At 37.1% G+C, this 72,089-nt stretch overlaps 2 protein-coding genes across 3 annotated transcripts; one reads left to right on the top strand and one right to left on the bottom strand.

Annotated features, from left to right (window-relative positions):
• The first annotated feature begins 22,973 nt into the window (after window positions 1-22,973).
• On the top strand, window positions 22,974-47,023 carry LOC131150334 (cytochrome b5). The gene is made up of 3 exons (XM_058100980.1): window positions 22,974-23,491; window positions 45,690-45,756; window positions 46,469-47,023. The coding sequence occupies exons 1-3, from the start codon at window positions 23,414-23,416 to the stop codon at window positions 46,717-46,719; spliced, it is 396 nt and encodes a 131-aa protein (XP_057956963.1). The 5' UTR covers window positions 22,974-23,413; the 3' UTR covers window positions 46,720-47,023.
• Window positions 47,024-54,636: 7,613 nt separating this feature from the next.
• LOC131150333 (cyclin-dependent kinase inhibitor 5-like) lies at window positions 54,637-58,650 on the bottom strand. Of its 2 annotated transcripts, XM_058100979.1 has the most exons (3): window positions 57,753-58,650; window positions 55,264-55,467; window positions 54,637-55,153 (listed from the first exon to the last, which is right to left on the bottom strand). In XM_058100979.1, exons 1-3 carry the CDS (start codon window positions 58,292-58,294, stop codon window positions 55,084-55,086), a joined length of 816 nt encoding a protein of 271 aa, XP_057956962.1. In that variant the 5' UTR covers window positions 58,295-58,650; the 3' UTR covers window positions 54,637-55,083. The 2 variants fall into 2 exon arrangements, with proteins under 2 accessions (XP_057956962.1, XP_057956961.1); XM_058100978.1 differs by having other exon boundaries at window positions 54,637-55,467; window positions 57,753-58,615.
• Between the last annotated feature and the right edge of the window lie 13,439 nt (window positions 58,651-72,089).

The raw sequence follows: 72,089 nt of genomic DNA, 5'->3' as shown, positions 1-72,089 counted from the left end.
CGAATTCATCGACGAGACATGTCATCTCGTCGACAAGTCCTTAAGTAATTTTGTCGACAAACTTCCTCCCTCATCGACGAAGCCTGCTACCTCCTTCTGTTTCTGTTTCCATTTCCCTCCCTCATTATTATTTAAATACCATTATTCTTCGGCTCGTTACACTCACCTTAGTTAGTAAGCCCTCAGGCAGAGAGTTTCACTTGCCTCAATTATTTATATTATTAACTCACATGGTTCCATTTCTCGATTTTACTATTCTCTATTTCTTGATTTCCATTATTTCTTTCATTTCTCATTTTAACCCGTTTTATCATTCTTTCACTTTCCGCTTCCATTTTACTATCCAGCTCATGACTATCCTTGGTACCTAGTACCAACATCACGTCTGTAACTTATGGCTATCTAGAGGATCTTTCTTTCCACGCTAGGCTTCCCCCCATGGTCAAGGTTGTGCAGCCCAAAGGCTGGATCTAACCACGGTTGGCCGACCCAGTTAGATAAAAATATCATATCACATATCACGTCTGTAGTATGAGTGGTCGTCCTATAGCCCCGATCCAGGCTCAAGGGGCACAACAACTCTACAAAAAGGCATAGTTGACTGTCACGCCACACGCTCCAAGAGTCTGTGTGGTTGCACTACTCCATTAGCAATGGTACCATGCTCAATATCACAACCATCCATCAGGGTTCACTACCACATACCCACAATCATTATGCGGTATTGGCATTTCATCAATCATATATCAGTATATACGCTTCAGAATTCACGTTCTCATTTTCACATTTCAATATTTCCATATCAATATACATCATTAATCTCATATTAGTATATCTCAATTCATTTTAACATAAATGTTCTCATCATTTTCTGTGCACATTTCATCATCTTATAATAATATATATCGTATTTCACGTATTTCAACATTTCTCAAAATACCCATATTAGTAATTCACAAAATTTCATTTTTCATGCAAAACATTTCTACTCACATATAAATACCATATTTCATTATTTTCCACTAATCACATCAACAATTCTCATTTCAGTATTTTCTCAGAAATTACTAATCGTTATATTTCACATTTTTCAATATACGTCATATGCCACACAGTTTTCATCTATTATTCATAATATATTAATTTCACATTCCAAAATATCACAATTTAATATTACTCAAATGCCACACAATTTATCTGATATTTATATCATAATAATTTTCAGACAAAATACCATATGCTCATTTCACATATTAATTCAAATAGTAGCTCTAAAAATACTGTTATAATTTATTCCCCTTACCTGACTTACTAAGAGTCTCGTTAGAAACCAAATCCTATGCTCTAGGTGCCCGAAACTCAAATCCTGCAATTTGCATTTTTCCCAGATTAATTAACTCATTTCCCCAAAATAATACCCAATTAACCTTCCCTAGGCTCCATATACCCTAAATTAACATTTAAACTATTATTTAATACCCTCACTTAATTTTCTGAATTATGCCTGTAGGTCCCGAAATTACACATGCGGCGTTCACCCAGGCCCTAAATTTCGATAATTCTACTTCAACCCCAAATGCTCAATATTCTAGCATTTCTAAATCAACATTATTTAAATAGTAATTAGCCCCTTAATAACCCCCTTATCCCAAATTTGGGGTTATGCCTATGACGACCCCACGAGAATTTTGCTCCGCTAGACTCGCGGAGAATTATTCCTAGATTCTCGTGGTGGTGTCCGATCGTTAATTGGACCTATAATTTAAAATAAATTAAGGTGAAAGGAGAGATTTGGCTTACCCCAGGAGATACGCCTATACCGCTCCTACCACCAATCCGCTTCGGTAGAAATGATGGCGGCAGAAAATGGAGCCCAATGGTATCTTCTGATTTTCGATCGGACGAGAATCCGTCACAGAATTGAGGAGAGAGGGAGAGAGAACGAGAGGAGAGAGAGAAAAGTTCAGAAGGGGGGGGGGCTGCTCCCTGCGCAGCTCTCTAAACATTCTAACCAAATCGTGAAGCTTGAATGACTTTACATAATAATAATAATAATAATAATAATAATAATAATAATAATAATAAATATTAATACTATATTTTATTAATAAAAATAAAAATTAATTTTAATTATTTTTTTTCTTTTTTCATAAATTTAATTAATTAATTTTTTTTTTTTTGGAATCACCCCAATAATCTTGTATAGTCATTTTTGGGGTTATTACATTCTCCCATCGTTATAAAATTTCGTCCTCGAAATTTGCTATTCGTCTGCTTCCCATCCTTAGAGAAAACACTTCCAATTTTATTACTTACCCTCACTTATGGCGAAGGAATACCGTGATTACAACGAGGATTCTGGGAGATTACAACTATTCAAAATTCTCCCAAAACTATTCACGTTTCAAAACTAGAAACTTTATCTATCATACATTACACTATACAAATAAAAATACACAATCTTATTCCTTTTATTCTGAATAGCTCAACTCTAAACTCCACTGAATAAGTGTGGATATCTCTGGCGCATCTGATCCTCTAGTTCCCAGGAAGCTTCCTCAATGACATGGTTGCGCCATAAAACTTTAACCAGTGGAATCTTCTTCGTGCGTAACTCCTGTTCCTTCTAGTTAAGAATCTACGCTGGCACTTCCTCATAGGCTAAAGTATCACCTAACTCCAGTACTTCATAACTGATCACATGGGAGGGGTTTAGGGCGTATTTCCTCAGCATATAAATGTGGAATACGTCATGGATCCTAGATAGGACCGGTGGTAATGCCAATCGATAGGCAATTAGACCCACTCTTTCAAGAATCTCGAATGGTCCAACATACCTAAGGCTCAGCTTACCCTTCCTCCCAAATCTCATAACTCCCTTCATTGGTGCCACCTTCAAGAATACATGATCTCCTGCGTCAAACTCCAGTTCTCGCCGGCGAGTATCTACATAACTCTTTTACCGACTCTGTGCTGTTTTGATCTTGTCTCTAATGAGTCTGACTTTATCCTGAGTCTGCTATATCAGCTCTAGCCCCAATATTTGTCTCTCCCCAATCTCATCCCAGTATAACAGGGATTGGCACCTTCTGTCATACAGCGCCTCATACGGTACCATCCCAATGCTGGCCTGGTAGTTGTTGTTATATGCAAACTCGACTAGTGGCAAATACTATATCCAACGACCTCCAAAGTCCAACACACATGCTCGCATCATATCCTCTAGAATTTGTATTGTCCTCTCTGTCTGCCTATCTATCTGAGGATGAAAAGTTGTGTTGAACAACAACTAAGAACCCATGGCCCCTTGCAGACTCTTCCAAAAATGAGAGGTGAACCGCAGGTCTCTGTCTGAAACTATGGACATTGGGATGCCATGGAGCCTAACTATCTCCTGGATATATAACTCAACCAAATTTGTCCATGGAGCAGTTAACTCTGACCATTAAAAAGTGGGCAGTCTTTGTTAGTCGATCCACCACTACCCAGATAGCGTCCTGTCCATGCAACATTGGTGGTAATCCTATGACGAAATTCATTACTATATGCTCCCACTTCCACTCAGGAATGTGGAGTGGTTGCAATGATCTTGTCGGTCTCTGGTGCTCAGCTTTCACTTGCTGGCATGTCAAACATTGATCCACATACTGGGGTATCTCCCTCTTCATGTTACTCCACTAGAAGGACTCTCGAAGATCCTTGTACATTTTAGTGTTACTTGGATGTACAGTATACAGGGACCGATGTGCTTCCTCCAGAATAACCTTCTTGATCTCAGGGTCGGCAGGAACACATAACCTGGCACGGAACCTCAAGGTTCTATCATCTGAGATGCTAAACTCTGTTTCCTAACCATCATGTACCTTCCCCATAAGCTCTACTAATTCTGCATCATTCCTCTGAGCTACTTTAATTCTCTCCCGTAGAGTTGGCTACAAAATTAGGTTAGCAATAAACATCTGGTGATCGCCCTTTACTAGCTCCACACCGAGCCTCTCTAGATCCATTTAGATTGGATGCTGAATCTCCACTGTAGATATAGATGAATCCATTGATTTCCGGCTCAAAGCATCAACGACCACATTAGCCTTTCTTGGGTGGTAGCTGATAATGCAGTCGTAATCCTTTATTAGCTCCAGTCATCTCCTCTACCTCATATTTAATTCCTTCTGCATGAAGAAATATTTTAAACTCTTATGATCAGTAAATATCTCATACCTACCCCTATATAGATAATGTCTCCAAATCTTCAGCGTGTAAACAACCGCCGCCAATTCTAGATCGTGGGTAGGGTAGTTCTTCTCATATTCTTTCAACTGTCATAAGACATAGGCTATCACTCTCTCTTGCTGCATCAATATGCATCCGAGCCCCTTATGGGACACATCACTGTAAATTATGAACCCTTCTTCTCCTGAAGGAATCGTCAACACAAGTGCAGTGATGAGTCGCTGTTTTAATTCTTAGAAGTTCTGTTCACATTCATCAAACCACTCAAACTTCACTCCCTTCCTGGTTAATTTGGTAAGTGGGTCTGACAATTTAGAGAAGCCCTCAACAAACTTGCGGTAGTACCCAGCCAATCTCGGGAAACTCCTGATCTCTTGCACATTATTTGGTCATACCTAGTCTACTACTGGCTCAATCTTACTCGGATCAACAGAAATACCACCCCTAGATATAACGTGTCCAAGGAAGGTAAGCTATTCCAACCAGAACTCACACTTCTTGAGTTTTGCGTACAACTTCTTTTCTTTCAGCACCTAAAGCACTATCCTAAGATATTCCTCATACTCCATAGGGCTCTTCGAATACACTAGTATATCATCAATAAATACTACCACAAACTGGTCCAAGTATTGGTGAAAGACCCTATTCATCAAATTCATAAACATTGTAGGAGCATTCGTCAACCCAAACGGAATAACTAGAAATTCATAATAGCCATACCGTGTTCTAAATACCGTCTTCTAAAGATCTTCCGCCCTGACTTTCATCTGATGGTACCCGGAGCGTAAGTCTATCTTTGAAAAAATCTGTGTCCCCTGTAACTGGTCAAAAAAATCATCGATACGTGGGAGCGGTTATTTATTCTTGATAGTTACTTTGTTTATTTCCCTGTAGTCAATGCACAGCCTCATCGACCCATCCTTCTTCCTCACAAATAAAACCGGTGCTCCCCAAGGTGACATTCTGGGCCAAATAAACCCTTTATCTAACAGTTCCTGCAACTGTTCTTTCAATTCTTTCAGCTTTGCCAATGCCATTCTATATGGCGCCTTCGAAATCGGCATTGTCCTCAGAACCAAATCAATAACGAACTCTACCTCATGATCAGGAGGTAGTCCCAGAAAATCCTCGGGGAATACATTAGGATAATCTCTCACCACTAGAATATCCTCCACCCTCAGCTCCCTTTCTGATACTGCCTTCACATAGGCTAAATACCCCTAACAGCCTTCTGATAGCAATCTATGTGCCTGGATGGAGAATAGTGACTGAGGTGGGGTGTGCACACGTGACCCCACAAATCTGTACTCCTATCCCTCTGAAGGTCTGAACACTACCTCTTTCTGATGGCAATCAATGCTAGCATAGTGGGTAGCTAGCCAGTCCATTCCCATGATTACCTCAAACCTATGCATGCCTAAAACCACCAGATTAGCTGATAAAGACCTCCCCTGAATACCCACTGGACAGTCCCTGAGTACCTTTCTGCATATCCTTACAACCCTAGTTGGCGTAGCAATAGACAAACTAATATCTAACTTCTGAGGTTCAAACCCACACAACTTCACATATTCTCGAGCGATAAAAGAATGATTCACCCTTGAATCAAACAAGACAATAGTTTTAAATGACAGTATTGAAACAATACCTGTCACCACATCTCTTGCGGCCTCAGCATCTCCCGGCGTTAGTGCATAAACTTGTGTCGGAGCAGTATTCCTCTGTTGTCCACCTTGAGGTGCCTAATAGCCTCCTCTATATGGTCGAGCAGCAGCCGCTACCGCTGGTGGTGCCTGACAGTTCCTCACGATATGCTTAAACTGATAGCACTGATAGCAGACAACCTCCCTCATTCGGCACTCTCTTGGGTGCCTCCTTAGACATCTAGGACAAGGAGGGGGCATCTCTCTGCCCTGTACTGCTCGATCTCCTCCTCCTTGTTGTCATCCCCCTCTGCTATCATATTTCCTCCACGACCCTCGACTGGATCCTACCTGAAAATCAGAAGGCGCGGGTCTCTTCCTCTGGCTTTGTGCTGCTGCACCTCTTTGTAGGCCGCTCTCAATCATTACAGCCCTATCTACTATCTCTGAGAAGGTGTGAACTCGGAAAACTACCACCTGCTCATATAGGTTTTGCCTCAGGCCCTCCTCAAACTTCCTTGCCTTCCTCTCCTCATCTGGCACCAGATACAAGGCGAATCGGGACAGTTCAATGAATCTCGCTGCGTACTACTGCACCGTCAAAGACCCCTGTGTCAGATATAGGAACTCTGATGCCTTTGCACTTCGAACCATAGCGGGAAAGCACCGCTCGAATAAAATCTTCCTGAAGCGACTCCACGTCATCGCTCTGGGGTACGACCTCTACTCCTCCAGTAATCTCACCAACCTCTACCAGCGCTTTGCTTCCCCAGTCAACTTAAATGTGGCAAATAACACTCCCTATTTGTTTGTACATGAGAGGACTACTAGTATATCCTCTATGTCTTGAACGCACTTCTCTGCTACTAGTGGGTCTGCTCCTTTAGCAAAAGACGGGGGTCGTATACGTGTGAACTGCTCAATCGTGTAGCTCCACTCCCCTAAGCTCCTGGCCATCTTGGCCATCATCTACTGGGTGATGCTACGCAACACTGCGTCAAGGTCTCCACCACCCATACTGGAAGGTCCTACTCCATCACCTCATGCACTTGTGTTATTGTTCCCCGGATCCATTCTGCAAAGGGAGCAACTAATCTTAGCATACAATTACTATCACACAACCAATACACGACAATAATTCATAAATTACCCTTCTATGACCATTTATCTTCACATCCTTAATCCCTATTTAGGATTCAGCCCTACCACTGAGAAACAAGACCCAGCGATAGTATCCATGGTTTTCCTGAAATCGTAACCCAGGAGAAACACATAAACAACCCTGGGACTCCTGCCTCTAGGCCACAAGATAGAACCCTAAATTATCACCTCATCCTATAACAATCACTAACTCACATTTCAATCTACCCATCACCTATTCCCCTCAAAATCCACTCCTATACTATGGTATTGTAATCCGCTGTCTACTAAAGTCTGCAGAACCTAGCAACCTAGGCTCTGATACCAAACTGAGATGCCCCGATTTTCGTACAACTTTTTTTTAATAAATAATAAAATGATAATAAATAAATATTCACTTGTCATCAACAACATTCATAAGTCGGCCACGTCAACAACCCTATTACCATTCATATGACCCGACCCGCATTGGGCACGGGGTAAAAAGTTATTTCATTTATACAACCTAACAGCAGAAGACAGTATATACATAACAGTAAAAATATAATACTCAGAGTATCAACATACATATATATACATCACCATCACATACTCAGAACAACTCAACTCTAGGGGAATTACACCTTCCCTCGTCTAAAAACTCACCCTATGTGTCAGGGTCTCAGCTCCCTATGGTCTCAGAGCTCTATCACTTGGCCTATCCCTGTTTCTTGAAAAGTTTAGATAATTTGGGTGAGACACATCTCAATAAGAAGGACTAAATTATTTGTAGTGTGTGGCCATATGAGTTCAGTTATAACATAGTTTACTTTTCAAATCAACATTTCATTTGAGAAAAATACACTAATAAACATATTCTTATATTCATATAGATATACAACACAAGCTTTTATAAGTTTTAAAATCATGTCTTAAATTCAATCATTTCCAACACATATTTACTCGCGAAGTTCCCGAGAATAAGGAAGATTGCCCGCCCATACAGGTAGCTTCCCTCTGCCCTAACACGTTATAAAGCCAGGTATGGCCACATCTAACACCTATCAGGGCACTCACCTTATTCAGTAAGCCCTCAGGCGGAAAGTTTCACTTCACCTCAATTATTTATATTATTAACTCACACGGTTCCATTTCTCGATTTTACTATTCTCTATTTCTCAATTTCCATTATTTCTTTCATTTCTCATTTTAGCCCGTGTTATCATTCTTTCACTTTCTGCTTCCATTTTACTATCTAGCTCATGAGTATCCTTGGTACCTAGTACTAACATTGCATCTGTAACTCATGGCTACGCTGAGGATCTTTCTTCCCACTCCATACTTCCCCCCATGGTCAAGGTTGTGCAGTTCGAAGGCTGGATCTAACCGCAGTTGGCCAACCTAGTTAGATCAAAATATCATATCACATATCGCGTCTGTAGTACGAGTGGCCGGCCTATAGCCCTGATCCAGACTCAGGGGGCACAACAACTCTACATAATGGCACAGTCGACTGTCACACCACACGCACCAAGAGTCTGTGTGGTTGCACTACTCCATTAGCAATGGTACCATGCTCAATATCACAACCATCCATCAGGGTTCACTACCATATACCCACAATCATTATGTGGTAGTGGCATTTCATCAATCATATATCAGTATATACGTTTCAGAATTCACGTTCTCATCTTCACATTTCAATATTTCCATATCAATATACATCATTAATCTCATATCAGTATATCTCAATTCATTTCAACATAAATGTTCTCATCATTTTCTGTGCACATTTCATCATCTCATAATAATATATATTGTGTTTCACGTATTTCAACATTTCTCAAAATATTCGTATCAATAATTCGCAAAATCTCATTTTTCATGCAAAACATTTCTACTTATATATAAATACCATATTTCATTATTTTCCACTAATCACATCAATAATTCTCATTTTAGTATTTTCTCATAAATTACTCATCGTTATATTTCACATTTTTCAATATACGTCATATGCCACATAGTTTTCATATATTATTCATAATATATTAATTTCACATTCCAAAATATCACAATTTAATATTACTCAAATGCCACATAATTTATCTGATATTTATATCATAATAATTTTCAGACAAAATACCATATGCTTATTTCACATATTAATTCATATAGTAGCTCTAAAAGTACTGTTATAATATATTCTCTTTACCTGACTTACTATAAGTCTCGTTAGAACCGAAATCCTATGCTCTTGGCGCTCGAAATTCAAATCCTACAATTTGCATTTTCCCCAGATTAATTAACTTATTTACCCAAAATAATACCCAATTAACCTTCCTTAGGCTCCATATATCCCAAATTAATATTTAAACTATTATTTAACACCCTCACTTAATTTTCTGAATTATGCCTGCGGGTCCCGAAATTACACCCGTGGCGCTCACCCAGGCCCTAAATTTCGATAATCCTACTTCAACCCCAGATGCTCAATATTCTAACATTTCTAAATCAACATTATTTAAATAGAAATTAGCCCCTTAATAACCCTCTTATCCCAAATTTAGGGTTATGCCTACGACAACCCCACAAGAATTTTGCTCCGCTAGACTTGTAGAGAATTATCCCTAGATTCTCGTGGTGGTGTCCAATCGTCAATTGAGCCTATAATTTACAAGAAAATGAGGTAAAATGGGAGATTTGACTTACCCTAGGAGATACGCCTACGCCGCTCCTACCACCAATCCGCTCTGGTAGAAATGACGGTAGCAGAAAATGGAGCCCAACGATATCTTCTGATTTTCTATCGGGCGAGAATCCGTCACGGAACTGAGGAGAGAGAGAACGAGAGAAGTTTAGGAGGGGGGGGGGGACTGCTCCCTACGTAGCTCTCTGAACATTCCAACCAAATCTTGAAGCTTGAAGCTTCAGGAATGACTTTACATCATAATAATAATAATAATAATAATAATAATAATAATAATAATAATAATAAATTAATATTAATAATAATATATTTTATTAATAAAAATAAAAATAAAATTTATTTATTATTATTTTTTTCATAAATTAAATTAATTAATTAATTTTTTTTTGTTTTTTTTGTTTTTTTGTTTTGGGAATCACACTACTTGTATAGTCATTTTGGGGTTATTACATATTCAGCGAACTGTAAAGTGTCTCTTAATGCCTTATTCCGCACAAAACTCCATAAATCGAGAATCAGTGTACTCGGTCTCATTATCTGACCTGAAGTATTTGATTCTCCTCCCTGTTAGGTTTTTCACTTCACCCTTCCATATATTAAACCTGGCAAATGTATCAGATTTGTGATGCATGAAGTAAACCTAGACCTTCCGTGAGTAATCATCAATAGAACTCACATAATACACATGTCCAACCTTTGATGCAACTCTAACCGAACCCCAAACATCTGAATGCATATATCAAGAATACCCTTTGTATTGTGTATAGCTGATCTAAACTTTGCCCTGTTCTGTTTTCCAAGAACACAAATCTTGCGAAATTCCAGCTAACATGATTTCAAGCCCTTCAAAAGTTTCCTCTTGTGTAGTTCCTTCATGTCGTGTTCCCCCATATGCCCAAGGTGCATATGCCACAAAATAGTCTCATCTGATTCAGCATCTATGGCTACAGCTCCACTTACAATGGTAGTTCCCTGCAATGTGTAGATATTTTCATCCAGTTTTGCCCTTTCATTACAGTTAGATTTCCTTTCCATACTTTCATAACTCCACCTTCGAACTTGTATTTGAAACCATTACAATCTAAAGTTTCAAGTGATATCAAACTCTTCCTCAACTCCGGTATATGTCTTACATTACACAACATTCTCACAGCACCATCAAACATTTTTATCTTTACATTTCCTATGCCAATGATCTTACAAGAAGCATCATTACCCATTAGAACTGATCCAGAATTCACTAACCTGTAAGTGCTAAACCACTCCTTGTTCAGAGTCATGTGATAAGAACATGCCGAATCAAGTATCCAAGAGTCTGTTAGATTACCCGACCCTGTTGAAATTGATAGAACATCACCTTCACTACACACTGAACCTCCTTTTTGAACAACATTCACATATTTTGAAGTACTCTCGTGTTTTTCATAATTTCCCTTTTTCCAATCCGGACACTCCGGTTTCACATGCCCCTTTTTACCACATTTATAACACTGAATTTATTTCTTCTTCTTGGATTGAATGCGGGATTTTTGACTTAATCCATGTTTAGATTTTCCTTTGCCTCACTCATTATTACCCTTTACCACAAGTTTTTCTCATTCATCACATATTTTCAATTTTTGATGAAAATTTAGCAAAGCACTTGTTACCTCTTCAAGATCAAGAGTTTCCTTTCCCCATGTAAGAGTGGTTACAAGATTTTCATAGGTATGAGTCGAGGGTAAAGAGTTTAATAACATCAAAGCTTTGTCATCCTCATCAAACTTAACATCAACTCTCATCAAATCACTAATAATCTGATTAAAGGCATTAATATGTTGATCTAAGTTTGATTCTTCAACCATCTTAAGTCAAAACAAACGTTGCTTAAGAAAAAGTTTATTATTAAGAGATTTGGGCATGTACCGGCTCTCTAACTTTTGCCATATAGCCACAGGAGAATCCTCCTCCATCACCCGATAGAGTACTTCGTCGGCCAAACACAAGAGTATTGTAGAAGCGGTCTTTGCTTGCAATTCTCCCTATGTTGCCTCATCCATTCCATTCGGTTGAACACCAAGTAATGCCTTTCCCATTCCTTGTTGCACAAGAATGTCCTTCACTCTCCTATGCCATAAAACAAAGTTCCCAGTTCTATCAAATTTGACGATGTCAAATCTTGTAGAAGACGATCCCGATGCCATAGCAATAATCGCTCTGATACCAATTTGTTGTGATATGGATTGGATAAATATGAAACACAGTGGAATAAATACAATAAGTAAATGAAACACAACCAGAAAATGATAAACAATAAGAATAACAACCAGATTTATGTGGTTCGGTAAAGCCTATATCCATGAAAGCAATGACACAAGAATTTCACTATGGAAATTTCAAAGTACATAATACACTTCTCAATTGATCACTCATTGTAAATGCACACCCAGAATGAAATATATAACAGTCTCTTGGAGGTTTCCCTCCAATTACCCAACCACCCCAACGTTCAAATTCAAAATTCAAAAAATTGCTCGCAGTCCAGAAAGATTCGTCGACAAGAACAGGGGATTCGTCGACGAACCAAAAGAGGACACTTGTCGCGAGAACAAGGCATTCGTTAATGAGCCTATTTTCTACTCTCGGTATCTCAGGATCACTGAGTTTTTGTTGCTCTCGGGATCTACCCGTCGACGAGAATAGGGGATTCATCGACAATTTTGAAGAGGACACTCGTCGACGAGAATAGGGCATTCGTCGACGAGCCTCTGCTGTGCAGCCCCCTTATATTTTTCTTCCTTCCTTTGTTAATGAAACTCCAAGTATAAGAGCCACACCATAAACAACAAATTCTATGCAAATCAATCATGACATAGCATGCAACTGAAAATATATAACATGAATTTTCATAATAAACTAAGAGAATTAAGTCATGAGGATTGATCTCATGCTTATTCAAATGTTGGATAGAATGAAAAATTCTCGCTTAAAGAAATAAAAAATGGAGAAAGGAAATAATATCAATTTCTAAAGAACATGGACTCTTCAACACAATGCACAAATTTATTCTTTTCCTTAGCACTCTCTCTTTTTCCCCTTCTGTTTTCATGCCTATAAAATGACCACTCATGGTCTATTTATAAACCATGTGAATTAGAGGAAAGGAAGGGTTTGAATTTTGAAATTTGAAATTCAAAATTCAAACTAGCCACCAACTACCAACTAATGGTTCGCTTATGTCTTGATCGTTGAATGACATGTGATGCAGCAAAAAAAAAAAAAAAAGCAATCAAAAAGGAGGATTCAAAATTGAACAATTAACTAAATCAATTAACTACCCTTGAAGGGTTGGTCAATTGCCCATCGTGCACGATCTGTTGACTTTTTGAGTCCAATTTCTATTTTGATACTCACAAAGCACAATCATCTTATGTGTGTTATTAAGTGATTGAGAAGGATTCTATTTTAACACACACATAAGGAAAAGGGAAGATGGAAGTCAAGACGCTTAAAGCTAGACAATGTGACGCATTCCATAAAGATAAGAAGAGTAAAGAGTAAAGGAAGTAGACATATTTGTTTTCAATTGTAATGCATTAAAGTTTTATCTTGTGGGTCTGTAATAATGGTTTCTAATATTTGCATCTCATGCATGATTTGAATTTAATGCTCAAAAGGTCATAGACTGACCGTAGGGAACCAGGTTGACCTACACCATATTTTTGGGCTTAATTTAAAAGCTTAGGCCAATCAGAACATAACTTGAATTTTGAAAGGGCTTCGTGCAATCGAACCTAGAGTATTAAAAATGGTTCGGGTGACCGAATGTACGAAGATTCAACAAAGAGGCCCGTGCGACCAAACTTAAATTGAGCTAATTGCCGCCGGTCGACCGAATGCTTAAAAGCTAATTTATCACTGTCCCTGGGCAACCGAACTTTTAGTTCAAAGTAGGCTCGGGAAACCGAATTATGAGGTTCGGAAAACCGAGCAACTTATGGGGTGACCGAACCTCGAATGTTTGGAAAATTGCCTTGGCTTTAGCCAACCGGACTCACCCTCGGGTTGTGTGTCTGTTTGGGCGACCGAAACTCTCGGGTTACCACATTTTTACTACAATAATTTGGATTAAAACTTGATTAAACATTTTTAAAAATTCCAAATAAGTCCCCAACGACTATAATTGTGGAGTACCTATAAATATTCATTCATTTGCTTTGATTAGCAATGAGATTAGCAAAAGTGATTAGTCAAAATTCTCTCAAATTTTTATACTCTTTTGCTATATCTTCCAAGCTTATTTTCATATACTCTCTTATACACATACTTGCAAAAATCATTTTGAATTAGAGAGTGTAATTTTATTGTTCTCCTTACTTGCAAATCAATTGCAAGGTATAGGGAGAGTTAATTGTGTTATTGTGCATCATTTAAAATCATTTTCCTTGGCAAAATACTCTCACAATACCATACGTCTTGAAAATCTTTCGAGAGTACTTGCTTGTGTGATTTTCCCACAATATTTCACATATAAATATTTGTTTGGGAAAATCGTGTTTTTGGCTTCTGAGTCTTGACATCCTTATTGGAAAATTTAAAAGCTTGCATGCTTTATTTAATAAATCTATTGTAAGCCTAAACCCTAAGTATCTGCTGTGATTATATTTGGTAAAATATTTGTTTGATACTTGATTAGGGTTTTGAGGTAACCTTAAATATTCACTTATTGAATATATTATCTTGAATTAAATTTTCAAGATCTTACTTGAGCATTAAATTCATATCATCTGTGAGTGCATACATTAGATTGTATTATTGTACATATTTGCTTATTGGAGAAGCATTGAAATTATACACAAAATTATCTTGATTATCTGTTGTATTCTAGGCGTAGCCTGAAGGGGTGTTAATCTAGCCCGTAAGGATTGACTGTAAAGGTTGAGATCAGCCCTGGTAATTTGACCTAATATTGTATACGGTGCTGCTCCACTCGTTAAGCGAACATTAGTGGAATCCTTGGGCTTGCGAGCTGAGGCGGAGACGTAGGCAAGTTTGGTCAAACCACAATAACGTTTCTTGTGTCAACTTTGATTTCCGCACTTAAATTTACACACTTGAATATTGTTATTTTAACTACTGTAAATGTTTTAGAAATACTAAGATTGCTTTAATTGCTTTAATTGCTTTACATTGCTCAGTTTGATTTCTACTGAATTGGTTAATGCTTAAAAAGACCTTAGGTTGGGAAATATTGATTGACCTAGGAAATTTTAAATTTCCAATTCATCCCTCCTCTTGGAAACACACCAATTACAACAATTGGTATTAGAGCCTCGTTGCATAGAATTAAATGTTTTTGCAAAAGATCGTAATAACTCACATTGGTGTATCCCCATTCGGAGAGGGACGATCACCTTCTAGTCCTCCATTATTTTGTGGTGTTGATTACACCACCTGGAAAATTAGATGAGCATATTTATAAAATCATTGGACTGAAGGGCCTGGCAGGTGATTGTCAAAGGACATTGTATGCTCGTTAATGAAAATGATATTAATTTAATGTATGCAAATTCACATGTCATGGATTTACTATATTGCGCTTTAGAGTCTAATATTCTACTTGAGTTTATGGCATGTTCTAGTGCAAAAGATATATGGGAAGAGTTGGACAGGAGATATGGAGAAGGCAAAGAGGAGGAGTCTACTACTCCGAGCACTTCACTCCATATGATCAGGAGGAGGTAAATCATGAACTAGAAATCAACGAGGAGATATATGATTCTCACTCTAGCTCGATTGGTGATTCTTATGCTGAATGCTGTGTTGTGTCATATGTTGAATCATTTGTTGATAATACTGTTAATGATGTATGTGATGATTCTCATGAAAAATATTGCAGTATATCGTATGATGAATCATCTGATACTCTTTGTGAAAGTCATGTTGAACAAGCATGCAATGATTCATATAATAATTGTGATATATCTTTTAATGAATCATGTAATCAATTTGCTGTTAAGAGCATGCCTTCCTCCGAAGAACTAGAAAATATTTTGTCTAAAATGCATAAGTTTCTAGTTCAGGTGTCTAAGTAGGAAAATTTTTTTAAGAACAAAAATAAGAAGCTGACAATGCAGTTGGAAAAATTGAAAGAACATCACGCTATTCTAGAGAAGAAAAAGATTGAGAAGATATTGAATATTAATTGCTTGGAAGGAAATGAAAATAAGAATCATGATAAACCCTTAGGAACTAAAATAAATAAATCTTTCAAAAAGGGTTCATTTTATAAATCCCATAGTCATAAAAATTTTCATGCCTCATCTAGTAAAGATTGGGTATGCAAGCACAATCTTTCACGTATTTACAAAACTTGCTTACATTGTAAAACAAAAGGGCACATTCAATTTACTTGCTCATCCAGAAGTGTCAGGGGCTTAGAAAAAGAAATGATGTGAGTTATCATGAAGGTGATGATTGTAGGCTTAGGGAGTGGTTTAGGGTTAAAATATAAAAACCTAGTATTTGCATCCGCTTCCAATTGGACATGACATCTTTGTCAGGTAAATAATTCTAAATGCTTAACTCATGCTTAAAGATAAACATCTTAAGTTAAACAACTGGTGTCCATTGCACAGAATTGAGTTTTAGGGAATTCGTCTTGTCATACATCATTCTTCCCTAAAGACATTCTTTGAACATAAAGGTCTGGATCAAAACTTAGTCATCACTCTAAGTATAAGCACGAATGATAATAAATTCCAAATATTTCTGGTGCTTATCATAAGACATCATTTTACAATCAAATTAGGGAGCATTCACTAAGGGATTCAAGTTTCATTGTTAAATCAAAAGATTCCCTTTGAACTTTAAATGTTAAAACTCTCTAATCTTAATTCACCTATCACCTCCATAGGAAATCCTAACCAAACCATGATCATATTCGGTAAGGTTTCATCTATTCACCTACTCGTATCCTTGCTCCTAAGTATGATCATATCTTAAGGATACTTTCCATCTTCCAATGAGCACTGTTCTAAAAATAATCATTTACCCCTAGCTGCTCTTTGCCAAAAAAGGTGTGGACATATTAACTAGCATGAAAATTTTTTGAAGAATGTCCTACTACTTCCAAAATACTCTTCTGAACTTATTAATGATTTAATTTTAAGGAGTATTTATTCACATTCCTTTCATAAGCTCTTAAACTTTAAATTAAACCCATTAGAGCTTTATATCTTAGAAGATGAGTTTAACGGCTAAGTTGGTTGCACTAGGTCTTAATCTAGAAGAATGCATAAAATTAAAGGAGACCTATACACATGCAGTTTAAATCGAAAGCCATTCCAACTTGGGGCCTCTTACATATTGAAATTCATATGAGAAGAGACATTGTAGGCTTATGAGATTAAAAGAAATATTCATTGTGACTTTTTGGTCCTCTAAGCCTAATCATGTAAAGTCGAGACTGAATCATTGAAAATCTTAAAACACTTGGCTAAAGAATTTGAAAAATAGAAAAGGCATGATTTGGTTGAGTGCTTAACTCAAAGGGAGCATTTATCTTTCATGACTATTAAATTGAAATGCTCTCATGATCATATTTTATATGCCTTAATGAATAACAACACTGTACTGAATGCAAATCTATCCACTGCTCTATACTATTTATTTTCTTTGATGGATAGATTATTATTTTTAATTGATAATTTCTACCTAATTGCATGTTTAGCCTAAAATGTCTCCTGCATGGCGGATGCAGTGATGAGAATTGCATGCTGGTAGATAATTTAGGTTGTTGCATGATTTATATGAATATTTTGTTGAAAACAACCAGTTATCAGGTACATGTTTTATGGGAAATGTTCTATTTACATAAGGATGATTATGATAAAATAAATGTTCTAATATTTTGAAAGGATTAGTGAAAACTAATTGAATATTAAATTTTATCCTAGCATAATCATTGAATTTTTAGAGAAGTTCAACTCCATCCCTATAGAAAAAGCTTAAAGAACTCCATGCATCACTTCACTTTTTGAATATTGAGGCTCTTTTGACAAACCTTGAACATCATCCAGCGCTTAAAGATCTATAAATGTATATGGATTGTTCTAGGTTATGAGCACTATTGAAATGCCTTAATGTATATTCTCCGATGCATTTGTGGCCTATAGGGACGACCATACTAATCAGAATATAGTTGAATAAATCATCGTATGGTTAGTTTAAATGATTTAAATTGAATGGCTTATACTCCTAGGCATATTGAAATTAGTCTTTAACTAGTATGAGCAGCTTATGTCATCTAAGCCTGGATTCAAAATGATAGGAGGAGCATCCAAAATTAAATTTCTATCTTATTGTGCTCACCAGCTTGTCTAGCTTAAATTTGTTTTGGATTCTCTGTGGCTTATGTGCTTAATTGTGATGTTTTTATTGAAAATTATAATCAGAAATATATTTCTTAGCCACAGTGGTTCTTCTTTGCTATATGATCCTTGCTATTAAATTGTTTGATATCTTTAGGATCATTATGATTGTGTTTTTCTAGTTATATTTTTGTGGGCTTAAATGAAATACTAGAAAAATATTGCTTGCATATTTTTTAAAAGTTTCTTTTTCAGTAAGCACATCTCCAGTACTTCATTGATAATATCAAAAGGGGAAATTCATTTTAATACTTTATGACAAGAACTTATTTCAAAACTAAAACTCTGTATCTCTTGCCTTATTATTATTATATACAGATATGTTTTTGAATTGCATAACTGGTTTGGTGGGTTCACATGAAAATGCATACAAACTTGTTAGACTAAAATCATGCTCAAACCTAGCTTTGGATCATATGCCATGTGCATTAAACTTAATTTTTTCACGGGTTTTATGTTATATTTGAACTGAAATGGTTTGAAAATAGTTATGGTCTAATCATGTTTGTCATTTCATTCTAACTTTTAATGACCAGTTATACAATTTGTTTTGTCTGCTCAATTATTAAAAATAGTCATATTGTTGTTATATGCCAAATTGCTATATGATAAAGGGAGAGAATTTTTCTAGGCGTAAACATTACAAAGAGGAAATTTCTTTTGGGGAGAGTCATTTCTTTTGAAAGCTAAGGTTTCTTTTAAAATGACCAAATATATTTTCTTAGCTTAACCCTTTTGCTGATGCCAAAAGGGGGAGAGGTTCGTTAAGCAAAATGCATAAGTGCTTGTGTCTTATTACCAAAACTAAATGCATATGTCTTAAATTGTCTTCTTTCATTAATATGCACGTCTTATTTTTTTAAAATTTAATATGCATATTCTTAGGGGGAACCTTTTTAGGCATAACACATTTTGCCCATCTGTATTTGTCATCATAAAAAATGGGGAGATTGTTGACTTTTTGAGTCTATTCCCTGTTTTGATGTTGACAAAACACAATCATCTTATGTGTGTTATTAAGTGATTGAGCAGGATTCTATTTTAACACACACATAAGGAAAAGGGAAGATGGAAGTCAGGACACTTAAAGCTAGACAATATGAAGCATTCCATAAAGACAAGAAGGGCAAAGAGTAGAGGAAGCAAACATATTTTTTTTCAATTGTAATGCATTTAAGCTTTATCTTGGGGGTTTGTAATAATGGTATGTAATATTTGCATTTCATGCATGATTTGAATTTAATGCTCAAAAGGCCATAGACTGACCGTAGGGAACCAGGTTGACTGACGTCAGATTTTTGGACTTAATTTAAAAGCCTAGGTCAATCAGAACATAACTTGAATTTTGAAAGCGCTTCGGGTAACCGAACCTAGAGTGTTAAAAATGATTCGAGTGACCGAATGTACGAAGAGTCAACAAAGTTGACTGAGGTCTGGGCGACCGAATTGAAATTGAACTAATTGTCCTCGGTCAACTGAATGCTTAAAAGCTAATTTTTCACTGTCCTCGGGCAACCGAACTTTTAGTTCAAAGTAGGCTCGGGCAACCGAATTGTGAGGTTCGGCAACTGAACAACTCACCGGACGATTGAACCTCAAACGTTTGGAAAATCGCCTTGGCTTCAGCCAATCAGACTCACCCTCGGGCACCCGAACCCAAAAGCTTACTTTTCTCTATGTGTTTGTTCGAGCAACCGGCCCTAAGGATCAGACAATTGAGACTCTAGGGTTGCCGCTTTTTTACTGTGGTAATTGGGGTTAAAACTTGATTAAACATTTTTAAAAATTCCAAATAAGTCCCCAACTACTATAATTTGTGGAGTACTTATAAATATTCATTCATTTGCTTTGATTAGCAATGAGATTAGCAAAAGTGATTAGTCAAAATTTTCTCAAATTTTTATACTCTTTTGCTCTATCTTCTAAGCTTATTTTCATATACTCTCTTATACACATACTTGCAAAAATCATTTTGAATTAGAGAGTGTAATTTTATTGTTCTCCCTACTTGCAAATCAATTGCAAGGTATAGGGAGAGTTGATTGTGTTATTGTGCATCATTCAAAATCATTTTTCTTGGCAAAATACTCTCACAATACCATACATCTTGAAAATCTTTTTGAGAGTACTTGCTTGTGTGATTTTCCCACAATATTTCACATATAAATATTTGTTTAGGAAAATTATGTTTTTGGCTTATGAGTCTTGGCATCCTTATTGCCAGATTTGAAAGCTTGCATACTTCATTTAATAAATCTATTGCAAGCTTAAACCCTAAGTATCTGCTGCGACTATATTTGGTAAAATATTTGTTTGATACTTGATTAGGGTTTTGAGGTAACCTTGAATATTCACTTGTTGAATATATTATCTTGAATTAATTTTTCAAGATCTCACTTAAGCATTAAATTCATATCATCTGTGAGTGCATACATTAAATCGTATTATTGTACATATTTGCTTATTAGAGAAGCATTGAAATTGTACACAAAATTATCTTGATTATCTGTTTTATTCTTGACGTGGCTTGAAGGGGTGTTAATCTAGCCCGTAAGAATTGACTGTAAAGGTTGAGGTCAACCTTGATAATTTGACCTGGTATTATATACGGTGTCGCTCCACTTGTTAAGCGAGCATTAGTGGAATCCTTTGGCTTGTGAGCTGAGGCGGGGACGTAGGCAAGTTTTGCCGAACCCTGATAACATTTCTTGTATCAACTTTAATTTCCGCACTTAAATTTACGCACTTGAATATTGTTATTTTAATTACTTTGAATGTTTAAGAAATACTGAGATTGATTTAATTGCTTTATATTTTTGCTCAATTTGATTTCTATTTAATTGATTAATGCTTACAAAGACCTTAGGTTAGGAAATACTGATTGTGATTTGAATTTGACTTAGGAAAGTTTTAATTTCCAATTCGCCCCCCTCTTGGGAACACACCAATTACAACATGACCAACTTCTTCATGCATGTGAGAAGAAAAGAGGACGGGAAAGGAATTGGTCGACCACCTATAAGTCGTCGATTAACCACCATGGGGAATTTGTCATGATCTCCTTATTTCAGTTTGAATTTTAATTTCTTCACTCAAGTTATTATTTGTTTGGCAAAAAATGACTATTGACAGTGGTATCCATGAGATTTGGAAAGGGAGGTTTAGGGAGGGGAAGAGAGGCAACAAATTGGGGTTGGTTGGATAGATTGAAGAGCATCACTAGTTCATTGTTGGTGCAAACCACTCTCGATGATATGGTCGCTGCGATTTATTTATAAGAGGGCTTAGGGTGGGTGGGTGGGTGGGAGTGAGGGAGGGAGAGGGGCAACCAAAGGGCAGAGACTGAAAGAAGGGAAAAAAGAGAAGGAAGGAGAATTTTTATAAAACCACAAATTTGCAACTAAATTTATGATAATTACAAAAATACCATTGCCTTTGTATAGTTCTCACTTATAAGTGGGCAAAATAATCTTGGATAGCTTTTTCAAATTCATTCAAAAACTACTTTAAAATGTGGTTGTACAATACTACTTTTCGTAATAAGCACTTTGCAATGCAATACAAATGTCAAATTTTGGTTTCAGAATTTACTTTAAGTAATAAGTGTTATAAACCATATTTTTTAAATATTCCGAAATAGGGGGATAGAGTTCAAGTTCCCTTTTCGACTTGGTGCTTGGCTCCTTGCATGGTTGCCAATTAGATTGGATGGGGGTGGGACTTTGAGTAGGGGTGACAAAATGGGTCATGACCCGTCGGGTCACCCGGACCCGCCCGTTTAAAACGGGTTTGGGTTCAAGGAAGTCAGCCCATTTAATAAGTGGATGGGTCACGGGTTGACCCATTTATAATCGAGTTAACCGGGTTCGGGTCGGGTCACCCTCCGAGTGACCCGTTTAGTGGACTTTTGTATACTTACACTTACACGATTGCTCCACCAGAACCACGCTAACCAAAAAACCCTAATCTCCTCTCAGCCTTCCCTTTGGCGCTTCTCTAGTTCTCCTCTCAGCCTCTCCCTCTCGGTTCGACGCTTCTCCTCTTAGCCTCTCGGCAGTCGGCACTTCCCCTGAACCTCCTCTCAGCCTCTTGGCTCTCAGGCTCTCACTCTCTCAGACTCTCATAAGTCATCTCAGTCCTCTCCTCTGGGCTTTGGCAGCCTCCCTCGTCCCGACTCCCTCCTCCTAGTGCGCCGGTGGCTCGGCGCTGTTGCCTGTTGCGAAGTCGATTCATTCCTCAAGCTCGACAGACGTGACCCCCCTGCTCCATTTATGTTGTTTTTATTTAGATATTAATAAATAAAATGCAGTATTTTTTTAAATGTCATTTTATATGAACTTTTTTTTAAAAATAAATAAGTTATATTTTTTATACGGGTGACCCTGACCCGCTTGTTTAATAAACGGACGAGTTAGGGTTGGTATGTGTGTGACTCAGTTAAGATGATCCGTTTATGATCCGACTCGTTTATGACCTAACTCATTGGCAACCCGCCCGGAACCGGCCTACCTGCCCGTTTTGTCACCCCTAACTTTGAGCAGGGCAAATGTATTATTATTGGCTTTTTCTTTGGTTAGACTAATATTCTTTGGATATAATTGACTCAACTCGTTTAGGAGTAGATAAAATCATTTAATGCTTGGATCAGATGAAAATCAATTTACACAGATAGAATTTAGTTTAAATTAATTAATTTTTATCTACTTTATATAAATTACAAATTCTTATTACATTCACCATATTTCTAAAAATGTACATTTCACAATTCATTCGCTTTATGTTTATTTTAAATGATAAGTTTATGGATATGGATCAAATTTTATATTAAATTTTTTTACTTCAAGGACACAAAAAAACTTCGTCAAGCATGTTGCCCTTGTGTAAGAAATCAAACCAACCCGAAAATAGAAAGAGACAATGAAATGAACTTCCTCGAGTTCTTCTCTACCGGAAGAATGTCGCTTCGGAACTTTATTCCCAACCCAACCTTTCAAATTACAAAGCAAGCAAAAAGGAGAAAGCATAAAAAAAAAAAAAAAAACTTGCAAGATCCGCACCCCACCAAAGACGATGCACAGCCCAACTACCTACCACCAAATTCAATTTGATCACCTCACACTACCTAACTTTTAACACATCTAATGCCTCCCCCTGGTTTTCATTTCTTCGCCCACCTGCTCTGCTTCCTGGTACATATCTCTGTCCACAAACCCACATCACACACGGACGCACGGACAAAGGCTAGTTCATAGATCCTCTCTCATCTCCCATCTGATTCTAATTTCTGGGTAAGAACAGAAATGGGGAAGGTGTTCACCTTGGCAGAAGTCTCTCAGCACAACTCCCCTCAGGATTGTTGGCTTATTATCAGTGGCAAGGTAATCTTCTTTGCCGTATTGGGCCCTCGTGATAATGTGCTTGCTTGTTGTATTGTGTTCTCTTGGTTTGAAAAATTTGAGTTCCACCTAATCGGGCTTTGCATGTGATTGAACTAATGGGTAATCACCTAAGCTACTCCTACAAGTTGATTTGATTCGTCCATCGTTGATCTACATTGTTGTATTGCATGTGATTCTCTGGGGGCACTTTTGACCCCCCTGAGATCTAAGGGCTTTGCATGTGATTGAACTAATGGGTATCACCTAAGCTATTCCTACATGTTGATTTGATTCGTCCATGATATGCGATTTTTACATCTTTGTTAATTCTGTTTCAATATTTTCTATGTTGAATACGTACTTTGCTGGTGCCAAAATTCTGGCCCACTTTGAGATCTAGTATTTTATTGTTCTTGAATTTCTCTCTATTCCTCACATTGGACGTGCATGTTTAGCATTATGTTGATTTTAGAACAGCTGAAATTTTTTGTGTGTAATTATTTTTGAGTTGATTAGGCGAATACGATAAATGAATTTTGATGGTACTAAGACCACTGAAGATGGATGCTTCATCACAATCAAATCATGCCTTATGCAAAAAAAAAAAAAGAAAAAAAGATTTTGTCACTCACAAGCACAAGGTAGACATTTGCCTTATAGAATTTCTATTTCTAGAAATAGAATGATCATAGCATAAGAATTTGATAGCTTACAAAAGAAAATCTATTGTCATCGTAAGTAAATGACAATACAAAATTTTGTGTTATTCCATCAAACATGGAATAAAATGTGAATAATCAATCCTATGGTAAAATTTGGAAATAATAATTCTTTGTCTATTCCATATTATGGATCAATAAAAAATTTTGTATTGCACCTAAAACACATGATTCAAGCTTTGGATGGCATTGGAACCCTTGGCGAGAGTCAAATACACTCGGATATGTCGTAAATGAATCACAAATGAATCATGGATTCAGCAATGGAGCTTTCCTAAATAAAGTTTGAATGCTAGTTGATATAATGGCATTTTTGTGCGCCACTGCCACTTTGAGGATGGCACGGCAAGCTCTTTAAGGGTGAAACACCTAGTGATCTTCCTACTACCCTAGTGCCATTTTTTTTGGGGGGGGGGGGGGGGGGGGGGGCACTAGACGTGAACCTGAAGGAGAGATTGGAGGTAGGCTCTTTGCATTCATGATGATCCCTTGGAGGTCCATCTAGAATTGGAGCCCCATGGATGAGAACATGGAATATTGTGTTGTGCATCACTCTTGAATAAGAGCATGAAATGTGCACTCCGTTGGATTATTATTGTGGGATCTTCATATGCCTTTGTGTATCATGTCAGTCGCTCTATAGAGGAACCTATAGAAGTATAGTGGCATATATGCCTAGTTGAAGATTATGCCTTGGTGGCAGAAGCAACTTCCAATGCTTGTAGGGATTAAGGACAACGGTTATTTGGAATATGTTTCCTCAGTGACCAATCTAGTTGGCACTAGAGCTTCTTTGGGGGACGCACTTTATGTGCACGACTTGCTTGGGCAAGTTGCCCTGTCAAGTAAACTTGGGAAATTCAATGGATACATGAGTCTTGTCATATATTCAAGTGGGTAGGGCATACATGATTTGATGATGTCCTGTTGCCTCAGGAATGCACTTCATGTTACAAACCTAATAAAACTGGTTGATTAACCTGGAAAATATCAGATTAGAATTTAGTGGAAAAGAAGAGATGAGAACAATCTTGTTCTCTCTAAATGCGACATCCATTTAAAACATTATGTTATGGCAAGAAACACTCCCCCTTAACGTTCCCCTTCAAGTTGAAGGTGTATAAAATATTGCCAAATCTCACTTTGCAACAACAATTAGACAAGGCAAGTTTAAAAAGCCTTTGTGTGCAAATCCCCTGGCTGATTAGAAGGCTTCACAAATGGAGTGCTCACAACCCTTTTCATCACAACATTCATCACAAAGTGGCAATCAACTTCAATGTGCTTTATCCTCACGTAAAACACACGATTGCTAGTAGGCGTAGATAGCAGCCTTATTATCACGAAACATATCCATATGCTTTGTTGCTAAAAGTCCATGAGATACTTCAGCTATACTAACTACCGGAGTACCCTGTCATATCAAAATTTTTGTTACACCTACACACTAACACTGTGCTAGGAGATCTCTTGAGATATTGAAGAATCCTACAAGCTGCGTCCCAGTGTGCTTGGCTGCTTGCTTGAGATTCTCCGCAGACGGTAAACCACCCTGGCGGCAAATGATTTGTCAAGTCTAGCGACAGTCAAATAAATTCCTTGCCAACCAACTTTCTATAGCTACACTTTGTCTTTAGAATCAGATCTGCCATCTCTAGATATCTTCACATTTGGATCCATATTTAGCTCCCAAATGTGCCAATCTCATCTAGCAAGTCTAAAGTGCATTTTGGCTGAAACAAGTTTATGCCTTTATTACATCTTCGAATCCTAATACCAAGAAAGTAATCACAGTTTTCAGATCCTTAATTAATTTTTTTTGGAACCCATCACTTAACCTCTTCTATCTCACTAAGCTCACTGCCTTTGATGGCAATATCATCAATCTAAACCACCAAATTCGCCAATTTGGACAAAAATAGAATGATGAGAGTAGAAGTTTATAACACCGAAGTCTGGACCACCATAGTGAATATGTAAAACCAGACACTAGAGGTTTGCTGAGAAACCTTGCCACTCTCCCCCATGAGCAGCATGCTGTGGAGGTTGCTCCCTGTACTCCTCTTCCTCTATGTTCCATTAATGAAAGCATTCTCAAGGTCTGACATAAGGGCCAATCATATTTAATGGCTAAGGAAATCAAAACACTAACATAATTTGACTTGGCTACAGGAGAGAGGGTATCAAAACAATCTACACCAAATGTTAGGGAATATCCCTTAGCCACCAACATAGCTTTAAGCCTTTCAATAGAAGTATCACAAAAATACTTGATGGTATACGCCTAGTGACACTCAACCAATTCCTTGTGAGTAGGAAGACAACCAATTCACATGCCCTTCAAGAAGTCAAGGCCTCCATATTGCATCCTTCCACTCAGGATTAGCAAGTGCTTTAGGGTGCAAAGAAGGGAGAATTGGAGGAAGCAGACAAGACAGAAAAATGCACATTTGAAGGAACATCATTTACTGAAGCAATAGGACAATGACCAAATATTTCTAAGTACAAGTTCTGGTCCCTTTCTGTTGGTCACTGGGGAAACCTAAGTCTACCTTGGTTGGATCTCTGAAACTAGGAAGTAGGATCTGAACAAAGTAGAGGCCTGATTGGGCTGTGGTAGACTTTCTTACGACAAACATATACCTATAATACTATCTTGGAAGCAGTAACAAGCATATAGGAAGAATGAATATCTTCTAGAGGAATGAGCATAAGAATAGGAGGATCAAACCAAGAGGGAGAACCAATGAACCACTAATAGCTGATTTACCAAGAATTGACTCACGTAATGAATATGCAGCACTAGAAATAAGATGTTCTCACAGAAAAAAGTCACATCTGTGCTTACGTAGTTTTTACGAGTCCAGGGATAACAACATAACATGTGTAGCATTCTTGATGCCCAACAAAGACACAGTTGTCTTTACTAGTGTGCTGAACATGATGAAAAACAGGCATTCCAAAAAACAAGGATCATGCTATATCAAGTAAATTTCTATTCCTTTCAACCACTCCATTTGGCTGAGTATGCTCACTAGATTTCTAAATAATAATTCCTTTATCCAAACAAAAACAAATGAATCTAATTTTGCATAAATTGAAGAGCATTATTAGATAGAAAAGTTTGAATACAAAAATGATTTTTTTTTTAATTTACAAATTTGGATGAAGGAATTAAAGTCAATTTTGTCTTCTAACAAAATATAACCAGATCATAAAAGAAAAATCACTCATCAAGGACTCTGATGGCTAATCAGTCATGTTCTTGACCCTTGTACAACTCCAAATCTATGAATGAACAAGTGAAAACAATTTTTTTTTTTTTACAAGGCTCAATCCCAAAAGGAAAGGAAGGTCAAATGTGCTCCTTGACTGACACCTCTAAGCAAGAATCAACTTGAAAAGGAAAGACTTGTTATAGCTTGACAAGAAATAATGTCCCAATCAAGCATGCCACTTATCTAAAGAAACACCCTGAGAGGAAAATAGAGATGTTATATATGATGAGGAGTTAGAGCTACCACCATCACCATCACAGTAATTAGTCCATTCTTTTTAAGCACTCTACAAATCCTCTTCTTTGTCCAAAATGCTAAATAACACAATGAGGAAAGAAGGCTACATAATGGTTAAGAGATTTTGTCCAATGACTTTTGGTTCATATTTTTAATTTACTTAGGAGGAAGAGGAAAGCACCTGCGGTTGAATGGCATATTTTAAAAAAGAAGAAGATCGAAAGAGTAATTTTCGTTCAGGGTTTTTGGTCATTTGGGTCTTAAGGCACTCTTCTTTGTTGTTTCCTCATAAACTGAAAAGCTATGGCTAGTTCATTTCCTCCTTTTCCCCGACTTCTTTTGGATTGCAACATTCTTTATGTGGTCCTGTAAAGCTTAATTTTGTTTGGTGCTCTTTTGGCAAAAATGTGAGCCAACTTGTAGGACTTGGAGGATCCAAGACAAAAGCATTATTTTTTGGCTTGGTAAAATTGTTTCAGATGGCATAATATTAAATTTCCAAGAAATTGTCAAAATTTCTCTTTTCTACCTCCAGACCAAGAGATAAGAACGTCTAATATGTATGTAATATTACTTTATGTTATCTGTATTTTTTTATGAGACTGTTTTTTGTATCTGTATACTCTTCTAGAGAAGTATAAAATGATCTTTTGGGGTGAGGGGTGCCTATGCTGGTTCACCCTTCTGTACATGCTCTCTCTCTCTCTCTCTCTCTCTCTTAACAGCTCCACTGGACATCATGATTGTCCTAGATTAGCGTGGTATCTGGGCAGGTTGTAAGTGTTGAGATTTGATTAGGTTTTGTGAACAGTATGAGGTCGTTCTTAATAGGGTCCAGATTTTTTGATTTGAATCATTGATTCATTAGAGCAATATGGATGCCATTTTCTGTTTGTGTCAACTCTGTTGCTGTTGCTGCTGTTTAGTATGTTAAAACATATCCCTCCTTGCTTTCTTTGACTCTATACAACTGAGTTTGAGTTTTGATCTATGCATCAGAGGACAGGAATCATCAATTTGGATCTGAAACTATTGTCTCCTTTGAACTGTGGGGTTATGGCTTCAGAGAGTATATAATTTCTGTACAATTTCTTGGTTGGACACCATGCATTGTGGAAACTTCACTTTCAGTTTTTTATTCAAGGTAAGGGACGCTGGGGACATATTGATGGGTCTAAGCCATCTTCGGCCGATGCTAAAAGTTTGAAGCTGTGGAAAATTGATGATGCCAATGAGAATTCAGATTTGTGGTAATCTCCTGAAGTAAAGGCTCTGTAAGTACGAACATTTGGATACCTATGAGAGGGCTCCAAACAGAAAAGGGATGTGGGATTATCTGGAAAAAGTGTACCAATGGTCACACTTTGTTATGATATTTCAGATTGAATATGAGATATTTTATTATGATGAAAGTGAGAAAAATATACAAGAATATTATGCAAGCTTTATGGAACTTTAGTATGAGTATGCATACGCTGGCATAAGTGATGTTACAGCTGATTGTTGTGTTGAGACACTTCAGAAAGTTCAAGATGAAAGGAAGGTGATGCAATTCTTCATGAAACATCATCCATGTTATAAGAATATGTTGTAAGATTAGAGATGGAGGAGAGAAGAGAAGAAGGGATGAAAAGAAGAAGAAAGCAATATAAAAGAAAAAAAAGGCAGCAGTTCCCCTGAGCATTATGTTGAACTCTAGGTATGCCCTCTTATATATTAATAATAAAAAAAGTTGAAAGACAAAGTACCTCACACTTCACCAAATAATTACTAAAATAACCTATCTCTTTTAGAACTCCCCCTCAAGCTGGAGGTATATAAATATCACCCATCACCGACTTGTTAGAACCACTAGACAAGGCATCCTTGAATAAACCTTTGTGGAATCGTTGCCCAAGAGACCTGCAGATTTCACAAATGGAGTTCTTATGACATTCTTCAACACAACATCCCTCACAAAAAGGAATAGACTTTGGGAGAGGAGAGAACGAGGGTCAGTAGCCCGAGGGCTAGAAAAATTAGGACTTTTACGAACATAAAGTTTTTATATCTCTGCAGTTCAGGCGCCTGACCTGATGTTGTCAGTTGCCTGACTTGTTTGTAAGTTACAATCTCACAGGTCAGTAGCCTGAACTTGAAAAAATTCCTAAGTCAGTATCAATTCAGTTGACTGATGGTAAAGAGTCTGTTGCCTATCCTTCAGGAATTTTGACTTGTTCTTTTGACTCAACCACTCATTCTAATGAATTTTTCCTTCTCAAGTCACTTCTCTACTGTGTAATAAACCTAATTTACTTAGGATTTTCTCTTTTGATTTAGGATTATTCTTTTTGCATATGAATGACCAAATTTCAAATGACTTTCCATATTAGCCTTTAATGCATATGTCTCTTTTGAATTCAGTGCTTTCTAAATTTTACCTTGTGCAATCCAACCTTGCTTGGTTGCGGCCAACATTGCCATTTTTATAATCATTTGATTTCAATACTAATGTCATCAATAAGCTTGGAAGTTAATCTTCAAGATTGTGATAATCCCTTTCAACTTTGTTCAATACTCTTGTATAAGTTGTAATTTTGTGAATTCTCTGAATTTCTTAGAAGTAGCTTCTGATATGATCATGGAGTGAAAGCTTTTAATTGATTATGAATAGCTAACCTAATAAATTCAGAAAAACTTACTTAGGTACATTTTTTTTCTTGAATCAATCATATGTTGTGAGTGTTTAGAATCAATTACATTGCATTTGCATTTGAGAGCCTATCAATGTGTTGAGATGATTTTAAGATGAATATCTTGTTTATTTAATTTTTAACACGCTGAATTACTGATTTTTCATTGTGAATTTCTTTCAATGTTTGATCAATCATCTAGGTCTCAAGATACATTTAGGATTTGATGAGTAACATTACTAAGGTTATTTTGATATCACTTTCCTAAATCTCAATTTTGTGTAATGGACACTGTATGCTGTTCTTTAGATATTAACCCTTAAGTATATATAAATTATCTTTAGTAATTCAGCTAAGGTTACCACTTTTATCTATGGGAAGTGAACTTCCTAGGTTATGCTATCTCATCCCTTCAGCTATAGCTGATATTTAATCAATTTACCATGATATACACAGTCAAGATGGGCTTTGGATTTATGCTTTAAATTCCTCATTTTTACTTAGCTTTTCAAGGTCTTTACTATAGTAGACATATCTATTAGTATTTTAATATTTTAAGTATTATCTACTATCAGAGCACAATTTTAGTTATTACTACATTTCTTCTTATTTTAGTATTGACTAACTTAAACTCTGTAGGTTGTGGAGGCATCGCTAACCCTTTTAATGTTAGTACAATTGAACCTTCTTAATTCCTGAAAGGGTATCACTAATCCTAAGATCTTTGGAGGCCTTAGTTCAGGGATTAGGTTATCATTTTGGTACCCATTCTTTCTTGGGTCGTAATGGTTTAACAAGAGATGATTCTTTTACTCTCCAAACCTGTTTGGTTTTCACACCTTTTCTATTAAATGGATATTCAAACTTTATGTGTCCCTTTTCCTTACATAGGAAGCATGTGGTGTGTGTGTAAGCATTTGAGGAGGTACTAGTATAGTAGTATTTGGAAGCTTTTACAAAGTACCCCATGTAGAGGTTCTTTTTCTTCTTATTTTCAAAACCATTGAATCTTATGCCTTCCTTATCCAAAGACATTCTTTGTGATCCAACTAGTTTATCAAAGTTCTCCTTTCCTCTAGTAAAATTGTAAATAATTTTAGTTTGATCCTCAATTTTACTTTCAAGACAAAGTATTTCTGAATCTTTTATTCCTTTACAGTTAGCTTGTAGCTTTACTAGTTCTTTAGCCATCTGGTTTATTTTACTTTCAAGTTCATCAATAACTAAATCCTTTTCTTTTTTAGCCGATTTAGATGACTCTAGTTGGTTCATTAGCATTTCATTTTGTCCTTTTAGTGTAATGTTTCTCTTGGACACTTTTATGAACCTCTTATGTAGTGAGAATAATTCAGCTTGAATTTCATTATACGAAGGCATGCTCTCACATGGGTCATTACAAGATTCATCACTAGATTCTATAGATGAGTTTGAATAAGAGTTTACCTCGTCATCTCTCACCATGAAGCACAGGTTGGCTTTTTCTTGATCACGTGAATCGCTTTCTGAGCTACTTGAGCTGGAGTCATCCCAAGTCGTTGCTTTCATTGCTTTCTTTTTCTTCTTCTTAGTGTCTTTCTTAAGCTGTGGACAATCAGGCTTTATATGTCCTACCTTTTTACAATTATAGCAAGTCGGGGGTTCAACCTTTGTTTCTTTCTTGCTTGATTCACCTTTGTCCGTTTTAGTTGTTATGAATTTTCTAGCAAATCTTTTATTCTTTTTGAAAAATTTGCCTAGTTGTCTAGTGAACAGAGCTAAGTCATCATTGTCAAACTCATTATCCTCTTCCTCGCTTGAACTTTCTTTTGAAGCTTTAAGCGCTATTGATTTCTTTTGTTTGCTAACTTCAATAGTTCTTCCATTCATTGCCATCTCATACGTGAGAAGCGATCCTATGAGTTCATCTAAAGAAGTGTTCTTCAAATTTCTGCATTCAGTTATGGTAGTGGCCTTGGATTCCCAAATGGGAGGAAGTCCTTTAAGGATTTTCCTAATCATCTCATATGTAGTGTAATTCTTTCCTAGTGCATTCAGGGAATTAATTATATGAGTGAATCTAGTATACATGCTAGTAATGGACCCCTCAGGGTTCATCCTAAAAGCCTCATACTCGCTGGTGAGCATGTCAAGCATACTATCCCTAATATCAGCAGTTCCCTCATAGGTTACTTCTAATTTGTTCCATATTTCCTTTGCAGATTTACATTCCATGATCCTATTGAACTCATTAGCATTTAGTGCACAATATAAAACATTCATTGCACTTGAGTTTATTTGAAGTCGTTTCATATCAGTTTGATTTAATTCAATTTCATCCTTGGGAACTACTTTGTTATCTACAGTCTTGAAAGGCACATAATCGCCTTGGGTAACTACTTTCCAGACTTTTCAAACCATAGTTTGTAAAAATATCCTCATACGCTGTTTCCAGAAAGTGTAGTTACACCACAGAAAATAGGAGGTCTAGATGAAGATTGACCTTCACTGAAAGGGGATACGCCTATGTTTGCCATAAAGGTCTTTGTGTAGCTACTTGTTAGGATTTACTACAACCTACACCATGATACCAATTGAAATTAAAGATGTAATCCCAAGAGGGGGGTGAATTGGGTAATTAAAAATTACTTAGTGGAGTGTCAATTTATTTTAACTCTTTTAATTTAAAACCAATCACAACCTCACACCAAAATACAAACTACTAATCAACAATCGTACTATATTAATTGACAATCCTACTATATATATAAGAAACTGAAAAACACAATTCAATTTGTACTTCAACAATTTTGTAATCAGTTAGTTCAATATCAGAATTTGAATTTCAGCAACAACCAAATATCCTCAAAGATTCAGTAATCTAAATAAGATATGTGAGATGATTATACTTAGTAGAAATCCCGAGTATCTTTGAATATCTTGGAGTAATTTTGGGAAGTATATATTGTATATTATTGAGAGAGATTTGTTTAGGAGATTATTTCCATATTTAGATCTTCCGATTGTATTGTAAATATTGTAAATTGGTTTGTACAAAATTATAAAAGAAATACAGAAATTCCATTTTGTTTTCATGGTACCAGAGCTAGGGTTTCTATAATCCTAGTTAACAATGGCAGAAGGAGCCGTCAATAGCAGAGCTTCGTCATCTGATCGATTCCTCGACGTCCGCTCTCTATCTCAATCGAAAACCGCAGTCAGTTGGGTGGTAGCGACGAGCTCGACAAGGACGACATCTTCTGCACTGGCGATGCTGGCACGGATCAGGAGCACCACCAACGCCATTGCGAAATCTCGCAGGCGGAGACCTTTGGCATCCTGGCCGCATTTTCGGACGATAACCGGGGTGGGAAAGTGGAAGAAGGACAGAAGATAGCTTCCATGGATCCTTCGATGAACCTAGGAACCCTAGTTTTAGGACTCGGCCTAGATCAACCGCCGTCCACATCTCGCCTAAACTCTTCTGACGCTCAGGAAGAAGCAGAATGCGATAGCGGTGAGTTGAAACCCTCGTTCAATCAGGCGGTGAAAGTTAAAATTGCAGATGGATCACTCTCGTCTATCGCAGGCTAAGGGAAGATCCGACTCTTTGACTCCATCACACTAGAGTCCGTTCTTCGTGTTCCTAATTTATCCTGCAACTTACTATCCATTAGCCAGTTGACTAAGAATTCCATTTGTTCTGCTAAATTTCTTCCCTTACATTGTGTTTTTCAGGACCTATCATCGGGGAAGACGATTGGCAGTGCTAAGGAGCGTGAGGGACTCTACTACTTTGAGGAGGCAAATGTGAGTGAACAATGTGAAACTGCTATTTGTGATTTTGCATCTGTTTCTAGGGATAGTGAAATTTTGTTATGGCATTCTAGGATGGGTCAACCAAATTTTCAATATCTAAGACGTTTATTTTCTTCCATTTGTTCAAATAAAACGTCTTCTGAATTTCAATGTGAGATTTGTGAACTTGCAAAACACCAGCGTAATTCCTTTTCAAAATCCACATACAAACCGTCCAGACCCTTTACTATGATTCACAGTGATTTATGGGGGCCCTCACACTCTCTTAATCGCACTCACACGAGATGGTTTGTTACTTTTATTGATGATCATACTCGTATTTGTTGGGTTTACTTCTTGAAAGATAAAACTGAAGTCCGTTCTATTTTTGCCAGCTTTCACTCCATGATTCAAACACAATTCCAAACTCACATTCAAATTTTACGTACTGATAATGGTACGCAACATTTCAATAATATCTTGGGACATTATCTTCAAGAAAATGGAATTGTTCATCAAAGTTCCTGTGTGGATACCCCTCAACAAAATGGGTTTGTTGAACGTAAAAATAAGCATATTCTTGAAGTGGCTCAGGCATTAATGTTCACTACAAATATGAAAAAATATTTTTGGCGATGCCATTTTAACAGCTACATATCTCATTAATCAAATGCCTAGTCGGGTTCTTTCTTTTGCCATCTCTCTCCATAAATTCCAGGAATGTTTTCCCAACTCTTAGCTCCACTCCAATCTCTCTCTGAAAATCTTTGGATGTATTGCATTTGTTCATGTTCATGCTCACAATCGGGATAAATTGGAACCTTGTGCCATTAAGTGCGTTTTTATTGGTTACTCTCCTACTCAGAAAGGCTACAAATGTTATGATCATGTCACAAAAAAATTGTTTGTTAGCCTTGATGTCATGTTCTTTGAAACCACTCCTTACTTCCCAAAGCCCTCTCTTCAGGGGGAGAAATGGAGTGAAGATCGGTTCTTTGATTTCTCTATTGATAAATATGTGCCATACACTGAGTCTACCATTGCATCATTTCCTGAGTCTACCATTGCATCCTTTCCTGACCTGTCATGTACAAAAGATCACTTAACCTCACGGGGAGATGCAGAAAAACAAAACAACACATAAATACTTGTTTACTCAAGAAAGCCAAACACAAAGGCCAGGGAGAATCTCATAGTTGAGGCACTAAGAGAGTTGGAATCGGTGATAGCTCCGAGCAACCATGAGTCCATGCCCAATCCCGATCAGGTAATAGATGGTCGTGAGCTCCCTTCTGATAAACTTGTACCTGATGACATCAATTTACCCATTACAGTCAGAAAACAAACCAGGTCATGTACTCAATATCCTTGGTCAAAATACATGTCTTATAATAGCCTGTCTATAGAATATCGTGCTTTTACTTCTAACCTTGACAGGATAAAAATTCCAAAGAATATCCAGGAAGCCTTGGAGATTCCTAAATGGAGGGAAGCTGTCATGGAGGAAATGTGGGCTCTCGAAAAGAATGGAACTTGGGACATTATGAATTTGCTGAGAGGGAAGAAGCCAATTGGTTGTAAATGGGTCTTCACATTGAAATATAGAGTTGATGGAATAGTTGAATGATATAAAGCCAGGGTCGTTGCAGAAAGGTTTACACAGACCTATGACATTGACTACATAGAGACATTTGCACCAGTGACAAAATTGAATACAGTTCGGGTCCTCCTATCCTTGGCAGCTAACTTAGATTGGCCCCTACAACAACTCGACATTAAGAATGCATTTCTAAATGACAAGTTAGAAGAAGAAGTCTATATGACGACACCACCAGGTTTCAGTAAGAAAGGTGAAGAAAACAGAGTATGTAAACTCAAGAAGTCTTTGCATGGACTCAAGCAATCTCACAGAGCATGGTTCGACAGATTTGCGAAAGTGATAAAGAATCAAGGATATCGATAAGGGCAATCAGATCACACTATGTTCTTCCAATAGTCTTAAAGTGGTAAGAAAACAATTTTGATAGTGTATGTTGATGATATAAACCTAACTGGAGATGATACAGTGGAGATGGAAAGATTAAAGAAAGTCCTAGCTGCTGAGTTTGAAGTTAAAGACTTGGGACAAATGCGGTACTTCTTGGGAATGGAAGTTGCTAGATCAAAAAAGGGTATTAGTGTCTCTCAGCGAAAGTATATCCTTAATCTCCTAATCGAAACTGGCATGCTTGGATGCAAACCTAGTGAAACCCTGATTGAAGCAGTAAAGAGGGTCGAAGACTGTGGAATATGAGTTGAAAAGGAGAGGTATTAGAGATTGGTTGGTAAACTAATTTACCTATCACATACCAGACCCGAAATTGGATTTGTGGTAAGTGTGGTAAGTCAACACATGCATTCACCGAAAAAGACTCACCTAGATGCTGTGTATAAGATCCTCAAGTACCTTTAGGGTTCTCCGGGCAAATGACTCTTCTTCAAGAAATGTCAAAGCAAAGAAGTAGAAATTTTCATAGATGCGGATTGGGTAGGATCAGCGGAAGATAGAAGGTCTACCATCGGACATTGCACCTTTGTATGGGGAAATTTGGTAACTTGGAGGAGCAAAAAACATAATGTAGTGGCTCGAAGCAGTGCTGAAGTTGAATTCAGGGCAGTTGCACAAGGGATATGTGAAAGACTGTGGTTACGAAAACTCTTGGAAGAATTACAAATCCCGGTGAAATTTTCTATCAAACTCTATTGTGACAACAAAACAGCCATAAGTATCTCTCTCAATCCAGTTCAACATGACAGGACTAAGCATGTTGAAGTGGATCGACATTTTATCAAAGAGAAGGTTGAAGAAGGAACCATCTGTCTGACTTATGTACCTACCAAGGAACAAACTACAGACATCTTTACTAAAGGGCTAGCCCGCAGAGCTTTGATGATTTCATTTGCAAGTTGGATATGATCAATATCTATGATCCAACTTGAGGGGGAGTGTAGAAATCCCGAGTATCTTTGAATATCTTGGAGTAATTTAGGGAAGTATATATTGTATATTATTGAGAGAGATTTGTTTAGGAGATTATTTCCATATTTAGATCTTCCGATTGTATTATAAATATTGTAAATTGGTCTGTACAAAATTATAAAATAAATACAGAAATTCCATTCTGTTTTCATACTTTGAACAATTTAAACAATCACAATGGCTTTTACCGTAGTTAACCACAATCAGATTTAGGTTTCAGAACTTGTCTGAATTTTCAGCTAATGATATAAATCATCCAACCCTTCAAAGACACCAATTTGTTAACTTGAAACAAGCACAATTAATACTCAGTGTTTTAGCAAATTTCCCAACACAATCAGAACATACACGCAGTTTATAAAGTGCAAAAATTAAAGAGATAGGGAAGAATAGCAGAACACAAGATTTTTTACAAGGTTCAGCCAGCAATCTACGTCCTTGCCTCAAGCAACTCGCAGTGAGGATTTCCTTTACCACTTCTTTGAACAGGTGAAGCAACCCTCTCTCCGTTTGTAGGTGAAGATCCCTCTCTAACAAGAACACCCTCTCGCTAGACAACGATTCAACAACCCTGAACCATCAAAGTTTGCACAACAGCAATACATAAATTCATACAAGATAATCACTCTTATTTAGAGCAGAATTTTGTACAAAATAAAGGACAATATATTTCAGATAATCAATATCAGATTGAAGCTCACAAGAAATCTAAGGTATTCTGATTTTAGAATCAAGATTTAAGAAGAATAGATCAGAATATAAGCTAGGGATTTCGGCAAAGACTCAACAGATTTTCAGAAAGTATAACAAGAGTATAACACGAATTTGAATTGTATGTGAGAGTTTGGTTACCCTAATTTGTGAAAAGATAAGCTTTATGTAGAGTAGAAGACTTTCTTACCGTTTTCCTCAAGTTTGGAAACTCAAACGTTCGAATTTGGAAAGAAAAAATGTGCTGTTAGAAGTTTAAAACTTAAACTTCAATCGCCTGATCCATGAGGTCAGTCGCCTGAACTAATTCAAAATAGTGCACCAGAACAGGCATTAGTAGGTCAGTCACCTGATCCCGAGGGTTCAGTTGCCTGATCTCCAGGGTTCAGTCTCCTGATCCTATTATGTTCTTTCATAACACTAGCAGTAGCATACTAGTCGTCTGATAGAAAACCATCAGTCGCCTGACCACTAAACCACTTAGTGTTTTTCAAATTTTAAATCCAAAACTCAAATTTGTTAACTTGGAAAACATATTTTAGACCTTATGAAAATATTTTCCATGTTCTAAATCAGGTCTCTGAGTCCACAATGAATCCTAAGAGCTTCAAATTCAATATTGAAAATAGAAGTACTTACATAAGACTTAACAAGATAAAAAGAACTAAGTTCCTAAGTCTTCAAGCTGTATAGCTTTCAATAATCATTTGAGCTTTTGATCAATTCTTCAATATACTTTGTGTTCCTTATGACTTGTAGCTTTAAGTCTAAACTTCAACAAATCTATTCAGTTAGAATCACTTCACTTGGTAAGATACTTGATTCCTGAAACTTAACTTAAAAGCATACTAAGTAACCTTAATTTGTTATCATCAAAGTGTGATTAAGCCTTGTTACGCCAATAGTAACATCATCACAAGTATCTACAGAGAGGAGTCAGATTTAGACTGCTAAAAACCGAGTTGAAGAACACAAGCACTCGGTTCTTGATACCAAGCACAAGGTGCTTGTTTCAAGCCATACAAAGATTGCCTTAACCTGCAAACATGAGAAGGTAGATTAGGGTCAACGAAACCCGGAGGTTGAACCATGAATACATCCTCCTGAAGGCGGTCATGTAGAAACGCATTATTAACATCCAGCTGTTGAAGGGGCCAATTTTTTTTGAACAGCAATGGAGAGGATAGCTTGAATAGTCACCGACTTCACAACAGGGCCGAACGTATCATTATAATCAAAACTAGGCCATTGATGAAAACCTTTGGCCACTAATCGTGCTTTATAACGAGAAATACTACCATTAGGATTTCGTTTGATACGGAAAACCCGTTTGCAACCAATGGGTTTGATTGTAGAGCGCAATGGAACCGGCTCCCATGTGCCATGTTTAACCAATGCAGTGAAACTCTTTGGGCATAGCATGTCGCCACTTGGGATCTTTCAAGGCCTGAGACGCACATGTGGGCTCAACAGGTTGAGGAAGAGGGTGTTTAGTGGTAAGGTAAAGATGTTTAGGTCTATGAGTATTATTCATAGACCGGGTAGTCATACCATGAGTATGGGTGGACCGGGCCGGAGATGTAGGTGTGGTGGATGAAGGGATTACATTTGGCGGAGAATGTGCAGGGGAGGGTGATGAAGACCGGGAAGGGGAAGCCGGAGCTGCAGGAGCGCCATCCGTCACAGTGGTAGGAGAGGAGGGTATCCATTTAATGGAAGGCACCGCTGGTATAGGAAGATCCTTTGTGTTAGCACTTGAAACTGATAGAGAAGGCATATCGACATGGGTAGAGGAAGAAAAGGGAAAAAAACATTCATCAAAAACCACATGCCTAAACACGTAAATGCGAGAGGTAACAAGGTCCATACACCTATAGGCACTCTGGGAACTCGAGTAATCGAGAAAGAGACAAGGCATAGATTTTGGTTGAAGTTTACCGGTGGTATAAGGTTTGCGCCATGGGTAACATTGACAACCAAAGATGCGCAACTTTTTGTAATCGGGACGATGACCAAACAAACATTCAAAAGGACTTTTACTTTTCAAAATAGAAGTGGGCATACAATTTATCAAATAAAGTGTTGCCTGAAACGCATAGGACCAATAAGATGGGGGAAGACTCGCTTGACTCAATAGAGTGAGACCGGTTTCGACAATGTGTTGATGCCAATGTTCACTTGTACCATTTTGCTAAGGTGTATGAGGAGTAGTGGTAAGCCAACTAATGGAATTAGAGTAGATAAAATGACGAAGAGCTTGATATTCACCCCCATTATCAGAGTACAAGTGTTTGATGTGAAAACCAAATTGTTTTTCAAGTGGCCCTTTCAACTGATAGAAAATGGAGCAAACATCACTTTTTCGTCGGATGGGAAACAACCAACAATATTTAGTAAAGTGATCAACAAACAAGACATAAAACCGAAAACCATCAAGTGAAGTGGAAGTCGTAGGCCCCCAAACATTAGTGTAAATGCATTCAAGTGGATAAGTGCTAACAAGAGAAGTGGAAGAGAAAGGCAACTTGTGACATTTATTGCATTGACAAGCATTACAAATAGAAGATGAAGAGACATGAGGCACTACAACTGGAAGGGAAAAAGTACGAATAACAAAATCAACTACTTTATTTGACGGATGCCCAAGTTGCCTATGCTAGGTGTCAGATGTTGTTCGTTCACCAACAAGTGCTAAAATAGAAGACTCGTTAGCGGAAGAAGCCATCAGCATTGGATAGACACCATCCTGACATTTACCGTAAAGAAGAGTCGCCCCCGTGCTCCGATCCTTCACAAGAAAATAAAATGGGTGAATCTTAAGATAGAGATTATTGCTACGAGTGAAATGATAAACGGAAATTAAGTTCTTGTGAATATTAGGAACACAAAGAGTATTAGTCAATTTAAAAGGCTTCGAGGAAGAGGGAAAAGACATAGAGCCAACATGTGTGACTTGAAAACTTGAGCCATCGCCAATGACGACCTCATCCGTGCCATCATACTCTGAGTGAATAGAGAGATTGGCAAGATTGGAGGTGATGTTGTAAGAAGTAGCGGAATCCACAAGCCACTTTTTGTCAGTGAACACGTCGGTAGTGGCACAATTTACAGACTTCACTCCTGAAGCCTAGTAACTAGTCTTGGCCGAGTGGCCCACTTTGTCCAACAGTTGACAAATAATCCGGGGCTTACCAGACTGCTTCCTGCGATTATTGCGACCATAGTTGGAGCAACGCTGACCATAGGAACCAGGGCTGGAACGTTGGTTGTGGAATGTGGAAGCGATAGTGCAGCGCTGAGTGGTGTTCTCAGTGGCAACCAGGACAGAATTGGAAGCGTCAACACGTTGCAAGTAACTTTTGTGGTCAACAGCATGTCATGAAGCTCCTCAAACGTAAGAGAAGTCTCATGTGCCCGAATAGGCGCTGCAATCTCACGAAATTCAAGACCAAGACCATTGAGGACATACAGAGTAATGTCATCCACTGAGACGAGAGAGTCAATCACAACAAGTTCATCAACTAAAACCTTGATGGCATGGAGATACTCCGAGACCGAGCGAGATTCTCCCTGAATGAGAGTCAACTCCTCCTTAAGTTGCATAACATGAGTGCGTGAACGATTGACATATTGCAACTTGGACCAAGCATAATGAGCAGTGGTTGAAGCGGCAATGAGTGGCATAACCGGTTCGAAGACAAATACAAGGATGGCGTGAAGGATCAGCTTATCTTGCTGGAGCTAACGCCAGAAAGTTGAATTGGAGATATCTGCAGAAGATGAATCGGTAGAGGAGGTGCTGGTAGAAAGGGTTCATGACGGACATATGGTGGTACCGTCAAGATAGCCCTAGAGGTCATAGCTGATAAGCAATGACGTTAGTTGGGCGTGCCAAGAAGGGAAGTTGGAAGGGGTTAGCTTCAAAGGAAGCTGAGAGCCGACATTGATGGCAATAAGAGGAGAGTTGCCACTGCCAGGAAGCTCGAGAGTGTTGACAATAATGGATTCAGTGGAAATGGCCATTAGGAAAGAAAAAGAAAAGAAAGCTCGTTAGAGAAAGAGCTATGATGCTATATAGAAAATGCAAGACACTTTCATTGATGTAGAGATGTCCTATATATAGGACTTGTACAAGGTATAGTTGTTACAAATTCAAAAGTATTTAAATACTAAATCAAAAAGATCCTAGACTATCAAATACAAACAAATATTCAAGTAATACAACTGAAGAATCCCAGATCGCTGCAAACTATCGGATATTAGCAAATCTTCAATTGCTATGATTCTAGGCAATTCAGCAACAGGCGTAATGGTCGACGGTTTTCTCCTGGAAAACATTTTGTCTCAAACCGTTGAAGCAACCGTCGAAGGGTATATAGAAACCGTTGACGGTTTGCTGGAAAACTACACAATTTTCTTTATAATCAGTTTGTGTTGTACTTGCTTTATCAGCAGTACATCAATGGAGAATCTTTCAAATCGATGTAAAGAATGCCCTTCTGCATGGTCATTTCAAAGAAGTCATCCATATGTCATTCCCAGCTATTGCATGATAAGTCATTTGCTTATTAGCTGAAGAAGTCCCTATATGGCTTGAAAAAATATCCTTGAGCATGCTTTGAGTACTTCCAACAAGTTGATTTGGATTAGCACCTAATACAGACTGATTGTGATACTCTTTATTTACTCACTGCTGATATCAAGGCATTACCATACTTCTATAGGTTGATGATACATTTATGGAGATGACAATGAGGGTATTCAATACTCAAAGCAGATCTCTAGTTAGTATGAAAGGTTTAGAACCTTTGTCTTATTTTCTTTGGTGGGGGTTCATCCGTCCCCTCAAGGCTGCTTTGTAAATCAGCAGCATTATGCCTTGGATTGGATTTGATTGAATTAGTGCATCTAGTAGGTTTGCACTCTTATGGAATTTAATGTTTCTATGTAATCTTCAGCTGCAAGCTCATGGGTAGCCTTATTTTCGTTATAATGACTTAACTAGAAATTGCTCATGCTGCCTGATTTCTGAGCCAGTTTGTTGATGCATCCTGTCAGTTACATTTGACTGATGTTCAATGTGCCATTTTTTATATTAAAAGAACAGCTTCTAGGGGTTTATTTTTATCCTCATCACTGCTTTAATTCAAGCATATGCAGTTTTTGATTGGGAAAAATGTTCTGATGCTCATTGCTTGATTGCTGGCTTTGGTGACTCCCTTATCTCATGGAATCATGGAACTGTTTCTAAATCTTCCAGAGGTCGAATACCATGCTTTGTAGTGAATAAATTTGTTTCGGGGTCCTTGATGTCAACATTACCACCCTTAAAATTTACGCTAACAACATGAACAACTGCCTCTTATCCTGTGTTCGTGAGCGCACCTAGCACATTGAGGTGGATTGCCATTTTGTTAGTGAAAAGCTTTGCAAGGGTCTTTCACTCTTCCTTGCACACAACAAACTTCAAACTTTTTGATATCTTTATCAAGTATATGTCTTGAGTTCACCATGAGTTTCTAGTGAACAAACTTGCCACCATGACAATTTAAGAGGGCTGACTGACATTTATGTGTCATCAGTGGGAGAGAGTTTCCGTTTTGACAGTTGGGGGGGGGGGGTGTTGATGATTAAGGATTAGGAAGGGTGTTTGGAGGAGTTTCAGTGCAAAGGGGATGCCGATGTGTGATAATGATGACACTAGTAATTTTTATCATGATGGTGGTCTGCTTCTGGTTGAGTTTTGGGAACAATATGGCCATCTTTCTGAGTCGCCTGATTTACTTGGAGATTTATTTCATGTTTATCCATCTCTGATGGATGGTTTGGCGGGTTTTTCTATATTTAAAGATGATGAAATGGGTAAGGAGCAGCAGTGTAAGGATGGGATTCTCCCTACTCCTGTGGAGGAGATTAATGGAGAGACTTAGAAGCTCCCCAATTGCTGGATACGATGGGCCTGTGGTTGTCTAACCCTCCAAATTGAATTTTTCATCTCAACAAATCTTTTATTTTTTTATTGGAAAATAAATATTATTACAAGAAGGATAGGAGTGATAGCTTTAAGAATTTTGAAATTCTTCGCAAAATTGAACTTCAAAATTAAGCACAAACATTCTATTAGACCTTTTGTTGTCTGATATAGTTGTGTATGCTTAAGCAATAATATTTATCTGATTATGAATTTTATTTATTTTGTCAGAAGAAGTTTAATATGTCTATCATTTTATGGTTGTTGCACCTGATAACCTATATACTGTGATTGACGCATTTTACTTACAATATTTTTTTGTTCTAAATCTTGCATTATTATCTTGCTATGAAATTCTAAAGTTTCATTCAAAGTTCCCTTTTTTATTTCTAATTTTTGCCATTTTTCAAATCGAAATTGAATTGGATGTTGAAATTTCTGTGTTTTTAAAGCCTTGAAATTATAGACTAAACCAAAATTTAAACCAGTTCTGGTGATAGAGGATTTTTTCTATTTAAAAAATTGGTGTTGATCCTCTTTAAAGTATAGGACTTGAATAAATCTTGCTGTTATGACTGTTAATCTATTTCAGGTATTTGTCCTATGTTGGCCATTTGGCAATTAAAATTTTCACTCTGTTTCCTACATCTTAGAATGAAAATTTCTCCTCTAGTTTCCTTTGGAACATCTTGAAAAACATGTTGAACATAGTTTGTGCCCCAAGGTGATTTTGGAAATCGCATCACTAAAATTTCAATAAGGGCAACTAAAGTTATAAGAACCATAAGCTGCAGCATGGTGAAGACCAGTATATCTAGTAAAACATGACTGATTGAAGACGAGCTTTCCTCAGAAACCTTCAGCCAGTGGAACATTCTCCAATGGAGCATCCCTTGGTGGAAGCTGACCTTATTTTCTGAAATTCAATGGGAGCGCTTGTTGATGCCTACATATTTTTCATAGTTTAGAAAAGAAAGTTATAAGAGCAAGTAGACATTGAGGGTGAGGCCTTGGCTCCATGGTAAGGATGTTATGTCCAAACTTGAAGCTCAAAGGCACAAATCATAGAAAGTCTTTTAAAAAATGGAGGTAAGGCTGCATACATCTTGCCCACCAAGAAGCTTGATTGTGTGGGTTACCTGTGAATTCAGTGTTACATAGATGGTAGACACCCAGTCCCAGATATCCATCTCTGGGTTTACTGTGAATGGAAGATAAATTTGTTTGTGTTTTGATGCCAAAGTCTAGAGATTAAATCTTTATCTAGTCAAATTTTGACCCTTGGGCATAAACTTGCAAAAACCAAGGATCGAATCACTGGTATTGGAAAACTAAGGCACTGGAAAGGCATAGGGTTTTCCCTGGTTGGTCCATTTTGGCTTTTGCCTTCAAGAATATGGAATTCTAATGAAAATCTGGATGAAATCCAATTATTGTAAAAAAAAAAAAAGAAAATAAATTAAGTTTGCCTTACATTTCATAATCAGAACATGTTGCAAAATACTTGAGAAAGAGAAACATCCTTATTTATGCCCTTGACTTTATTATAAAAAAATTCTTGGAATGTATGAAACAATTTGAGGAAGAACTTCTGAAATGGAAGTATGACAATTTGAAAGAGTTACGTCCTGCATGCATACCTTCTCTGATTTAGCTGTAATCTTCTGGTGTAATGGGCTAGATATTTTTATAAACTAACAATATTAGAATTGATTCAAATTGTTTACTTTTTCTGGCTTTAGTTACTGGATTTATTTTAATTATTCAACTTTGGTTTTTCTTTTTTATTTTTGTTTTTTTGTTTTCTTTTGAAAAAGGTGTATGACGTGACAAAGTTCTTGGAAGACCATCCTGGTGGCGATGATGTTTTGTTGTCTGCGACAGGTATAGCTTTACCTGAAGTATTTTCTCCAGAGCAACCCTTTTTGTGGCTTTTGTTTTAAGGTCCTTCAGATATGCCCAGGAATGTGACAGTAAGCATCCATACGACTGCATTTGGTTATCATTTTTAATGGGAATTTAGATGCCATATGTGCTTCTAAATTCTCCTGAATCTGGATGCCTACCCTGAAGGGTGGGTGCTCAAATGCCCATGGTTAGTGTCGACAATATCCCTGTTCTTTTGTAAATGATGATGATAATAATATCTCCATGTTCCAATTTCCAGGAATCAGCAATGTTCTTATATTGAATTAAGCATGGATTTCTTAATATTCCCAGCATCTATATTCTGGGCATCATGATTCCAAGGAATCTACATCCCTGAAGACATCTATGATCTGTCGAATCACATGCCACATAAGGGTTTGCCTGGATGCCCTCAATTGTGTTTTATGTAGTGATCAATGGTAGAAATCATTAGGTAAAATGTCAGCAGTCTCACCAATGATAGAAATATAGGCTCTGTAAGATCAGTTGATATATGAGCTTGGACTTTTTCCTGCCAGTCTAAATCTTTGATGGGAAACGAATTTTTACCCCTAAATACTCTCTGGAGAACAAGGGCCACTACAGCACCCTTGGGATGTAATTGGCCAAATGCATCTAAAAGCGCTGTAACATGTGTGATGCTGTGCGTTATGCATTTGCTTTGCAGGAAAGGATGCAACTGATGATTTTGAGGATGTGGGCCATAGTAGTAGTGCTAGATCCATGATGGACGAATACTATGTTGGAGAGATCGATGCATCAACCATTCCGATGAAGGTGAAATACACCCCTCCAAAGCAACCCTACTACAACCAGGACAAAACATCCGAGTTCACCGTCAAACTCCTACAATTCCTGGTCCCTCTTGCAATTTTGGGTTTGGCTGTTGGTATCCGATTCTACACGAAATCAACCTAGGGGTTTGGGTTGTGTTTGCCACTGGATTATGCTAGCAATCAGAGAATGATTCTTAGTTGTCTCGTCGTGTTGTTGCATGCTACTGAGATTGTAACGTTGCCAAAGTTGTGCTTCCCCCTCACACCCTTCTTAGTGATAACGTTTCCAAAGTTGTGCTTCCCCCTCACACCCTCCTTAGTGATAATGTACCACCAGTTGCTTCTATTGTATCACTTTTCCTGAAGAAAGACATTGTTGGAAACCCTGGGATTGCCTTGTGGTCATCTTTTGATTTGTCATTGGAATGTTATTCCTTGTTTCTGCATGGTCAGATGTTGTGTTGCAGGTGCAGCAGCAATAATTTTGCCACTGCAGTCGGCATGGCATTTGTGTGGACTGTTCTATCATTCCTAAAGTAGAATTGTTACATCACATTAAAATGTAAAACAAAGATTCGAGGCATCTTTTTGGTACATTGTTGGCATGTGATGCCTCTGATGTCTGTTCTGATGCTATCTTGCAGGTGCATATAATGGTAGTGGTATGGACTAGCAGTATTTCATTAATTTTGAAACGAAACGGTAGTACTAAATTAGAACATTTGCCTAGTTTTTTGTTTTTATTTTCATTTTTCTCTTTTGTTTTTATATAAAAGAGAAGGTAGGTTTTAGATGGTACAGAGATATTGTACTCATGGGACTCAACTTGCTCTACAAAATTCTTTTTTAAAATGATTTTCACTTTCTTTCTTCTCTCTCCCGTAGAAAAGATCTCGTGACTGCGTTGCGTTTGCACGTGAATAGCATATGCCTTGGCTGTGTGATGTAAGAGGTCAACTTGTATTACACATCTGGGGAGGTTAAGCACGTTACAGGCGGTGTTTGGCAGGACTTTTGGACTGGCTTCTTGCTCAAGACTTCCGCCATTAGACCCTTGAATCTTTCTCTCTCTCTCTCTCTCTCTCTCTCTCTCTCTCTCTCTCTCTTGTGAACGTTTAGACTTTTTCCCTTTTTGCTAGGTCCAATTCTTGAACCAGATTTTAAGAAAAAATTTATGCCTGGCCCATAAGCATATGAGAAAATCATTTGACAGTCCAAAATGTTCTTTACTTAAATCACAGTTTTTTCTTTTTAATAAAAAGATTGTCTTTGTTATAGTTTTTAAAATTAATTAACTTGTTAAGGAAAGAAAGAAAACTAAATATGTTTTACCAAAATCACCATCATTGTTACTAGTTTGTACCAAAAATATTTATCCAAATATGTGGTATTAAAGAATCATACAAAGTTTCCTTAACATATCTTTTGGAGTTAATGCATTTCCTTAATTCATTAAATTAATATTAGAATAAGAAAATATTAAGTACCTGTAATTTTCTCAAAAATATTTATCTCTGTTTGATTTCTAAGAAAGTCACCAGACAAAGATTTTCTTATTTTCTATCATCCTCAATTAAACTGTTATATGAGTTTTTAATTAAATTACTTTAAAAAAGTTAGGATCCAGTCGGCTTTGTTATGTTTCTCTAGTCAATTAAGTTATTAGGAGAAAAAAAAAAACCTTCAAACAAAAAAAAATATATTTTCTTCCTCTCGAGTTCTCTAATTTAGCAATAAATATATACCCTTAATGTTGTCCAATTTTTAGTTAATATTTCTTGATTTGCATCCATTCACTGTGGTATTAAAAATTACTTAAGTTTTATTTAATACATATTTTAGTTAATACCTTTATCTAATTATTAATTAACTTAATATTAAGAGAAAATAAAGAGATTTAACATGTTTCCTCCGAAAAGTAATAGTTTCAAGAGGTGACAAAACTTCACATAATTTTATAGTATCCTCAATTAATATTTCTAACAACTGTCAAAATTATTTAAAATAAATTTTAACCAAATCTGTTAAGTAACATGTAATCATTTAATGGCAGAAAATTGCCTTCAGTATGTTTATTTAATTAAATAAGTTAATGGAGAAAAGAGAAAGCAAATATGCTTCAGACAAAGAAACTATCTTCCATTTTTTTCTTTTCCAAAATGAAGCAATAAATATCTCCAGTAATAAATTTGCATACCTAGTGACTTCCATAGCCATTGCAATCTCTTAACTTGCCAAACCTCCATAGAAAAAATAATAAACCTCAAAATCATAAAATCAATAGCTCAAATTTCAAAGGGTTTGCATTAGTTCAAAATGGAAATTTTCATTTAGCGGGTTCTCAAGGTCTTTTGTTTTTGTTTTTGTTTTGTTTTTTTTTTTAAGCAAATGAATAGGGAAAAATAAGAAAAAGTGCAAAATTATTTGTGCTGAAACACTAATAAAGATTTACAAATGATGGAGTGTAGATCAATTTAAAATTTCACAAGCATGTTCTCGATTGAAAACTTTTAATAATTCTAAGCAATGCATTATTGTGATGATCTTGAGAAGATTCATTGATACCTATAACCTTTTTTCTGTAAATAAAATTAATAAAAAAATAGACTATTTATGATTCAATACTTGTCTCAGAGAGAGAGAGAGAGAGAGAGAGAGAGAGAGAGAGAGAGAGAGAGAGAGAGAGATTTGTTGTGAGGACATGGGAGGAGTTGAGATTGAAGGGATTGGAGGTTTGAATTCCACAAAGTCATGACAAAAGGACAATGGAGCTACCAAATCACAATCATTTTTATTACTTTGTTGCAATTGAAAGAGAAAGGAAGACCTTTTAATGACCAATATATCCACACAAGCACATGTGTGTGCGCGAGGAGAGAGAGAGAGAGAGAGAGAGAGAGCGAGAGAGAGAGAGAGAGAGAGAGAGAGAGAGAGAGAGAGAGAGAAGTAAAAATTGAATGAATTGGAGGTTTGAATTCCACTATAAGAATTTAGATTTGGTAGTAAGGACAAAGCATTAGAACAACGTACAAAACCACGGTCATTGTTGCTATCTTGTAGTAATTAGAAGGGAACCTCTGGTTAGCAATTTATACACACACACACACACACACATAGGGGTATGAAAATATATTCAAGAGGTGGTGATTGCATCTATAGTATTTAAGCTTGATCTCCTATATAATGTTATGCACAAACGACCTCCAACCAAGAAGCCAATCGTTCTTGTGATCTTGAAAGGAAAATGGTCCCAATAGGTTGAATCATTTCTCCACCCAAAGCTCAAAAGTGACAATTTGGCAGTAATAAAATATTAGAAAAACTCTTATTAGCCACCAAAATGCTACAAACTCAAAAATTGGCGATGATCATAGCCACCACTAGGACATAATTGTGTTGGCAGGCTCTAATACCTTTTAGGTCCTCGTTTATGAATGTCAATATTTATCATAACTTGTTTTTGAGGGATTTTCTCTTTTAGTGCAACAATGTCTATTTGGCAGACTTGGTAAGCAACATTTGCTTTTGATGAAATGGTAAGAAAATAATTCAAGAACTTGATAGGTCATGGTTTTAGGCTTGGTGCCATGAGCATCACATGATAACATTAGGTTCCTTGGAACAACATTGAAGCATTAAGGTCCATAAAAGTGCAAGTATTATCCTACTTGGCTTGCTTTCTTTATCTCTTGCTTGAGTTGATCATCAATTCACTTGAACTACTCCACGAGGATTGAAGACTTGGATTTTTCTATATTGTGGTGCTTCCTACATCTTCGTCAGTGTGATCCCTTTTTTCTTCCTCTTTTGTCATGAGTAGATGAAGTGGTACACTCTAATCAACATGGTTTCATAAAGAAGACATCTAGTAAGTTCTTTGCAATTTGTTGGGTGGCAAATCCTTTCAATGAGAGCACTTAAGTTATGGCAAGGTGCTCCAATCCCTTCGAGGATTTGGTTGCCTAGCACTACAAATTCATGGCATTGTCAAGGTATTCACTAGCATGGATGAAATTTTTTCTTGCTTGGAAAGCAAATCTGTTGCATTTACTTTTAGCCATATTGCATGACAAAACTTTTTGCAAAAGAAATAATAGTAGCAGCAGTAGCAACAGTAGAAGTAATAATAACGACAAACTTTAGAGGCTCAATTGCATTCGGGAGATCTCTTCAAAACACAAGTTAGAATATAGGTAGGGAGCATTTTGAAAATAAAGAGTAGGGCAATAGGTGTACCTGCATTTTCTTGCTCCTTATGACCTTCTTTTATAAAGACCCCATCAAGTTGGACTCTTTGGGCTCCCCATTGCTTATAGATATGGGGCAACGCAAAGAGCCAAGTTTCCATCTTGATAAGTTGATACACCCAATGTTTGGTAGCTTGTTCGAACATTAAATTTGAACTTGTGTGAATTTGGACAATTTTTGAACAAGCCCTTGAGTACGACAACAATAATATCGCGCATAGTAGTTCCATGTTATCTAAGGACAATGACAAATAATGGCTTGATGTGCAGCCCAAGCAAGCATAATGATAAGTTAGATTTGATCGTGTGACTTTGTTGTCCGGCAGATTGGAGAATAAAGGGCTTAGAGTCAATTTTACGTCACATATTTTTTAGGTCTCATATGGGAAAAAAAATTAAGGAAATAGGAAGGAAAGAGATTTGTCCATTAACTTGATGGGCTATATATAATCTTCTTTCATTTCATTTTCATTCTAAACAAACAACAAAAAAAAGAAATTAATTCACACCTTATTTCCTTATCTTTTACCTCTACATACATTTTCCTTTATCCTACATACCTACTTGGAATTTAGGGAAAAAGTGTGTGAAAAAAAATTATTCATCATATTTGGTTATAAAGTTAAGAAGAAAGTAGAATATGTAATAAATTAATGAACAAAAACTTGATAAAGAGAAAATATAATTAAAAAAACAAATTTCTAATTTATTATAAACTTTTTCAAGCCAAATCTTTTATCTAAACAGGAGGGAAAGGAGACGATTATATGGATGGCGAATCCTAAAAATGGTGCATCTGATGCAGCTAGCCGTAGGAGGGCTGAGGAGTTCCCTGAGAAATCCCCTAAAATTAATTTAGCAGCAATAATCATCCACCCTGGCCTTTTTTTCTTTCGAATCTATTTGAACTTTTTAATTTTAATTTTATTTTAGGTTTCATCAGACTGCATGTTCTTTCATCTCTTTTCAGGCAATGGAAGAGCATCAGATGTGTGTCATCATCAAGAGCAGAGAGATATGTTCGTTAGGACCACCTGCATGCCCAGCTAACGCAGCAGGGTGATGAGGATGGAACCCCAAAAGCACATGTTAGCCTGCGCAACATGCCCTCCACCTCCTCAGCTCTACTGATCCAATGCCCTTCAATGGCAGGCCTCAAGATCGAAAGCTACCCTCAATCCCCCACAAAGCCCCATCTGCGTTTCAAACTAATGGGCAAATCTCCAAACAGCCACTCTGCCTATTCACCCCCCGCCTGACTCGGGTCCCAATCTCAAATATACAAATGGGTCAGCCTGTCCCCTATCCCCTTCCCCACCATGCCTCCTTAATTTATTCAACGTCCCCCCACCGCTGCTTCCGCCACCATCTCCACCTTCACTGCAACCACCGTCCTCACCCTACCTTCTTAATTTATTTGCGTAGTCAGTTTTCTATTTCTGCTGATGGTTTTCTTTGTTTGCTAAAAAATTAAAAACGTTGTTTTGACAACTTATTATTAGAAATTTTAATATATAGAAATGAGTTTTTTTGGTTTAAACTATTTATTTTTTTATACTTTTAAATTAAAATTAAAATTAAAAGATAGTTTAAATATAATTAAAAAAAAATATATACATAAAATTTTAAAAATAATAATAAATCCAATTGCAAAATACTTTTGTTATTTTTCAATTGTCATGTCTAATAAAATTTTTATTGTGAAGTAAATTTTGGAAGTAGAACAATTATAATAAATTTTATTATAGTAATTTTTAATGTATATTATTCGTAATTTTATTATTTTAATCATATTTTTATAATATTTTAATTTAAGATGAAAATACGTATTTTTTTCATGAAGTTTTTAATTTGTATTAGTTTTACAAATGTTAACCAAATAAGTTGCTGGTTTTTTGTTTTTAGTTTCCGTTTCTAATTTTTAACATTGATACTAAATGGTCCTTAGCTAGAGGTGAACATTCAGTCGGTTTGGTGAATTCGGTTAATTAATCAAATTAACTGAAAAAATTTGATTAAGAAACCTCATTAACCCAACCGACCAAAATTCCATATTGAATCGAACTCAAAACCGACCGAACCAAATTTCGGTTAAAACAGTTAACCAATTTTAACCGATTTAATATTTTAGTATATACATAAATATATATAAAATATAAATAATATATATAAAATTTTAATATATATAATATATATAAATAAATAATTTTTTTAGTATATATTTAATATATATAATATTTTAATATAATTTATACTATTTGCTTAACCAAACCCAAAAATCGAACCAAAAACCAAAAATCGAAATTCAATGAAAATGAAAATCAAATAAAAGTACCGAACTGAATAAATTTTTAACTGAACCAAATCGATCAAATTTACTCGATTAATTTGATTTTAGCCAAATTATGCTCACCCTTGGACAAAAGAGATGGTCCTTAGGGAGGGACAAAAAAGGCGGTACCATAGTTTATGGTTTAAAGTTTAAGAGCTACAGTGCATTAATTGCCGCGGGAGGGAGGCAATTCGGGTGTAAAGAGTCATTCAATAGTGAAGAATCAATCGATGCCCACTTGAGATAATGTTGAAATTAAGATGCACAAAAGTTTGAAAACAAAGGTGGGGGAGGGCGAGTGTCATTGGGACTTGGGAAGATCCCTCATTTTCAAACAATTCCACTTGAGCAACACCCAACAACCGCTGTCTCCCCCACCTCCACCTCCACCTCCACCTCCACCTCCGCATTTCACTTCTCAATCACGGGAGCCTAGCTCCAGTGGGTTTGAACATTAATTACTGGCCGGGGGCATAACCACTGGATATATGATTTCTTTGTGCTTTCCCCAGATTACATGATGCCCATTAGAGTTTTACCCTTTTTGTCACTTCCAAAGAAAAAAAGACAGAGAGAGGAGCATTGCTTGAGGCTGTTTGTTAGCCTACTTGCAGTTAAATTTTCCTTTTTTCTTTTAAGTCCTTCCGAATGAAAAGGGCAAATTACAAAGGAAATGCTTGGGATCCCAATGAGACAAGTCAAGGACCCCACGCCCCATGTGGGTCACACATGGGCTTGTGCCTTGCTTCATGCTTCTGGCCATGAGCCATCACACCAACTGGGATCCAACCCTCATGCTTGGCCGGTATATCGACGCAACCTGCATTTGATATATGGCTCACTTTTATAGCTCAAAATTAAGAGGAAGCGCCCACGAAGTAGATAGAACAGGGCAGCTTCAGTTTTTTTTTTTTTTTTCCTGCCAACGAGGGGTCGTTTTCTGAAAGGTATATTCCTCCGAAGATTCTGAAGATCATCCAATAACTTTCGGAGTTCAGATCAGGACCTGGGTTTCTCCTTGCAAGCAGAACTCTAAAGCTGAATATGCAACGAAAAGTGTCTCACTTTTCGTTGCATCCCCAGTATTTCTGCAATGCTGCCCCTCTTCCCAGCTTAGGTCAGTTATTGTTCAAGTGTAGCAACAATAATTGTTATAATTATCAGCATTTACTAATTGCCCTTTTACAAACCCGCTAATTCAAATTGTAGGCAGCAACACAAGGATGATAAGAGGAAGAGGACAATTCTTAAAAATGTAACCACCGTAAGGCCACCGCCATTAGCATTGCCATTGTGCTTGGCTGCTTGCGAGAGGTGTAGAGGTAGGTGTAGGTGTAGGAACAGTTGCTTCAGACAATACTTGGAGCATCATCAAAAGTCCATGTGAGGAGAATTGTCATTATATGAAGAATAAAAAAATAAAGCCAAAATAAAACCCGTACAAAACACACAATAAAATAGAGGAAAGGACAAACAAGAGTGGGGAAAATGGGTCATGTTTATTCCAAAGTCTGTTCAGAGTTCCATCAGTACAAGTATGGACAAAAAAAAGTGGGGGAGGAAATTACAAAGACAAAAAAACAACAAAATCTACTAAATTTCTGTACCAACTGGACCAACTTAAATTGATTAAACCCTAACCTACATCCCCCTATTTCCTCCCCTCTCACATGATCTGTTAGACAAAGGATTTTGATTTGTATTTGTTGTTTAACTCATAAGCTTTGTTATGTTACAGATCATTAGTCTACACACATCTTTGACAGCCCTACTTCTTTACAAGTAAGAGAAGGTGAACGGCAAATGGAAATGCTGCCCTCCCTCTAAAACTAACACTAATTCCTGCCTCTTTTCTTCAAAACACCTAAGCACTGAGATCAAGCAAGTATCTGCAGGAAAAGAAGTCCTGATGGAACGCTAAAAGCTTCTAAGGATCCAGTTTCTCCCATTCAAAACGTCCAGGGAGTGGCTTGTCATTCACAGGATCAAAGTTGTACCTGGAATAAAAAAGGAAAGAGAATGGTATGTCAGGTCATGGGAAGGTAAACGAGCCCTGCAGTTGGAAAATTGACAAGAAGGAGAAAATTTTTCTTTGCATAGAGCATACTTCTCAATAAATAGTCTTTGCTGCTGTTCTTCTGCGCCAGTGAAGAACTCATCCATTTCAATGGCTGTTGGGATATGTCTTCTCATTGAGTTCTCTGTTCTCCAGTTAGTCTGGGTTGAACTGGCAGGCCTAGTAGTTGAACCAGGGGTTCTTATGGCGTCAGGGTCCCTTATCAGGCTGCAAGGTGTGGATTCCCTAGTGCTCCTGTTGCAAAGACAAGCACAATCCCAGTAAAAAAATTAAAAACATACGGACAATCAAAAGAAAGAATTAAAGGATGGAAAATGTTAAAATCGTAAGACAAGCTCAGCCATGTCACCCAGACAGAGAGTCTAAGCTCTGGTGCAGATAAAATTAGCATGTCAGAGAAAAGGGCAAAATAACAGTTTCTATTGGAAAAAATTTAATCTAAAAAGCAATTAAAAATTCAGACACCAGCTTGATCTGTCATCTTTTATAGATCAAACACAACGCAACAATGTAACTAACATCAAGACATTGCACAGTAGGTAATATGACCCTCAGAATCACAGAATACTGCCATTAGGAGGAAAACAGTGCACAACATAACTTGAAAAAGCAATATGAATATTTTCCACTGATATGTTTCACTCCTTGATGTCAAGCAAATGGCTCAGAAAACTAAAGGAGACAGACGCACACAATTAATCATACATAGGGAGGTGATTCCACTTTTGACAAAAGAAAAAATTGATCTTAAAGGATTCTGTTCTGCCACAGAGAATTTTACTGCTAGCTGTTTCTTTCTTCATGTATCTAAGAGAAAAATTAATGGGCATGATATATACACAGGGTGAAACATTTACCAGCACATGTTTTGTATAGAAATTTTTCTTCCACACCTAGTTGAAATAGGTTTCGCATGCAGCCTCCCCTTCCCCACAAAACGCAAACATTTTAATAAAAAATAGCATCCAAAATGGAAAAGAGAGAGGGTTAAGAAACTATTTTATCCTCTATCCAGCTAATAAATTCTCAACTATTAAATATAAATTTAAAAGAACACGCAATGATATTGTTCTCATTATAAATTTTTAAAGCCTAAAAAAGCAGAAGGCATGTTACAGTGAAAACATTGAAAAAGAAAAGTTTCTGCTAATTAAACAAAATTAATAGCATCCATTTCCAGAAGATGCACTCAAAATATATTAACTATAAATTTTCTTTTGAAATCTAAAATACTTGTCAATAACTATAAAAATTTGAAAAGTAAACAAAAATACAAAAACAGATAATAAACACTGATAAATATTTTTTGGTAAATTATAATCACTCATAAATAAACAAGCAAGGCAGGCAGGATTAGCATAAGTAGATATCAAGCGCTGGCATATCCAAGTTCAGGTGACAACTCTTTCTCTCAGGAAGGAGGGAAATCCAAACCCTGCATACGAACAGGAATCTAGTTCCAAATCTGGATCAAAAATCACCAACTAAGAGGAGTTTATCATTGGCTGCAGTAGGGCAATAAGCTCATATGCCCGGCATCCCCAAATCCTGTTGCTTCACGTGTTTCCAAAGCTCCCTTTCTTTACTTTCTTTCCAAGCACGCAAGCAAACAAACAAACGATAAACAATAAACACAAAATTACTACATTTCGAACCAAATATTGTTTCCCCAAAAACAAAAAGAGATTTAAAAAAAAAAAAAAACACTTTTCAGCATCAAACCAGAGCCATTAATCAGAATAAAGCACATGCAGAAAGAAACTAAAGAACCATTCACAGAGTCAAATTGCTCTACAAACTGAAAAACACAAAACACAGGACCGCTACCCAATAAAGGGGCAAAAATTATAACATCTTTTATTCGCATCGCACCCTCAATAAAATCTTTAACGTTTTCTAATCACACCCAAAGCACAGGACCAACATTTGTTGAGAATTTTGGAACTAATTTCTTCTGTTTTGGAAGGAAAAAAATGCTTTGATTTAGCTCTTCAATGCAAGAAAAATACTCAGCGGAATGCTAACCCAAACGGTACATGAACACATATTACAAAGAAAGGAAAAAAAAAAAAAAAAACCAAAATAAAATAAAACAAAAGCAAAAAAAATTCTTGTCGAGACCGTGAAGGAACATACCGAACTTTTCTAATCATGAACCCAGTAAAAAAAGGTATTAAATCAATTTCTTTTCCTTTTCAAATGAAAACATAAAGAAACAAAGAAAGTTCATGGCTACAAAGAAAAAAAAAGAAAGAAATGAGAAAATAAATCATTGAAAAAACTCAGTTCAAACAAGCAAAATAGCGGTATAAGCCCGTGCAAAACTAAAAGCATTTGTTTTTCCAGACTTAGAATGGAAATCTTAGCTTCGAAAAATAAATTCAATAATTTTAAAACATTATTTTCAAAGCAAACCCCCAAATTACCCCCTCACCCCGAAAGAGAAAAAAAAAAAAAAAAAATCCCAAACGAAAATCGAGAAAAAAAAATAAGAACAAGGAGGAAGCGAGAAAACCCACCGTTCTCTACCTTCAAATTCCAAAATATTTTCTCCGAAAGAGGCCTCTATAACAAAATCATTGTGATTGTTCTCCGGAGTCTCCTCCTCTAAGCCCACCTTCTCTTTAGCATCTTCTGGTGCCTCATCTTTCTTCAGACCAAAAAGAGAAACAGACCCACCAGACCCAGGGGTCACAGACCCCACCCTCAGCCTTGAACTTGCCCTAGAAGTAGGATTTGGGTCTGCTTTAGAGTCAGAGCTAGGGTTAGGGTTTTGCATGCAGCTTTCATTAGGAGGAGATTGGCTGTGCCTGTGTCTCCTGGAGTCGTGAATTGGGGGCTTTTCGAGTCGTCGGCTCCTCAGCTGGAGGTAAGACCCAGAGCTCGCCGAAGCCGAAGCCGAAGCCGAAGCCGAAGCCGCCGCCGCAGCCGCCAGACCAGACTTCTGGAGCCTCTGCAGAGCTAGGGTTTTAGCTCTTGTGCGGACCCCCAAGGAGGACTGCGAAACCTCCATGACCGCTACTTCCCCTGTAGCCTTCGCCTTCCTCATGTACTTCCCCATCTCGACTACAATCTCATAGATTGAGAAAATACACAAAGATTTTAGAGATAGATTCAAAGAACAGAAGAGGGATAGACAAATGGTGAAGGAAAATACAGGTGGAAGAACAAGGAAGAGGGTATGCCAGAGAGTGACACAGGAGACAGAGGCACAGGTGTCTGAGACCCAGAGAGAGAGAGAAAAAGAGAAGGGAGGGGAGTTTTCTGTTGGTGGTTAGAACGGAAATGGATGGAGAGAGAGAGAGAGAGGCGTTTCCTGTTGTTGGTTATAGAGAGAGAAAGATAGGAGAAAGGAAAGGGAGAGAAGCTATTTGTACTAGTACTGCACAGGAACGGAGAGGAAAGGAGGAGGAAAGTAGGGTTGGGGGTTTCGGAGGGACTGTACTTCCTTTCAATTTATCACGATATATTGAAGTTTTTTTCCTCAATTTATCACGGTATAATGTAAGGTGAGAATTTAACAGATATATTTTAATATTTTTTATTATAATTTTCCTTGACAGAAATTTAGAAATTAACTAGAAAAGATAAAAGCTAGAACACATCACATACTTTGGTCATGGATTTCAGTAATTTTTCCTATTTTGCGACAGAGAATGACACTCGCAAACGCAGTTTGCCTGACATTTTTGCTTGGGGACTCGCCATGCTTATTCTCTCCAATTTCCATTGTTAAGTAAAATAAAACCTAAAGCACCCCATTTCCACTACATTAACGCTGAAATTAATATTATTTAATTCATATTTTTGTCTTCAAATTTGTCTCAATTCTCCAAAGTAGAATCTTATGGTTTCATTAATTTCTCAATTTTTTCAGAATAGATATTTTTGCTTTATTTGGTAATTTTTAAATTGAAGATAGAATAATTAAATTAGCTTTGGACTTCTTGGTTGATTCATTAAAAATCACATATTTTAGGTTGGACTTTGTGTAATAAAATAAAATAAAAATCAAAAATTGAATGAGAGACACATGGAAATGAAATGTAGAATTCAATTTTCTTTCTATTCGATTTTATTCTATTCCGATATAACAAGCGTATTGTCAATGTGCATTAAATACAACTAAAATGTATATCATTACTTGAAAATTATGATGAACAGAGGTCAATGTTGTGTAAAAAACCCCAATATGCACAGCGAAATATATAATTGTGTAAAATGATCAAATAAAACAATTCAACAATCTAATGGTGAATACATAACAATTCCACAATCACGGCAACATAAAGAAAGCAATAATAAGAACAATGGCATCATAAATTACGTGGTTCGACAATGCCTACATCCATGGGAGCAAATGACAAGGATTCACTATCTTCTAGTCCAAATCATAATAACAATATAAGAACCCTCTCAAGAATATTCTCAACCACACTTGACACTCTTGACACACAAAAGGCATAAAAGCACACTATATACAACGTCATCTGTGTATAAAAAAGCATCCTCGGAAGTTTCCCCTTGAGACCCAACCAAAATAACGTCCAATTATTCAAAATTCAAAATATGCGCAGGCTATTCTGAGCCAAACCATCGATAGTTTTAGACAAATTGTCGACGATTTAAGACAAACCGTCAACAGTTAAAGACAAAATAGGAATATTGCCCCCTGCTGCACTGCTGCTCCTAGATTTTCTTTATGTATTCCCTTAGAATGTGAGCCACATTCACAACAATCTCCACCTTGGAAACATACGCCCTTTAGGAGAAACCAAAAATATAAAGCTGCTAGTCCACCTTGAACTTGGGACGATAGGTTCAGATCGTCTCCCGTCTAGCAACTGGAGACAAATACCAAGTCTAAGCAACGCTACTTGAACTTGTCGATGGAAGCTTCAGCTTCTACCATCAACCCTGATATAGTTATAGATGCAACAATCTGAGACTTCGCCCTAGGCTTCTAACAAGGCCTTCCCACAACAGTGAATAAAAAATCTGCTGCAAGCCTTATATCACCAAAGCCCCCTAATAGTCTTCAACAAATCTCATGATGGAATTGGTGTATTTCCAAAGGGGGGTTGTAACGATCCGGATAATTTTAACTATTTAAAATAATAAGAAGGTTAGAAGGAAAGGAAAAAGAAAATTTTAAAACGTGACAGTGAGTAATCGTTGACGAGTGCATATGTCTTGTCAATGAGGAATTACCGAGAGGGGTTTTCACATGACTGAAATTCATTGATGAGTTTGCGGTTTCGTCGCCAAATTGTGTGCTAGGGCTCACCAACGAGTCCACGTGTCTCGTCGATGAGTCCCTGCCTATAAATAGCAACCTCTTTCATTTCTACACAAAATTTTCCGCATGGATTCCCCCCCTCTCTCTCTCTCTAAAATTTAGGCCCTTCTACCTTCTCTCTTCGATTCTGGTCCGGATTTAGATCAGTTTGATGATTGGAAGCTACCACGAGACTCTTGGAAAGATTCTCTACAATATAGGCGGAGCAGATCTTCGATTTGGGAAGTTTGGGAAACATCCCAAAACCAGGGTAAGTGAGTTATTTTGGAGTTTTCTTAACAAATATTGTTATTTGGAGCCTAGGAAGATAAGAGTGTTTTACGAAGATTTGAGGAATTTGGAATTTTTGGAATACATGGTCTCGTTTTGTTGATTTTAGGTCGAATCCCGAGGAGCAGCTAAGAGGAAATATTTTGTAATAGATTTTTAATAATTTTAAATGACTAATTTCGGGTATAAATTCTACATATTTAGGTATAACGTTCTGAAACATGCTGGTATTGAAAATACTGATTTTATGTATGTATATATATATATATATATATATATATATATATATTATATTGGGAAAAATAGTGTGGTTGAAACCATTCTTGTTAATTAAATGATTGTGAGCATTGTGGAATGATGAATCATTGAGTTGCGAATAATGCTTGGTTGTAATTTCTGCCTGGTTGATTATACTGGTTAATTGCAGATACTGTTGTTGTGTATATTGAGATAGAACTATGGATGTGTTGAATAATTGGTTGCTATTGACTTGTGTTGTGGTTCATGTAAATTACGATATAGCGTTAGCAGTGGTATGGGGAGGTCGTTATATCGTACCTGGTATAACCGTCATATAATGTTGGTAGTAGTATGAGGAGGTCGTTATATGGATGTTTATATTAGGAGGTAAATATTGGTAGTGGTATGAGGAGGTTGTTTACCTATTTATCATGAACGAAGTGTTTGATTAGTCCTGTGTGGACTAGTCTTGTGTGGACATATATATTGTGTGATTGTTTTGTCCTGTGTGGGCCGTGTAATCTGTGTGATTGGTTTGTCCTATGTGGACACATAAGCTGTGTGATTGGTTAGTCCTGTGTGGACGATTACATGATATGTGGATGTAGATCCTATGTGGGTATGATTAAAGATTGTATGATTATCTTGTGTGAATTGATTGTGATGTGTGCATATGTATGGAGTTTTGTGAAATGAGTATGGTTGTCTGTGTGTGACTTTAATTAATTAAGTATTTATGGTAAAGTAGATTACTTCACCCGAGGGCTTGTTGAGGAAGGTGAGTACTCTGGTAATTATTTGTGGATACTAGAGTAGAGGGAAGTGACTTGTATGAGCGAGTGACCTTCCCTATTCTTGGTGACTTTACCTAGATACATAACCCGAAGGCATACTAAGAAAGGTGAGTGCCCTGGTGTTAGCACTAGAGTAGAGGAAATCTACTTGTATGGGCGGGTAGACTTCCCTATTCTCGAGAATTATCAGTAAAATATTTATGATTGTGGGCATGTGATTGGATGACAAAGACATTGACCATGTTGTGATTATGAGCATGATATTTTGGGCTGCTTGTGGGTCGTCAATGCATCTGGATGGATATTTTAAATATATATTAAACACTTCAGCCACACACTATTATAAATTATTTCTTCCTTACTGAGAGGTGTCTCACCCCGTCGATGTTCTAAACTTTTCAGGTTATCCAAGTGATGAAGCTTAGATAGCTCCAGGGCGGGGTAGTTTTGTGAGTAGCACTTAAACGGTTATGTTTTAGTTTTTATGTTTTATTATATTTCATCTTGGTTTTGTAATATGGAGAACGTGGTTGTATGATATGAGTTTGTTGATGTACAAATATAGAACTCAAGTATATTATGTTTGAGGTTGTCTTATTATTTTTCATTGCGTGAATAGTATCAGAGACGCGTATCGGTCTCATAACACTTTGGGCCCCACATGGCGGGTCCGGGGCATTATAGTTGGCATCAGAGCATAACGGTCTTGAGGACTTTAGGAAGATCAATACCAGAGTATAGGCTTAAGTGGAATAAGGGTAGGAATGGGTAGATTAGGGTGTTGATAGGAGTTTGAGGTTGTTTCGTAACTTGGAGGTAGAAATCCCTTAGCGAGCTTTTATGATTTTTTGAATCAGTTGATGGTTTCAGAAAACCATGGTAAATCCATCGACGGTGATGTTTCTGAGTGGAGGAACTGAAATTTGGAATTTGAATTTGAAGGTTAATATGATTGTAGATAATTGGATGTCGAATGTTAATGGTGAATATGGATATTAAAATGATTACTTGTTATATGATTTTGTCAGATATATTAAGATGTAAAGATTCTAAATTGTATTTGTTGTACATTTATATTTAGGGATGGATCCAAGGGGCAAAGGCGTGGATGAAGGAGGAGGAAGCAAAATGGGAGCTTCTAGCAGGGACAAGATTGACACCTCTCGACTGTTACGAGGAATAGCTCGTTAGGTCAAGGAAGAAATGAGACGGGATTTCGGGGGAACAAGTTATCCACCTGTGCACCAGGGTTGCACCATTGATCAATTTACTCATTTAAAACCTTCATCTTTTGAGGGTGGCACCGATCCGATCAAGGCTGAGATGTGGATGTAAGAAATGGCGAAAATACTTGCTTTGTTAAATTGTACCGAGGAGTAGAAGGTTCTCTTCACTACCTTCAAACTAGCCAGAGAAGCTGAACGGTGGTGGCATGCAATAAAAATGTTGGAGGAACAGCGAGCGGTACCTATAGCGATGACCTGGGGTCACTTCAAGCAGGTTTTTTATGACCGATATTTTCCCGCCACCACTAGAAATGCGAAGGCGGATGAATTTTTCAGCTTGACTCAGGGATGCCTTACTGTTCAGCAATACGTTGCTAAATTTTTGGAGCTATCTCGTTTTGCACCTTCTGTGATTTCGGATGAATATCAGAAGGCGAGGCGGTTTGAGAGGGGCTTGAATCAGAGGATTCACGAGCATATGGCATGTTTGCAGATGAAAGATTTCACGAAGTTGGTGGAGAAGGTTATTATGGCAGAGTCGAGCCTGCAGAGGGATACAGAGGCATCAGAACAAAGGAAAAGGCCTGCATCTCCACGTTCTCAAACGAATGTCAGACAAGGGTCGTGGAGGGGAGACAGAGATGTAGCAGGCTAGGGGCCAAAAAGAAATGATCGGGGACGACAAGGCGATTCGTCACGTCCCCACTGCCCTAGGTGTAATCAGCAGCATTGGGGAGAATGCCAAAGTATGCTATAGATGTGGAAAATAGGGTCACATAGCTCGGGAATGCCGAGAACTGCCGAAGAATGCACCAGCTCTGAACTAGAACCAAAGGAACAACTCGGTGCCTCGCAGCAGTGGTGCCCCGGCATGTGTCTATATGTTGGGTACGCCCAAGGAGGGCAACACTAAAGGCCTAGGTATATGTTTATGTTAATATGTATGTTAATTTTGTTTATCTATGCATGATTCGGTGCCGCACATATTTAGATTGGTTGAAATTTGTGAATATGTGTCGTTAACTATTTGATTATGGAAGTAGTGATTAAAAAATTTTGAGGACAAAATTCTTTTAAGGGGGGAGAATGTAATGACTTGGAAAATTTTAACTATTTAAAATAATAAGAAGGTTAGAAGGGAAGGAAAAAGAAATTTTTAAAAGGTGACAGTGAGCAATCATCGACGATCCAACTAGTCTCGTCGACGAGCATTCTGTCTTGGTTCGTTGATGAGGGCACATGTCTCGTCAATGAGGAATTACCGAGAGGGGTTTTCACATGATTGAAATTCGTCGACGAGTTTGCGGTTTGGTCCCCGAATTGTGTACTAGGACTCGTCAACAAGTCCATGTGTCTCGTCAACAAGCCCCTGCCTATAAATAGCGACCTCTTTCATTTTTGCGCGAAATTTTTCACATGTACTCTCTCTCTCTCTCTCTCTCTCTCTCTCTCTCTCTCTCTCTCTCTCTTTATAAAATTTCAGCCCTACTACCTTTACTCTTCGATTTCGGGTCGGATTTAGCTCGATTCGACGATCGGAAGCTACCCCGAGACTCTTGGGAAGATTCTCTACAATATAGGCGGAGTGGATCTTCGATTTGGGATGTTTTGGAACCATCCCAAAATCAAGGTAAGTGAGTTATTTTGGAGTTTCCTTAACAAATATTGTTATTTGGAGCCTAGGAAGTATTATAAGGGTGTTTTACTAAGATTTAAGGAATTTGAAATTTTTGGAATACAAGGTTTCATTTTGTTGATTTTAGGCAGAATCCTGAGGAGCAGGTAATGGGAAATATTTTATAATAGCTTTTTAATAATTTTAAAAGACTAATTTCGGGTATAAATTCTACATATTCAGGTATAACGTTCTGAAACATGCTGGTATTGAAAATACTGATTATATATATTGGGAAAAATCATGTGGTTGAAACCATTCTTGTTAATTAAATGATTGTGAGCATTGTGGAATGATGAATCATTAATGAAATTAGGAATAGCTTCCCAAAAGGGGGGGGGGGGGGGTGAATTGGATTCTAAAAATTTCTTTTGATTCCTTTTAAAATACCTTAAACTCCTTTTATTTATTTTAACCAATTCTTGACTTGTTTTTTTTAATTCCTTAATCAATCAAGAACTTAGTTCTTTTATCCAATCAATTAAACACAATCTTCAAACCAAACAATCAAATTATTTGCCAAGTACAAGTTAAACAACAAACAACCAAACCAAGATATAAAGTATTCAACACTTTGGTAATATAAGATCTTGAGATAGTTTGTTTGTTTATATAAGCCCTGTGATTATGAATTATAATTTATGCTTACTGAAGTAAAGCCTTGTATAAATAAATCCAATCACTCTTTCCAAATATTTAGCATTCAAATAAACTCTTGGTAAATTTATCTTTGGGGTGTTAACCATGTAACGTACTCCTGTATGGTTTCCGCAAGATATGGTGTAACCAACGTACTCCCTTTCGGTTTCTGCAACCCAAATCAAAATTGGATTTCAAGTTTACTTGATTTCCAAATATGCGTAGTATGTATAATTTAGATATTTAAATCATCCACGCAGTTGTATATGATCTGAAAATAAAGAATAGGGAAAGAGAGAGTGAGACGGAGATTTTTACGAGGTTCGGCTTATACTCAGCCTACGTCCTCACCTTTGGCAAACCACCAAAGGATTCACTAAACCTGTTCCGTTGACGGGTCGAACAAAACTGATTACAACATTCCTTAGTTAAGCCTAGAGCCTGCCTTCTCCAAACGATATTCCCTCGTTCGATCACTCCTTACATAGGCTAGAGTCCGCCTCTCTAAGCAATATCCCCTTACTTAGCCAACGATCCAAACACCTTGGAACGTCAATGAACTACAAGAACCACAAGATAAAATCTGCGTACAAGTATACTCTCTCAAAGAGCAAGTTAGTACAATTTCAGCACTATATACTTCAATGTAACATATCAATAGGAAATAGAATGAAGCTCAAGTGTAGAATTCACCAATATCCTTCTTAGAAGAGGATTAGCAGTAGGAATTCAAAGGAAGAAGGATTAGCATTTCAGAGTTCTCGGCAAAAGAATTTTTCAATGAGTGAGCAAGAGAACTTAGGAAGAACAAGAGTACTTTCAGCTTCTCAAAACAGATTTTTCAATTCTTGGATTTATTTTGTTTTGTAAAACCATGTATTTATAGGCTTTCAAACTTGAAAAAGTTTCCTTAAAGAGTTTCCCTATTTATTAGAATATTTAAGGTTCAAACGGCTATAATTTAAAACATTATAATATTAAAAATCTGCCCGTTGAACAGTGTTTAAATGTTTGACAGCAGTGACCCCATTTCAGTGTTTTGGCCATAACTTTTTCTGTATAACTCCAAATTAGGTGTTCTTGGTGTCAAAGAAAGCTAAGAGAAAATCCTACAACTTCCATGTTTACCACTCTTTAAAATAATGAGTGTTTGATAGATAAAAATTCACCTTAATGCGGCTGTATAAAAACTGACAGCATTTGGGAAAAATTCTTTTTGGTGCTCTTTATTCCAAAAATGATTCTAACCTTTTTAAAATAATTTTTGACCTTAAAAAATATTATTCAGGTATTTTAAAAAGTATCTAGGTCTAGGAAGTTAACCTAAGAGTTTCAAAATATTTCAAATGATATTTTAAACATTAAAGCATTTACATTAGACTTCTAAAAAATTAACATTCTAAGTTCTTGAGTATTCATGCTTTGTCCTTGGATTGAATCCATCTTTTCTTTAAGCTTCCATATTCTTTAAGCTTTCTTACTTTGCCTTTCTTGGACTCCTTTGACTTTAATATGCCTTGACTTTCAACAACTCATTCATGTCCTTATATTCTTCAACAAGTAATTCATGTCTTGGCTCATTTAAGCTTCATTTGATCCTTGTGAGCACTTTGACCTTGCTTCCATCATATTTGATCCTTGTGGGCACTTTGACCTTACTTTCACATATATGAACCCTGAAATATCATTACTCACACAAATACATTAAATTTCACTTGTTTGTTAGCATCAAAACAAGATAACAAGATTTTAAGCCTTGTAAGACCAACAATTAAGTTGTGAATAATGTTTGGTTGTGATTTCTGCTAGGTTGATTACACTGGTTAATTGCAGATAGTATTGTTGTGTATACTGAGGTAGAATTGTGGATGTGTTGAATAATTGGTTACTATTGACTTGTGTTGTGGTTCATGTAAATTACGATATAACGTTGGTAGTGGTATGAGGAGGTCGTTATATCGTACTTGGTATAACTGTCATATAATGTTGGCAGTGGTATAAGGAGGTCGTTATATGGACGTTTATATTGGGAGGTAAACATTGACAGTGATTTGAGGAGATTGTTTAACTATTTACCATGAACAGAGTGTTTGATTAGTCCTGTGTGGACATATATGTTGTGTGATTGGTTTGTCCTGTGTGGACCGTATAATCTGTGTGATTGGTTTGTATTGTGTGAATTAGTCCTATGTGGACATATATATTGTGTGATTGGTTAGTCCTGTGTGGATGATTACATGATATGTGAATGTAGATCCTATGTGGGTATGATTGAAGACTGTATGATTATCCTGTGTGAATTGATTGTGATGTGTGTATATGTTTGGAGTTTTTTGACATGAGTATGGTTGGCTGCGTGTGACTTTTATTAATTAAGTATTTATAGTAAAGTAGATTACTTCACCCGATGGCTTGTTGAGGAAGGCAAGTACTCTAGTAATTATTAGTGGATACCAGAGTAGAGGGAAGCCACTTGTATAGGCGGGTGACCTTCCATATTCTCTTTGATTTTACCTAGATACATAACCCGAGAGTTTACTAAGAAAGGTGAGTGCCCTGGTGTCAGCACTAAAGCAGAGGGAATCTACTTGTATGGGTGGGTAGACTTCCCTATTCTTGGGAATTATTAGTAAAATATTTATGATTGTGGGCATGTGATTGGATGACAAAGACGTTGACCACGTTGTGATTATGAGCATGATATTTTGGGCTGCTTGTGAATTGTCAATGCATTTGGATGGATATTTTAAATATATATTAAACACTTCAGCCACACACAGTTATAAATTATTTCTTCCTTACTGAGAGGTGTCTCACTCCGTCGATGTTCTAAACTTTTTCAGGTTATCTAGGTGATCAAGCTTAGATAGCTCCAGGGCAGGATAGGTTTGTGAGTGGTACTTGAACGGTTATGTTTTAGTTTTTATGTTTTATTATATTCTACGAAAAAAATAAAATGTGATGTTGATAATGGTTTACATGGCTTCTTTAGGACTCAAAAACAACTATAATAATCAAATAATGCAAATGAGTCCATTATTGATAGAATTTTCACTTAACATATGTAAAAGTAAATTTAGAGATAAAGTTTAAAATTCATTTGAACTTCACTCATCCTTTCAAAAATGTTTTAACATTCAGCACACTATAATCATTCTCACAAATATGGTATATAAATTAGATTATTTTGGGAGAAATTTAACAAATTTTCAGCAGCATGTTGTCTGTAAATAGAACATTTCCCAAACCTACAAGTCACAAAAGCATGCAATTCAGAAGATTTTTGCATCATACAGATGCTGAATGTGTTCAAGACAATCTTATGACTCATAAATAAAGACAATGATATGCATAAAAGTCCATAGGATTATGTTTTCCAAAATTATAGAAGTTTTGAAAAATTTTGGCAGTGTTTCTCCTGTAAATTGGACATTTTCCACAGAGATATGTTCCAAACTTGGGTGTTTACACTAAATAGTTCAGAATAATTCAACCAATAATGATTGCATCTTATAAGTGGTACAAAAAAAAAGTAAGCTTTGAAACACTATGATCTATTTAAATTTACACACACACACACACACACACACACACACACACACATACATACATACATACATACATACATACATACATACATAAAGATCTTTATTTTGACTAGATTTTATGCATGCCTTTGATCTTCGTTTCCCTAATTGGGTCTTAAGTTGGGAGTTTAATGTTGTTAGATCTTCAGTTAAGGAGTTGGGAGGCTTCTGTATTACTTGTAGGCTATAGTGTTTGGGAGATTTATTTAGGAGGAGGTTAAAAAAGCATTGGAATTTAAAAAATTTTCGGCAACATGTCGTCTGTAACTAGAACATTTCCCAAACCTGCAAGTCACAAAAGTTCTTCTTAGGTTTAGCTAAGCCAGCGGTAGTAGTACACAACCTAGGGTCTGTCTATGCATATATGAAATTGCAGAAAAGATAAATCAAGTCCTAACAGCACAAGCAATACAGTTCAAGTATCTCCCAACAATTCACAATTCAGCATATGAATAGAATTAAACAAGCAACATAACTACCAGCATGCAGTTCAAACTACATTTTACATACCTTCTAATAAGAGGAGCCACCTTCTTCTAAATCAATGGACCTACTTGTTATGGATATAGATCTTTATTTTGACTAGATTTTATGTATGCTCTTGATCTTTGTTTCCCTAATTGGGTCTTAAGTTGAGAGTTTAATGCTGTTAGATCTTCAGTTAAGGAGTTGGGAGGCTCTTATATTACTTGTAGGCTATAGTGTTTGGAAGATTTATTTGGGAGGAGGTTAAGAAAGCATTGGAATTTAACAAATTTTTGGCAGCATGCCGTTTGTAAATAAAACATTTCCCAAACCTGCAAGTCACAAAAGTTCTTCCTAGGTTTAGCTAAGCCAGCAGTAGTAGTACATAACGTAGGGTCTATCTACACATATATGAAATTGCAAAAAATAAAAATCAAGTCCTAATAGCACAAGCAATATAGTTCCAGTATCTCCCCACAATTCACAATTTAGCATATGAATAGAATTAAACAAGCAATAGAACTACCAGCATGCAATTCAAACTAAGTTTTACATACCTTCTAATGAGAGGAGCCACCTGCATCATCTGGTTGAGATCGACGCTTCATTTTTTTGAACTGCGCTTAATTGCTTGTTTAGAATTGCTATGAGCGTGGTTTCAACGTTGGACACCTTGTCTTTTAAACTCTGATTCTCCATTGTGACGTTAGACACCATGTCTTTCAATTTCTAGTTCTCCATTTCTATCATATGCAACCACTGAACCATCTCCTCTGCCCGAGACTTGGCGTCTCCACATTTGATTAGATCTCTCACAAGATCATGAATATCACATTAAGCTGAGAAGTTCACAACACCCCAACGTTCAATCTTTACTGGCTCCACTAGTTTCTAAAACAAAGCACAAAACATTTTGTGAGATTTGTTGAACTAAGATCCTAACATCACAATGTACAAGAAGAAGCAACTTATTATTGTGAGGAGGAGTCACTGTCTGTAAATTGGACATTTTCTCATAAAACCTGTACCTGAAACCTGATTGTTTTTAGAAAATAAATCATTTCAATCACGCAACAGCCTAAATCCACTACCAGCATGCAATTCATAACATACTGCATCAACCATGCAGTTAGCGTTTAACACAAGCATGTATTCCAGCCTGCAAATTCTAAAATTCATATAACATAATACCATCGTCTCTTATATTGCAGAAAATATAATAATAAAACTTACAATTCCTTTCATTTCTCCACATTTTGATTAGATCTCTCACACGACCACGGCTATCACATCAAGCAGAGAAGTTCACAACACCCCAACGTTCAATCTTTATTGGCTCCGCTAGTTTCTAAAACAAAGTACTAAGCATTTTATGAGATCAGTTGAACTAAGATCCTAACATCACAATGTACAAGAAGAAGCACCTTATTGTTGTGAGGAGGAGCCATCGTCTGTAAATTGGACATTTTCCCATAAAACTTGTACCTAAAACCTGGTTGTTTTCAGTGAATAAATCATTTCAATGGGTGGCACAATAGAATGTTCTGGGGGAAACTGCACATCCTCAAGAGTCACCCTTGGTGCTTTCGTCCAATTCAAAGTCCGTTCATGCTCACTTAGGGCCGTTCGACCCCTAGAAGAAGACTCTCCCTTTGGCCGGTCCTAGAACCTCAGCCGCTTGGTAGCGCATTGTGGGAAGTGGCTATGCTTTGAGGTAACTCGAGGCTTCATTTGCGAAGGCATTGGCCATTGTCAGGATCAAGCGTTACTGGTTCTTTTAAAACCAATTGGTGGTAGAAGGGGCGCAACTTTTTCCTTTAAACGGCAGCGCAGAGCCCCGCACTAAGCGTTGGGTGGACATGAGGGGCTACACCAATTCTAAGCAGGGGTGCCGACGGGTTGGCACGGCAAGCACTGTCTCGCTGGGGCCCACTGCTACAATCCCTCGCAATAGGGTTGACTGCTGACTTCCCATAAAGCCAACAATCACCCCCCAGCAGCTACCCTGGGAGTGCTCAAACCCGTGACCTCGCTCTGATACCACTTGTCAGGATCAAGCGCTACCGGTTCTTCTAAAACCATTTGGTGGTAGAAGGGGCGCAACTTTTTCCTTTAAATGGCAGCGTAGAGCCCCGCACTAAGCGTCGGGTGGACATGAGGGGCTGCACCAATTCTAAGCAAGGGTGCCGACGGGCTGGCACGCCAAGCACTGTCGAGCTGAGGCCCACTACTACAATCCCTCGCAACAGGGTTGACTGCTGACTTCCCATAAAGCCAACAATCACTCCCCCAGCAGCTACCCTAGGAGCGCTCGAACCCGTGACCTTGCTCTGATACCACTTGTTAGGATCAAGCGCTACCGGTTCTTCTAAAACCAATTGGTGGTAGAAGGGGCACAACTTTTTCCTTTAAATGGCAGCGCAAAGCCTCGCACTAAGCGTTGGGTAGACATGAGGGGCTGCACCAATTCTAAGCAGGGGTGCTGATGGGCTGGCATGCCAAGCACTGTCGAGCTGGGGCCCACTTCTACAATCCCTCGCAACAGGGTTGACTACTGACTTCCCATGGGAGCCAACAGCCAGGAAAGACGAAACCCTAAGATTTATGTTGAAAACAAATTTTTTTTTTTCAGAGGGACATACATAACAATAACATTACGAG

The sequence above is a fragment of the Malania oleifera genome, chromosome 3, assembly GCF_029873635.1.
Source record: "Malania oleifera isolate guangnan ecotype guangnan chromosome 3, ASM2987363v1, whole genome shotgun sequence".
NCBI classification, from domain to species: Eukaryota; Viridiplantae; Streptophyta; class Magnoliopsida; order Santalales; family Ximeniaceae; genus Malania; species Malania oleifera.
The sequence above is the reverse complement of the archived record's forward strand: the minus strand, read 5'-3'. Positions and strand labels throughout refer to the sequence as shown.

What these genes read in the sequence shown, in the direction of transcription:
- LOC131150334 (XM_058100980.1), top strand. Translation starts at nt 23,414, where the DNA reads ATGGGGAAGGTGTTCACCTTGGCAGAAGTCTCTCAGCACAACTCCCCT. An exon ending in GGCTTATTATCAGTGGCAAG is followed by an intron (nt 23,492 to 45,689) that starts GTAATCTTCTTT and finishes CTTTTGAAAAAG; the next exon opens with GTGTATGACGTGACAAAGTT. An exon ending in TGTTTTGTTGTCTGCGACAG is followed by an intron (nt 45,757 to 46,468) that starts GTATAGCTTTAC and finishes TTTGCTTTGCAG; the next exon opens with GAAAGGATGCAACTGATGAT.
- LOC131150333 (XM_058100978.1), bottom strand. Translation starts at nt 58,294, where the DNA reads ATGGGGAAGTACATGAGGAAGGCGAAGGCTACAGGGGAAGTAGCGGTC. An exon ending in GAATTTGAAGGTAGAGAACG is followed by an intron (nt 55,468 to 57,752) that starts GTGGGTTTTCTC and finishes TCTTTGCAACAG; the next exon opens with GAGCACTAGGGAATCCACAC.